The 60,948-nt window shown below is 36.7% G+C and overlaps 5 protein-coding genes and 1 pseudogene across 6 annotated transcripts in view; 3 read left to right on the top strand and 3 right to left on the bottom strand.

Moving 5' to 3' along the window:
* The first annotated feature begins 3,685 nt into the window (after nt 1–3,685).
* Nucleotides 3,686–10,028, top strand: LOC113765697 (vacuole membrane protein KMS1). Its single transcript, XM_027309936.1, has 8 exons — nt 3,686–3,873; nt 6,610–6,821; nt 6,965–7,043; nt 7,709–8,008; nt 8,567–8,721; nt 8,947–9,063; nt 9,245–9,424; nt 9,546–10,028. The coding sequence occupies exons 1-8, from the start codon at nt 3,801–3,803 to the stop codon at nt 9,696–9,698; spliced, it is 1,269 nt and encodes a 422-aa protein (XP_027165737.1). The 5' UTR covers nt 3,686–3,800; the 3' UTR covers nt 9,699–10,028.
* Nucleotides 10,029–22,133: 12,105 nt separating this feature from the next.
* LOC113765230 (protein TIME FOR COFFEE) lies at nt 22,134–29,743 on the bottom strand. 2 transcript variants are annotated; one of them, XM_027309333.1, is made up of 13 exons: nt 29,180–29,743; nt 28,430–29,044; nt 28,072–28,313; nt 27,668–27,977; nt 27,147–27,582; nt 26,993–27,053; nt 26,781–26,882; nt 26,417–26,699; nt 26,227–26,293; nt 26,044–26,110; nt 25,550–25,921; nt 22,910–25,376; nt 22,134–22,805 (listed from the first exon to the last, which is right to left on the bottom strand). In XM_027309333.1, exons 1-13 carry the CDS (start codon nt 29,289–29,291, stop codon nt 22,762–22,764), a joined length of 5,178 nt encoding a protein of 1,725 aa, XP_027165134.1. In that variant the 5' UTR covers nt 29,292–29,743; the 3' UTR covers nt 22,134–22,761. The 2 variants fall into 2 exon arrangements, with proteins under 2 accessions (XP_027165134.1, XP_027165135.1); XM_027309334.1 differs by having other exon boundaries at nt 22,134–22,776.
* Nucleotides 29,744–44,661: 14,918 nt separating this feature from the next.
* On the top strand, nt 44,662–50,218 carry LOC113764789 (sugar transport protein 13-like). Its single transcript, XM_027308788.1, has 5 exons — nt 44,662–44,957; nt 45,721–46,043; nt 47,606–47,730; nt 48,800–49,091; nt 49,192–50,218. Exons 1-5 carry the CDS (start codon nt 44,828–44,830, stop codon nt 49,900–49,902), a joined length of 1,581 nt encoding a protein of 526 aa, XP_027164589.1. The 5' UTR covers nt 44,662–44,827; the 3' UTR covers nt 49,903–50,218.
* Nucleotides 50,219–53,250: 3,032 nt separating this feature from the next.
* On the top strand, nt 53,251–56,120 carry LOC113764790 (mavicyanin). The gene is made up of 2 exons (XM_027308789.1): nt 53,251–53,585; nt 55,518–56,120. The coding sequence occupies exons 1-2, from the start codon at nt 53,402–53,404 to the stop codon at nt 55,883–55,885; spliced, it is 552 nt and encodes a 183-aa protein (XP_027164590.1). The 5' UTR covers nt 53,251–53,401; the 3' UTR covers nt 55,886–56,120.
* Nucleotides 56,121–56,507: 387 nt separating this feature from the next.
* Nucleotides 56,508–58,598, bottom strand: LOC113764984 (annotated as a pseudogene).
* Nucleotides 58,599–60,774: 2,176 nt separating this feature from the next.
* Nucleotides 60,775–60,948, bottom strand: part of LOC113764983 (sugar transport protein 8) — a 2,246-nt gene continuing 2,072 nt past the window's right edge. Inside the window, exon 5 of the mRNA XM_027309033.1 lies at nt 60,775–60,948. This exon is cut by the window's right edge and continues 267 nt beyond it. Within this exon, the coding sequence (XP_027164834.1) occupies nt 60,775–60,948 (174 nt within the window).

Raw genomic sequence — 60,948 nt, 5'->3', positions numbered from 1 at the left:
TGTTAGGTTTTTTTAATCATGCTCCTTGTTTTTTTTTATTTTTTTCCTTATTGTGTTCTTGGACTTGGATTGTGCATATCTGACAATATTGTCTTTAATTTGTATTAGTTGTTGCATCTTATCTTTTTTCTTTAACAAGCAGGTATTTACTACTTTAATATGATATCTTAAGCTGCATCTTATCCTTTGTGGGTGGTTCAAATTTAGAATCTAAAGTATCTCATATTGCTGAAAAGCAAAAGAAGAAAGAAAAAAAAAAAAACCAAGCACTTAATTTGTACAAATCCTTCTGCAACATGTACATGTAGTTTGCTTTCAAGGACCTGGTGTTTTTTAGTTGAATTTCTTTTTCAGCATTTATTGTTTACCAATAATTTTTCACCTTTCATTCTCCTTTCTCTATTTTATTGTATCGTGTGAATGACTAGCGGGACGAGGGATCCATCCATCCAAGTAGCTTCTATATTTTCCATGTGATACATGTTATTTAATTTTATAGCATGGTACGTACTACAGCGACGAATCATGCTGCATGTAATCAACTAATCCTTATCTTTTTGGGAAAAAAAAAAAAAAAAACTAATCCTTATCTTCTGACGAAAAAAACTAATCCTTATCTTCGTTCCTAGATGGCCAAGAAAATTTACCCTAATCAAACAAAGGCTACCTTGGCGACATGAATTTGTGACCTTATCCTCCACTGGATCTTTCTTTTTCTTTTTTTTTTTAAAACCCAAAAAAAAAAAAAAAGAGAGTAAAAGTAAAAGTAAAACAGGCAGGTCCTCTAACAATCCAATACAATATATATACCATTACTTTGCTTGACTATACTGCAAAGAATCACATCCAAAAGATGAATGTCGAAAGATATAAGTAAAGCACGATTAATCCAGAAAAGGGAAAAGTTTAAAGTACTTAAAGCGATCTAAACCGAGAGATAAATTTAATTTCATAATAATAAAAAAAAAAGAGAGAAAGAAAAGAAATTAAAAAGAGAACCTCCTCCTCAAACATTCTCCTCCACCACAAACCGTGTTCCTGACTTCCCCAAATTAAAGGAGAAAAGGTTGTTGAGAAGTCCAAAGAGAAAGGGATCGATCTGTTTGCCTATATTCTTCACTTTGAAGTTGGATCCTTTTCTTCCTTGTTGTCTTAAGGATAACATACATTTTGCTCTCTCAAAGATTGGGTTGGCCTAGACGTAAGAGCTATAGTGCTGGACTTGGAGAACCACGCTTAATTTTTTTTGGGAAAAACTTTGGACACTCAAAACTATATAGCTCTCTCAAAGATCTACTAAAAAAATTATCTAATTTCAGTGACCCAAAAAAAAAAAAAAAAGAACCCAGCATGATATCTAGTGTGAAACCATAACAGTTAAAGACAAGGGTTCATACATCCAAATTTGACATTATATACTATCTTATTTTGTCCAAACAAATTAATTAAGAAGACGACTCAAAAGTCAAACTCTTTGTCATGTTGTCTGTCTGGCATTCGCCCATGGTTTTATTAAGGTGATGTTTGGTCTTCTCTCTCTTGCTCTATTTTCAACTAATTTATTGACTATTCTTGCAATCTTTAAGCCTCATTATTTCACCATCTTCTCCTTGACTTCCGGGAAGCAGCAGCCCCGTAATCCGAGCCATTGATCTGTTTAAGGAAAGAAAGACATGTTCGGGAACATGAATGAAGAACGTGTTAAAAACTTTTTGAAGTTTGAACTCGTATAGAAACTCCAAAATTCAAAGACGCGGGGGCATGTCTCGCAGCTGGCACAGTATGAGAGGCATCCATCAAATCTGTAATACGTAGAGATTTGATCAAGTTAGGAGATACGAGAATAAAGTGATAATAGGCTACAAAGGAAATTGTTAATCGCATCCAATTTTTTTTTTGTTAATAACACTTGTACCGTTTGTTTTATTCGTACAGTCTAATAAATAAAAATCATTCAGCAAAAATGATGGCGGGAGTGCCAACTGGTAGTTCCCGTTCCAAATTCTTGTTCATCTTTGCAAGATGATCAGCGCAAGAATAAACCGAATTGCTCCGCTACCATTTAACGGCCAATTGCTTGGGCCAGAAAAATCCAAGCAAAAGATTGTGGACTATATAGCAAGTCTTCAGCAAATCGCTCAAAGACACTGGACCATCGGACGCCACATGAGTTCTGAGCTGGGCAGGTGGATAAGGCCCTTAGAGATTTAGGATCCGATTTAGCGAGCGGCTCTATTGAGCATTCAGATTATTGGGCCTAGAAAGGTCCAAGAGTTTTTTTTGTTTTTTTGTGGAAGCCAGTTGTCATGTGGGTCGACAAATGCGGATTGGTTGGTGGAGTAGCACTTGTCATCTGTCCTTGATCCTCGATTGATTCAAATTCGAGCACGGTATAAAAATTAACAAAAAAAAAAAAAAGCCTTATCCAATTAATTATCAAAATAGTAGTTTTTTTTTTTTCTCACATAAGTTAAGATGGAGAAATTTGTTAGGCCTACTGGATCAGCAAAAGAGCTTTTATTCTAAGGATTGCGGGGAGTGGCCTACTGGATCAGCAGAAAGAGCTTTTTTTTTTTGGAGTAATAAAAGTTAATATTCAAACATGCCTAACTTTTTCTAGTATAAGCTATGGTTCAATTGTCGAGAAAATCTTAATCTAATAGTTAAGATTGTGGTTTCAGAAATTAAAAGTTTTAGTTCAATTTCAATCTTAGGCAATATGAGATACCTAGAATGCTAGCAGCTATTGCACCCATATTTTTGTCAAACAACAAAATTTACATCATCGTGAAATTGGTTGGAGATCTCCATCTATTCAATTCTCCCATCTCAATCCTTTTTTCTTTTCCTTAAATTCTCAATTAAACATTTGGAAGTCAATAGTTTGTGATATTTTACAAAAACTTTTAACTCGCAAAGCTTTTACTATTTTTAACAAACCATTTTTTTTGGGAAAAAAATCTAAATAAAGTATGAGTTAAGCAAAACACTAAACATCAAAATTTTGAATAATGGAGTAAAATCTACAGATATGCTAGTTAGATGGTGGATTGGAAAATAAATATTTATAATTTTGTGTAAGATATACCTTTCTCTCCCAATCATACTCAAACACTCGTCTCGGAGATACTGCAGACTGAAGCTACTATATATATATTTTTTGAACTAGGACGAGAACCTTAATATTTAAAATTTATTTGCTTACATTGTTAATTGATTTTTTTAATAATCTTTTTATCTTCTATGCATTAAATTAAAAAAAAGTGCTTGAGTATTTTTTTTAAAAAATTATCCCAAATTATTGTTTTATTGAATTTGCACTATTTAAGTTATCATCTGATCCTATTATCCTCTGCTTAATTGGGTCATACATAGATACTCTTACTACTATTATTAGTGTCTCTCCCCCATTGACAAGCAGCTTATGTATTGTATTGTATGTTAGCATCAGACCAAACCTTTGCTTATTATGCGTGTGTATCTTAGTGCGTTTGTGTTGTGCGTGAGATAGAAAGAGAAGCTCAAACAGTGGATCTTTACGGAAACACCACGCTGTTCTCCTCAACTCATTTTTTGGTTTTCTTCATCACATTTCCCCATCCTCTCCAGCCTCAGATCTCTCATCAAAATCCAATCTTTTTCTTGCTTTCATTTCTGGGCTTCACTCAACAGCCACAACCATATACACACACACGCTTCATTCCAACAGTCTTTGAATCATCATAATCTTCATTACTGAAGAAGAGGGGGGAGAACAGATGATGGCATGTAAAGGAGTATGAATCAGTAAAATTTAGAAAATGGGTTCCAAGAATAAGCCAGTTCCTGGCAACAGTGTTCCTCCTGCTGCTTCTCAAGAGAGAGATGTCGCAGGCAAGTTTTTAATTTTGTTACTGATTTTTTTTGTAAGTGGGGTTATCTGATTACTGCTTGCTGATTATTTTTTTGGGGGTTTGGATTGGCCTTCTGTTGGATCCCTCTGCTCGCTTAAAAAAAGGGTTTTTGGATTTTAATCATCGGTTGCCTTTTGTATTGTGTGGTCGGCTGGGTGAATTTTAGCAAGTGATGAATGTGATTTTGGGATGGCGTCTTAACAGGTTGGGTGGATTTAGCTTCTTTTTTTAAAAAAAAAATCAGACTTGATCTGTCAGTGAAAGCTGTTTGGTGCATTGGAGAGCTCAGGGGGAGCCACTATAGATTAAAAGGGGAGAGAATCATGATGTTGATTGGAGATATTTGTTTAAAAGGTGAAGAAAAAAAATGTGGTAAACAGGAACGTAAATTCTGTTCTATTTTGAATATGGTTGTTAGGCTTGCTTCCCATTTTGGTTTACTGAGCTGAGGACATGCCAAACAGAGGTTACGGTGCTGATATTTTGGTGGATATTGGTTGACCAGAATTTCAATCATAGGGGTATCATTGATCTGTATTATTCGGATTTTCTGGTCAGTTTCTGAAAACAGACATAATATTTGCACGGCTTTGTCAGTCATGGTTTCTTGGGTTGGTGTCTTTATTGTTTGAGCTTTTGAAAGTAATCACTATGTTTCAATGTGATGCAGAAGTAGTAATAGCTGAAAACTGCCTAGAAGTTAGAAGTAACAGAAAACTTGCTTTTTGTGTTTTTTGTTGACTTTATCTAAGATGTGTGTCATCTTGCTATTAGAGAATTGAAGTTAATTCTTGTAACAAACAAGAAGTGTTGTAATGGAAAAGCTGTTTGTCATTGAAATGGAGTTACGGATGAGGTCCTACTACTACATTTGCCGTGAAATGGCTGGAGAGTAGAGACTGTCCCACTACATTTGTTGCGAATGAGGACAATTTAGTATCAACTGATCAAGGAAATTTCTTCTGGCATGATCTAACAGCTATTGGGATCCTTGCTCTTTCTAAAGAGAGAACTTTTGACCAAACTATTAGAAGAATCTGAATCATCGTGAATTTAGTGAAGATTTACATTTATGAGATGCAATTTCCTACATTTAGTAGAGTTGTTGTGGGATAATGGACATAGATTGATAAGCATTCTTTTTGTTTCTTTTGATTAATACTGAACCAACAAATCCAAGATAATTTAATATGTCTTTACATGCCATTATGCTGTTAAATCTGAAAAACTCTGTTGCCCTGTCTTGGTGCTGGACCTTCTAGATATCAAATCTGCTTGCTTTTGATTACCCTAAAGATGAGTGCCAATCTGGTTCATGAATTGGTGATACGATTCCTGTGCTTCCATGATTAGATGATCACTCAAGTGTAGATATAGCACATAAGAAAACTTGTAGTAAACAGAACTGAGTATTTATGTACTGATGAGGAGAAGTTTCAGACTACTTAAAGTTTGCACTTATATTTGAGCCATCATACTATTCTTGAGCTTGCTAGTTTACGTCGGATTGGCAATGCATGCCGGGATATTTGCAAAATAATTAGACAGCTTGATATTGGTCCACTGTGGGAACCTAATACATCGAGGTAGTGGAACTTGGAGGTTCTAAAAGGAATATGATGCTTCCTTTACCCCTGTAAGTAGAGGTTATTTTCTTTGTATGCAAAACCAGTGTCCTTCCTACACTAAGTAGATCAATCATGGGGAATCCTGTGGAAAGACTAATAGATTACGAGAAAGTTAAGAGCTCAAGGAAGTAAGGAGGCCGATTTCAATTCTCTGTTTTCAAAGATGTTTATTTATGTATAGAAGTTCCCAAACCACTTGACAGAATGGTGAATTGTCTTAACAATATACATATGCAGAACTCCCAGGAATTTCATTACATATTCACTAGTTATATCATCTGAAATCTCTTAAAATGTGTAACTTTTTAGGAACTTCGATTGCGCTAATATATGTTTCAGAAATCCTAGTTGAATCACTATCTGAACCATTAGTTTGTTGGGTCTTTTAACAATGTAAATATGATGTGCCTTTCCAATTTAGAGCTCCTAAAGATGGACATTCTCAATCGTGACTCTTTGTTTCTTCAAATAGTTATTGTACAGAAGTTTCATTTTAGTAATATATTACTCATAAGGAGTTTGTGTCTGTTAGTTTAACCTAAGAAGTGGAAAGATTGTGGAATTTACCCTTTTTGGATCAAGGAACTCAACTTCCTTTCACACAATGAATTTTGGTGGATTACATGGCATGAGCGATGGCTTGGTTTACGGCAATTTCTTGTTGATCTGGATACCGTCATCCTAGCATCAGCAATCACAGCTCTCAGCATTATCAGTTTTTGGTGAATAGTTGTCTCCACAATTCTGTCAAATGAGAACACCTTGTGAACAATTTTGTACAATTTTTCCATAGTTCTGGCATTACACTTTTGAGTCTTAACTTAATGTTCCTCAAAATGGTTTGCAATGGATGTTTGCAACTTGCGGATTATATTTGTCCTCTTTTCATTCAACTGATATATATTCATTAGTCAAATATGCCATAAAATCTATTTTCTGTTACTGGTTTTTATGACGGAGCACCATTTCTCGTATATGTTCTTGCGCTGATTTGATGACTTTGCTGTACATTGTTCTTTTATATCATCTAATTGGAAGATATGTCTTGTGACAGTTTCTTGTGCTGACGAGAATGATATTTTTTGCAGGTATTCGTGCAAGACATCAAGAGGAACTAGAAAACTTGACTTTAATTACACAACCATTCAAGACAATTAAGCTTTTCATTTTAGCTGTCATACAGTATCTCTGGCGATCAGCAGCATATCTTTTAGCTCATGCTGGCTGGTTTATGCTTTTGAGTGCTTTGTTTTTGTTTGCTGGGATATTGCTTGTTACAATTGATGGTCCTCATGAGAAGGTAATTTATGTGGTTAATTATGTAGCTGCTTTTTCCCAAAAGAATGCTGTATTCTGCAATAAAGGGGTGTTTTTCCCCTGTGATTGATGTGTATATGTGATTCCTTTTGCTGATGGTTGGAATTCTTTATTTTCTTTCTGTAGCATGTTGAAGAAGTTCTTAATTATTTAAGGTTTGGATTGTGGTGGGTGGCCCTTGGTGTTGCATCTTCTATTGGTCTTGGTAAGTTTAGCAAGCATTGTAGTCTTTAGAGGTTAATTGCTTTCTTCTCTGATGATTTCCTCATCTCTTATTCTCTCTTTATTTCTTTCTTTTTTATTTTTGGGGAGGGGGTTCGAAGAGAGGAAATTATGGTTATTAATGCATCTGCATGCTTCACTTATCAACATTGGTGATACCATTTGTTTGCTTGCAATGCATGTCAATTACTTTGATCTTGCAAGTTTTCTTTTAGAAATGTTCTACATCTTGTACGAAAGTGGGGATCTTTTTTGGGATGGGAATAAATTTAAGTTGTTTTCATAATAATATTGTCTTCAATAAATGAAATAGCAAATCACTTGCTTAAAATGAAAAGTATTAATACATTGCATTCTTACTTAGGTGACCTTTGTTTCATGTCCAAGTTCTCCCGTGTGAATCAAAGAGCTATTAGGCTTCTTTTCAATTATTTCTGCATAGGAGAGTTGGGCTAATTACCTGGAGAGTTGGGCTAATTACCTAGCTGTTTGGTAAAAATAATCGCTTCTAATTTATTGGACAACCAATAAAAGGTGTGTATATAGATTACTTCAACACTGACATATCCTGACTTGAGTGTTTGCATGCATTAGCATATTACATGAAACATATTACTTATGCTTTATTTCCGGTTTTGTTGGGTGCAGGTTCAGGTTTGCACACTTTTGTTCTCTATCTAGGCCCTCATATTGCATTATTCACAATAAAAGCAGTGCAGTGTGGTAGAGTGGACGTTAAAAGTGCACCATACGATACAATACAGTTAAAACGTGGACCTTCATGGCTTGGCAAGGATTGCTCCGAATTTGGGCCACCAGTGTTTCTATCTTTACGTGGTTCACGGGTTCCCCTTAGCAGTATACTACTTCAGGTGCAGTTAGAGGCTATTTTGTGGGGACTTGGGACTGCACTTGGAGAGCTTCCCCCTTACTTTATCTCAAGGGCAGGTGAGATCTTTCATTATAAGACATTCTATATGTGTGTGTGTGTGTGTGTGTGTCTAAGTTCTGCCTGAGGCCAACTTATTATCGGACAATTGGTATTGCAAGTGGGGAATTTTATTGAAGTGTCTTTCTACAGTGATCGAGGCTTTGTCATGAAGATCAAGTGAATCTTTTTACAGTTAATTTGAGGCTTAGGTGAACACAACAATTACCTAGTGTACTGACCTTCGATTGAACTGTGATTTTGGTTAGGTACTTAGATTTTCTATCTCGTACTGCTCACTAAGGAGCTTAACTATGTGTTTTGGGTAGATGAGGACTCATTTTTGTGATGTATCTTGAATTTTTAGTAGCTACTTGGCTTGTCTTCATGCAATGTACTGGATCAGACTAATCTTTTTGATGGTAAATGCCTAATACTGAAGTTAATCAACTTGTTATGCCTATGATGCGTCTTATTTTTCTGAAGTAGTTTGAAGTATGGCTACGAAGACTAGTCATATCATATGACAAATTTAGTCTTGTAAGAGGTACTTATAGAAATATTACATCCTTTTGCAGCTAGTATTTCGGGTGGTAAAATTGATGCCATGGAAGAATTGGATACCTCAACTGAAGATAGAGGAATGCTAGCAAGGCAGTTGAATATCTTGAAACGCTGGTTCCTCTCACATGCTCAATATCTGAACTTCTTCACAATTTTACTGCTCGCATCTGTAGGTGTTTGCTACTTTATATGGTTACAGGTGTTATTTGTCATTGTTATTTAATTTCAGCCTCTAGAGTTTTGGATGTATGTTATCCCTTCTGTCTTAGCTCCTTAAAGTAACCTCCTCGCACCCCCCCCCCTCCCCCAACCCCAAGAAAATTGAGAGGGGAGGGGACAAGATGTTTTCAATTATGAGAATTAACTTCTGTTGATTGTTTGGTATATCTTGTAGGTGCCAAATCCTCTATTTGATCTTGCTGGCATAATGTGTGGGCAATTCGGCATACCTTTCTGGGAGTTTTTTCTTGCAACATTGGTTGGAAAGGCTATTATCAAAACTCATATACAGGTTTGTGCATGTCTTGTTCTATTATGAAGGTCGCTATTTGACTAGTGTGTTCCCTTATGGGATCTCAACTGTTATTTACTCAGACCTTTGATCCGTTTGTCCATTATTAAGCCAAAGTGCCGGTTAGGTACTTGGAATTTTCAGCTGTTGAGTTCTCATCGGTGTGCTCTGTGTTCCACAGACGGTGTTTATTATTTTGGTCTGTAATAACCAACTCCTAGATTGGATGGAAAATGAACTGATTTGGGTGCTGAGCTTTGTACCTGGTTTTAAATCAATTCTACCTGATGTGATATCCAAGCTTCATGCCATGAAAGACAAGTATCTGGCCACCAAACCACCTGTTTCTTCAAATATCAAGGTACTAGCATTCATCATGATGCATGTGGTTTGCCAATTGTGTAATAATCTGATGGTCTGGTTTTGTTATTATTTCTGTTTGGCTGCCTCCTTATGACTGGGATTTCTTCAAATCTTATCAGGTCAACAAATGGGACTTTTCATTTGCTTCAATTTGGAATACTGTGGTGTGGTTCATGCTAATGAACTTCTTCATTAAGATTGTGAATGCAACTGCTCAGAGGTACCTTAAGAAGGAGCAGGAGAAGCACATAGCTGCTTTGAAGAACAAGTAATCGGTTTCCGAGCATTCAAGATGAATTGGATGGACTAACTAGATAAATTTAACACAGAAAAATTTGTCCGTTTGTTTTTCCTTAGGAGCCCCTCTCTCATGGTTGAAAGTAAGAAGTCATAGTGACAGTTTTTAACTAGTCAAATGAAGCTGCTTCAGTAGTCTAGAACAAAATTGCAGGAGTATTTTTTGCCGTGCAATAGGGAGGGAGATGAGGGAGAATTGTTGTGGGGGGAGAATTTTTAGCCATTGTTAGCAATACAGGAATCAGGTGACTCGAGACAAACACCATTCTTTAGCAATGAACAATTACTCCTTTTTCTCTTCTTCAGCCATGTGTGCTATGATTAACAAAATGCCACCACCACCACCAAAAACAAAAACAAAAACAAAAATTAAAAAAATGGAATTAAAAAAAAACCCTCCATCCAGCCTAACTGCCTAAGTAGTGCTATTAATTTACTTAGTGATTCAGACATATTAAGCACTACTCTAATCCCAAATTCCAAGGGGTTGTTCTTTTGGGACTTTCGTTTATTACTTATTATTACCCAAAGTGCCAAACACCATGCATTGAAATGGGTGTGCACGTGGCAGCATCATCAGCATTAATCCTAGCATCATAATTTTGGATTGATTTATCGTGTGGTGCATTAATGTGCGTCAGAAGATTCCTCGTTGCAGAATTGTTTATTATCGTACACTAACAACCTTTGCCAAGAGAACAGACAGATTTGATCGCTTCCTTGAAAAAGAATCTAAAGATGATGATGTTGGCATCTTAAATTGTTCTTAAAACTTCAATGCAATGCGTGAATTCTTTATTCTGCTTCTTTTTCCTTGCCTTCTCCTCAACATTCACTTCAAGATTTGATTTGCATAAAAAAACAAAGACTTGGGAGTGACTTTCAACTAATGAGCTGAGATATTATTAAACAATTAAGATCAGCATTGCCATCTAAAACAAGTATTTTGACTCCCACCTCTACACTCTAGAGAAGTGGATATGTTTTATATATATATAATTAACAAAGCTAAGCAACCAGATTAGACGATTAGGCAATCATAAAATAATTAGACAAGATCTCAACGTATGCAACTAACTGGTAAATCATGTTAGATGGGAGTCCATTTGCTTAGTGACCGATTTGTGGGGCATTAGATTATGTATTTGTCAAGATTCACTTGTCATATATTTATTATTCATATAAAAGGGCCCCATTCATTGGATCTCAAAACACTCCATATAAATTTTTGTGAAGTTAGTAGATAGCTTGGCTGGGCATTGGCGTATAATTTTTCCAGTACTTCAAAGTTCCTTTCTTGTCTGGAGATTATGAAGTTTCAGTGTGTTTACGGGAGAATAATTGAAAACCATAACAGTAAAATTTGGAGTTGTGATTCAAATTCCCAGTTTGTCCTGGGACCTGGAAATCCTAGCCTAATCTAATCTGTGAACACGTTTCTGAATCGTCTTTTTATTTCATATATGTCAAATCGTTACAATTCATCTTTTTTTTTAAAAAAAAAAAAAAAAAACTCCAAAAAATAACGATCCAAACGGGCTCTTAGCATTTTTTTTAGATTTATATGACTACCCAATTCAAATGAAAGAAAAACAAAAAGAACTGAAAAGAAGAGCCTAAAACGGTAATATTACCATAATTAGCAGAAATCAAAATCCCATGGTTGCCAAGCAGCGCTTTATTTGCCTTTTTAATGACAGTGCTATTAGTTAATAGACAGGTGGGTGTGAATAAAGTAACACAACTGATCTGCATAAACACTGGACCAACAGGGCACGGTTTGACTGAAGATTCTTGAAGTAATTAAAATCAGCTCAAATAACAATTCAACCTAATCTAAATAGCCGGTGGTGCATTGATTTGATCTAATCCACTCTCACTATTAGTTAATAACAATAATACTACCAAGTACCAACTATAACTAAGCTTTAGTCCATTGACTACGTGGAAGCATAATCATCAACACGCCCAGATGCCACCATCCTTAATAGACGAATTCCTCGGAGTTTGTGACGGGGAATAAAAAAATCGACGTGAGTAGATTAAGATTAATCCAGATTTCTAATAACAATTCTTGGACAACATTTTGTCTCTAGACGGGCCCCATATGCGGTAGGTTTTTCTGCATCTTGATTATAAACTCGGCTTTGATTAACTTTTCATACGCCGGTAATGTAGTGATTTTTTTTTTAACACCGACAGTTATGGAGGTGTGTCACGTGTATGTCATTTGAATTTTAAATTCAAATTTATGTTATGTAGTACGACCTAAACCTGTTAGTAATAAAAGAAATTATATGCCGATATCGGCAGTGTATAAAAAACCTACTTTAACATTAATCTTCGCAACACTAACAAAGTAGAATTCTAAAAAATTGAAATAAAAAGCAATGTAAAAACCTAATACACAAGGGTACGAAATCATGCCACATTGGCTATTCACCACGTAAAATTATCAATCAATACTGGTACAATTTTACTTTGCACGATTAAAATGTCAACTTACCGGGAAGCTTAATTATGCTCAGTGTAAGACTTAATTGATGTGTGGGGACAGACTGTTTAAAAGGAAGAAGATCAACTAATGATATCTAACCAGGCGAAGTCATCAGGTAGCCTTTCTTTTCTTTTTTTCTGGCAAAAAATTCTTCTGGTAAGTTTTAAGTTATACTACTGGTCTTATCTTTTACTTCCAGTTTTGCCATAATTGTTTAGGTTGTACATAGTACTTACTTCCAGGCACAGCACAGGAACAACCGAGAGACTTGCATAGACATCCCATTCGCTCTTTACCAAACCTAAGTACCTAACTACCTTTTTTCTTTTATTGGGTTGTACAAGAAAAAGTCCAATTGTTTCTACCTACTTTTCTGACTTGTGGATACAGGAAAAATAAAAACAGTTTTCCTTCTTTCGCACCACTGAAAAAAGAAAAGAAAAGAAAAAAGAAAGAAAGGAATACAAAGTCAAATTCAAGCCTTTTCTTTTGAATGAAGGAATAACAATATATATTTTGATGATGATGAAGGTCATTTAAAAAAATTCTGAAGGTCATCATCTCATTACATGGAAAGCAACATTTTTATTACTTCACTTTGAGTCCAGATAGATTTCTGAAGTCCTTTTGGATTGGTGGGAGTAAAGCAAAAGGGTTTAAAATTCTCAGCTTTGGTTCTTTGGTCACTCAGTCAAATGATATGGGTCATATTGGTATCCATCAATAATTTGAATAAACCCTCAAGAATTTTGGAGGTAGCTTTTTACTTCACGTGAAGTTGAATTGAAATGCACAATGAATATTCTGCAATTCAACATCTTGCTCAGCATGTTGGAGTCTAGAAATTGCCTTCCTATTATTCTTGAAGTCCTTCATTAAAATAACAAATAATTGAGGGGGAAACAAAGAAAAAGAAGACATGGAAGTTTTTTTTTTTTATTTTTTTATTTATTTTTTTTAGGGTGTCCCGCAGGGAGTAGACCCCGCAGACTATTCCCCCACTCTCCACAACTTGCTGGTAGCAAGGTTCGAACCAGGGATCTAAGGCTCCATCTTCAGCAACCTCAACCACCAGACCAAGCCCTGGAGGGCAGACATGGAAGTTAATGACTTGTACTGTACAAGTTTAGGGAGACATAATAATTTCCTTAAGTACTGGCACAGTTTACATAGTCGTTGAGTACATAACGAGAAATTAGCAATGTTACTTGACTGAGTGAATGCTAAAACACGAGCATTCACTAAATCACTCCAAATGGGGTATAGAATCTTTTTACATTCTAGATACTTGCAAGTTATGAATCTGGAAAGTTTTGAACTTTATTAATTTTTTTTCTTTACGTTCCTCTATTCCACACCCCCCCCCCCAAAAAAAACATTTTCAACCATTTTCCCCCCTTTTTTTTTGCTTCAACCATAATTGTTTTAAGATAATAAATCTCAATAAAGAAAATCAGAACATGGCCAAATAGACAATTTCTATAGTTGGCTCAGTTGGTTAGGATGGATCACTTTCTCACACAAGTTAATTTATGTGCCGTTACGAGAATTGTATTGGTGGACGATTTATAAGAATTCCTGTAAACGTTCCATGGTTCGGACATACCCTAACTTATAATCATGATTCAAAATAAACCCGCTCAAACTTTTATTATTAAAAGAAATAATATCTACATGACAGCACATTTTTCCCACGCTTAGGAATTCTATTTGACCGAAAAATGACAACATTATAAGAATGCTTTGAATCTTTTGATCTAGATAGGCTGACTATATGGGTTTGTGTTTCCCAAAAAGACAAAAGAAGGAAAAAAAAAAGAAAAGAAAAAGGGATGTGCCATAATTATTTCCTTTACATGCTTTACTCAAACTTAACAATAATTAAAAAAAAAAATGTAGGCAAGTTGTGACCCGTGCGAGTACGGTTGTGAAAAGGGCCCAAACCCATTTATGGTCTGTGGGCATTAATCACATAAAAATTTAAAATAGTTTACTGTCTCAAAGGAGGGTCCACTATAAACTGTGTGGGGCGGCGCGGCAATGAATACCTCCTCATTCATCATCTCCCACTTAAATAAAAGTGAAAATTTCCCTCGTAAAAAAAAAATTCAATCCAATCCTAAGTGATTATACCTTGTTTTATATCACCTTATTCTCAATTGTTTTAAATTTTACAAAATCTAATTATAAAAATTAATTATAGAAATCAATCACAATCATCAACGATTACTCTTTGAGTGATCATAGATTTAGCTTTTTTAATAATTATAGAAATCTATAATCAAAATATATAAATAATTAAAAACATCATCACAAAAATTAATTATTTAAAATTAAAATTTATAATCAATTAAAATAACCAATCAAAAACAAAACTATTAGTATAAGGCTGTCACGCGGATTTATGACACAGACACCATCGGTCCATCACCAACATTAACGTTAAACAATAGTAACACGTTGAATCACTGCATGGACCCCACACCCAAAATGGTTGTGTGTTTCTTTCCTGATTTATTTTCTTCTGGTCGCTCTCTTTAAATATAGAGTAGTACTATTTGTTTGTTTTTTTCTTATTAATGCTGTCCGGTAAGTGATTGCTTTTTTTTTTTTCCCAATTTGCTTGGCATGGGTCCCATCTAAACAAGGGACCCATCCACCACGTTTTTTTTTTTTTTTAAAGAAAAGACGAGAGAGAGAAGAGCAGGGAGAGAGGAGGAGGAGGAGGGGGGTATGCGACAAAGAAGACTAATTTGTCTTAAATCATCTGCCGGTGTGCCCCATAATATAATGCCATGTTTGTTGGGATGTATGGTGCTCCCTAAACTACTTCCATTTTCGTTTTGTCATCATTGAGCCCTTTTGACGGGCCACCATTAATCAGCTGCAGCTACACTTCCTTGTATGTGGACTAAAGAATCCTCTCCTTATTTCTTTTTTTTTTTTTTGTCGACGCAGGGGTATACGGGTCAATTCTTACGGGGCTCGACTAATCCCCTGCGATCCGAGTCCGGCGCCCCAACCCGACCAAGGCACGATAAGTGCACAGACGTACCCATAGCGCAGTTTCAAACCCGGGATCTAAAAGTTCCAAGGGAACGCTGCTCAGTGGCGGAGTTAGGAATTGCAATTAGGGGGGGCGAGTCTCTTTTATTTGGACCAAACCTAAATAACTTTCAAACATTATTGTTTCGGTCCTTGAGAGGGGCAAAGTGAAAATTTTTATCAATATTTTGGGGGGGGCAAAACAATATAATAAAAAAATTTTTACTTAGAAATTTTTTTCTAACAATTGGAGGGGGGGCAAAGTGAAATTTTTTATCAAAACAATATAATAAAAAATTTTTACTTAGAAAATTTTTTTTTAAACAATTGGAGGGGCGCTCCCCTTCCCTCCGCCCCTGACGCTACTACCATGTGACTAAACCCGTGGGGACCTCTCTCCTTATTTCTTGATGTGAGAAAATGTTGAAAGCACGTTCAATTTCAAAGAAATGAGATAATGTGGTATTCTTGTGATGGAATACTACATTAATATGTGGTGTAATATACGTGGCACAAAAAAAATTAAAAAATTTGTTTAAATTACAATAAGAAAGATTTTTCTGGATAAATAATCGAAACCAACCATATGATTTTCTTCAATATATCAAAGGTGGGAAAAAAGAAGAGTAAAAAATTCACGACGATAAAAAATTTTCTTCGATTGTTCTTCAATATAAAAAATCATTATCACTCTTCAAGGAGACTTCAGTTTAATGGTTAAAGTTGCAACTCTAGAAATTAAAGATTGTGGACTCAAATCTCCCTCGTCCCCCTCCTCCCTTAACCGAAGATCATTAGACATTCGTTAACCAAATTCACAAGTTAATACAAATAAAATCAAATGTTCTAATTGCTAGCATAGTTGATTAGATTTTACTCTTCTTTTTCATTTTCTTCGTACCAAACTCTCTAACAACTAAAAATGGTGGGTTAAATGAATGTGGAAAAAGAACTAAAAAGTGCAAATAGTTCCAAGTGCTTTTTGTAGCAGAAAGTAAAAAAATCCAATCGAGGCCCACGATAATTATGCATTCCACCTTTTTTTCTATCCCTAGGCTCAGGCAACTACGCCTGACGTGCCAATAATAAAATCTCTTCTTTTTCTCCCTTTGGGTGCTGACGGCGGTGGGGCTAAAGCCGAAGGATTCATTTCACTGCTAAATTAAGCAGAATGAGTGACAGAATCATTCAGTGTCATAATCACTCATAAATTCCCATGTTTCTTCAACTGAGCCAGGCATGATTAGGCAGACCAAGTTATCAAGTTCACAAGAATACGTCTATGTGTATATATAGTAGGAGCCTTGGCATACCATTCATTCATTTATTTACTGCTGTCACCATTAACACTACAAGCCTGCAAGATGCGGGCTCTTTTCTTCCCAAGTGTATATTGCTCCGGTTGTTTACAATCAGAGGTAGTGAACATCTCAGGTTAGGAAGAAAGTTGTGACCAAGTTTCCTAAAAGGGCTTTTTTTTTGCAGATGTAACCAATCCCAGGTAGCAGAAGTGGAAGCTATAACAACAAGGGGATAGCATTTAAGGCAAACATTTATTTTCTGCTGGGATTTTGAATGCATGGTAGAGAAGGCAAATGAAGATCTATAAGAACAGAAGGTTCATATATATATATATGTATATATGTCAGAACATAGGGCAGAATATGTGAAGAAGGCTCATAAACGGAAGTTCATTCAGTTCCAATTTCCTGGTCTATCAGTTAAGGTGGTGTTGGTGAGGTGAGACACATCTCATGTGTTCTTTCTTCTTTTGTTCTATACCATTGATATAGGGATAGGGGAATTCAAGCATATAGTTAGGGCAGAGAGAATTCATATATATAGGAACAACTGAAAATTGAGAGAGTAAAAAGTTTTGGTGATCAAATGGAGAATAAAGAACCAGTGCATGAAGGGAATGACAGCAGCTTGGTGGAGTTCTGGAAAAATGGACTCTCATTTCTAAGATGCTTCAGCATAGTTATATATGCTTGATAGAATTTTGATCTCACTCTTCTTTTTATACATCTTCTTTCTTTTGCTTGAATTTGAAGTTGATATAAAAAAGTTACTGTAAAGTAAAGAATAAAGTTGATGTATGCATGCTTTAATTTGGACTGATATTTCTCTTATTCGCAGCAACTCGTACAAAAGTTTCAAGTCGACCATTTCTTCTGCAATTTTTCAATTTTCGTATGCCTTTTCAAACATGTTTTGCACAAACTATTTGAGTCAGACTGTGTCATATACAACATGTATATTATAGTCCTTTTGATCTTACCAAGTTTAAGATTTCTGCTATTGGCTCGAGATCTCTAAGCAATTTGTTATGCAAGTGGCAAATTGCTGAGGAAGTGCTGATGAAGGATTATTAGGAACAATTAGTTATTGTAATCTACTCGACAAGAGGTATGCAAAGAGATAATTGGTCAAGTTGTAATTGTAATTAGGATGAACTTAAATCTGATTGATTTATTATGGAGTTGATTTTATGACACAAGACAGTCGCCTTCACATATGATATGGCACGTCACGGCAACACCGAATGATCTAAATCTAATGTTGACCTGACTAAATGTAACAGGTCTCCTATCAACAGACCAAATAGTAACACTGTTAATGGGGCCAGCCTGAGCCTTTCCGCTCGAAAACTTGCTCAGATTAATATTTAATTGAGTCGAGTCGAATTTGACATGAATAAAAAGTCCGAAATAAATATGAGCATGCTTGAGTTTTGCTAGGCTCAAGTTTGATTAAAACCCGACTCGAGATATAAGTATAATTATATACATAAAAAAAATTCATAATTCATAATATACATATTATAACATAAAATATTACTAATAATTATATATATTTTTTATTTTTAAATAATTTATATATAAATTTATAATAACTCATAATTATTAAACATATGTTATATATAATTACATATTTAATTATGAGATCATTTTGTGCTCGAAACTCATATAAAAGTATGAGTCGACTTTGAGCCGTCCAATCTGGGTCCAACCCCGAAAGCCCTAAGGCAAAAAGCTCTATTTAGTCCGTGAGCCGAATTTAGACTTGTCAAAACTGAGCTCTTTTACATTATCATTTTTTGAAAAACTTTTTTAGTAGCAAGAGATGGAATTTAAGAAATTGAGAGAGAGAGAGAGAAGAGAGAATTGAACCCACGTCCTATAAGAGCATCCACAATGCTATTACACTTTGTGGAGTGTAATCCACATGCCACGTCAGCATTCCACTTTCTCCTCTTTTATTACACTTTCACTCACAATGGATTACACTCCACAAGGTGTAATAGCATGGGTCCACAATTAATCAAATATTTATTTTAATAATGCATAACTCATATCCCATAAATAAATAAAGTAATTTTTAAAACTAATTTTGTTATTTTTAAAAAATAAAGTACTAACTTTCGTTAAATTTTGTACATTTTGAATTTTTTTATTTTCTAAAAATGATATTATTAATTTTTAAGTTTGAATAATATATCTTTTTCTATGTTTCAAAAATAATATATTGTTATTTTTTAAAAAATAATTATGTAGGAAATTAAACAAATATTTGATACTTCAAATGCGAAGATATCATAATAATCCATACTTAATTAATAATTCGGAATGTAATTAGTTGAACTCCATAACATAATATTACATAAGTTAAATCAAATAAAATACAAATAATAACAAAATGAATACAAATAATAACAAAATCAATGGATTACACGCATCACCTGTGTGATGCGTGTAATATCCATGACACGACTCCAATGGGGAGCCGTGTCATGGAGGGGTGTAATGGGGAGCCATTACACCCCCATTGGAGCTGCCCTAATTCCTTATGTCGCAACCATAATCACTAAGATCAAGACTTTCTCAGCAATTTTAATTAATGTGGTGAACTTGAATCAATTTTATTATCCGTAACAGCATCTAAAATGCTGCTGCTAGTATTTGAGCACTCCTCAAAGCGCATGTCAAATAAGCTACGCACTCAGTTTTTTTCATTTTTTCTAACATTTTTTCCCATCCCGACATTGGCATGAAGCATTTGCGAAGTAAAATCATCACAAGCTGACGTGTTAACACACTGAAACACAATTAGCTGTTTTGCTTCATGTGCTGGTGATTAAGCTCAAGCCACGTCAAAAGCATAATTATTTTATCTAAATCTCAACGAAAGAGACACACAGGTAGAAAAGATAGAGAGAGAGGAAATTTTTTAGGATTTTCGTCCAACCCCACAGATTTGACATCACCCCTCAACCTCACATGCATTCTTATTCCGTCCATTTACAGGCTCTCATCATAATGCGACATCTCTCTCTCTCTCTCTCACTGTCTAAAACAGGATTCCATTTTTAATAGTAGTATTAATTTTGTGGGGACGGCAATGTGTGACAAGTGCTGAACCTAATCTTGTTGACTCATTGCCTCTTTAATTATATGTTAATGCAGCTTATGGAATTGCACTTTGCATTAATTTGATTCCATTTTTGTGGGTCCTCTCTATAAAAAGAAATGCAGAGCAGCTTTTCCCACTACGTTCTAGCTTTCAATTGTCCAAAGCCTAAAAGTAATTCATCCTAGCTCTAATACTAGAACAAACTTTAGGTAAAGAAAGGTTTTGATTTACTGCTAAAATAAGGGCATGAACCCAACGTATTGAAATTTTGCACTTTTCATAGCAATATAAGCACGTGATTGCAAGGACTTGTATTGGGAGAGAAATTGAAGGCATGTTTAATTGCTCCATTCGATTATTTATGGTCATGTTGTGATTTCTCCCATCCAAGAAAAATAAGCAGCTTTAGCAATCTAGCATTTCTAAACTAGTTACTCCACCGACCACAATCCCCAAATGTTTTGTCTTCAAAGTCTAAAAACAGACGACATAATCACCAAAAATTTGACAAGATAAGGGCAATGACTTATCTGCGTGTAAAGATTGGTATGTCCATCCATACTAATGCATTAATCCTTGCCTTGTGAATACCTCCTGTGCGATTTACTATTTAACAATCACTTTACATTTACGGCTGGTTAATAATAGGATACCAAGACCATAATCAATGCTTTTCAAAGTCAGGAGGCATGCAGATTTTTCCAACTTGTGAAGACTAGAAGTACGTTTGATAATAAGTCTGAAATCATCAAATTATTAAGTACCAAATCCGGTACATTTAAGTGCACATTTTGTCTAGAAAATTTAGAACTATTTACTAATTAATTCAGATGTTTGATTTTTTGCTATCAAACACATATAAACATGTTAAGCTCCGAGTCGATTAAATTTAAGCACTGATCAAATAGGGCCTAAGTGGAATACGGTAAAAGCTTAAGGGGCTTGGATGAAAAATTGGTCCAAAACGAAGGCAAGAAAAGCAAATAAGTGCAGATACACGTGGCTACACTCGAGAAGCAAAAGAATCCAGCCTTTAGGGCACGATATCTGGACAAATGTGCCCCCCACCCACGAGTGATCTTCTGGAAGCCAAAGCTAAGCTAAGGCCCCACCAGAACAACAACAGTACACCCCCTCTTTCTCTTTCTCTTTCTCTGTGTGTGCTTTTTTTTTTTTTTGTATTTATTTATAAATTTATTTATTTAAGTGTAGTGGGGGCGGGGGCCAAATTGATGTTTTCACTTTTCATTCATTGGGACCACACCAAAATATATATATATATATATCGGAGAAGGAGGAGGCAGAGTATAAAGAAAGCATTAGATATTAGGAGAATATCCCAATAAGATTAACATCAGCTTCACCCCCAGATACAGCCGTAAGTATCTTTCTCATTATTTACCAAATACTCAATATATATATATATATATAGAGGAAAAAGATAAAAAAAAAAAAAAGGAAAAGCCAAGATATCTGTGAAGTAGACATGGGACACGTGGAAGAAACTGACAACAATGGAGATTTTTCTTTTGTCAACCCTGTGTGAAGGGGTAGTAGTAGAGTATTATTTAGACTCGTCTACTCGTATTCAAGAAAAGGAAAATACAGTGCTACTAGTCTTCTTGTTCAAAATCCATTCATTCATTATTTTATTGTATTATTATAGGAGGCGAGCGTACGCAATACAAAGGCCCCACAAAATAGCTAATGACAAAGCGCCATTCCCAAAAGAACTCTCTCAGATAAGACTTTTGTTTGGCTCTTTAACATCCACATCTATCTTTTTCCTTTTTTCATTTTTTGTTCTCTCTCTCTCTCTGAATGTGAATAAAACTGGATGGATAGATTGTGAATGAATGAATGAATGATGCTATCACGACTTTTTTTTTTTTCTTCTTTTTTCCTTCACACGCCCGGATGAGATGAGATGAGATGAAAGCTTAACCTAAGGAAACAAACAAGAAGCAGTTTTGGGGGAGTGATATTTAAGCTCTCAAATTTACATTTCTTGGAGAGTCAGTCAGTCCAGTCTTGAACATACTCAGAGGTAATTCCATTCCATTTTGAAATGCTCAAACCAAACAGGAAAATCACAAATTCCATGACAGCATATATTATGCTAAAGGGAAAGGGATGGACGATCGCCACCACAGCCTATATTGAACGGAAAGGATACAAACCGAAATGGTCCACACACACACACACACACTTACTACGAATTTGTACCGACAACAGAAGTTGGAATTTCACCTGCTCCTCCATACATTTGCCATGAGAGCAGCATTACGTTTACGTTTAGGAATACAGCCTCCCCAGGACACTGCAAATTTGATTCTTTTCTTCCTGAGTAAGCATGCATGCATGCATTTTCAACCCCACGTACACCTTCCAGCAACAATTTTGCATTCACGAAGCAAAGATAAACAATCAATCACAGCTCATGGGGACGAGAAGATTAATGAAAAAATTGAGGGGGAAACTCTTGTATTAAGCCTAAGCCAGAGCCAGAGATATACAAATACACCCTCTACGTACATATTTATATATATATATATTCATATATATATATATATATCCAAAAGATACTACTGTTTTTCGAAACTTCTCCTTTAGGAAGTCGAACCCCCAACAAGAAAATGTGAAAAAGAAGTACCAAACACATCAAAAAGAACCTCCACTCTATCCAACCAAAAAACAGAATCATGTGTGTAGTGGATGGATCTTCAATCTTCTGGTCCTGGTCCCTTGCCCCATCTTTCAACATCCTCTCTTACCATTTTGCTACAAGATGCTCATCTCTCCCCATCCAAAACCATTTTTTGCCATCCAAAAAGTCTCAGTTAATTATCTCAATCGTGTCTAGCACCATCAGACTACGGACAAGAGCATGCACGGATACGTGCTCATCTAAGGTTCATCCCTTCTTTTGCATTCCCGGCAAATCCACATAGTACCATCATTCCTAATCCTCCCCTCTTGCTCTAGGTGCTCATCCCAAAATTGTGGATTGTTCATCAGCAAAAGTTCACCACCATGGAGTGCCTCTCTGCCAAACCAAATGCGCAACAGCGTAGGTTGATCTCTCATTTCTTCTCAGGCTGCCAGCACGCATGCAAATTGTCATTTCCTGGTCAACAAATTACGGTTTCCTGAATAAACTTAATTTTCCCACTTAATTCAAATATTTTATTAAAACTCAGATTTTTCCATCATCCGCATGAATGTATTTACCAGCAGGTTGCTTCTGTTCAACAGGTTTCACTTGGACCCCGGCAGGAACCGCATGTACATAAGCAAAGCCCGTAGGCATCAACTGATGCTGGGTACCAGATGACTGGGCAGCAAATTGGGCAGCATGGAGAATGCTCTGGGACGCCAAACTACCCCCTTTCAAACTATTTGCAGCCGCAGTTGCAGCAGCAATTGCTTTTGCAGGATCAGACGTGCTAGCACCAGCTAAAGAAACAGGACACAATGATAACATCCCAGTTGAGGATGATGTAGATGAGCCCGGAGGCTGCTGGGGTTGGGCCTGCTGCTGTTGATCAGGACGCCTTCTCTGTACATAGTATCCTCCACCAGGAACAGATGCAGCTGAATTGGTACCAGTAGAATTTGGGGACTGAGACTGCATATAAGGATTTGAGAAAAAAAGTTGAGCTTGCTGCAAGTTCTTTGTTATTTGCTGCTGATGCTGATGCTGATGCTGATGGTGCTGCTGCTGATGCTGCATTTGAGGTTTGGGTCCACTGATTGAATTTACAGCGATGTGTGCGCTTCCAAGAATAGATGGCACATTCCTCCCACCAACAGGAGAAGATTTCTGGCCAGCAACAGATGAGTTCTTGGCCTGCTGTGCCGATAAAGAAGCTTGGCCTGCTTTACCACTAGCAGAGGCCGAAGTAGTGGTTCTTGGGCTTCCACTAGCACCCTTCGAGATTGTTGAAGTTGAAGGCGATCCAACCATCATAGGAGAGGCAGGGGACTGATTAGTACTGGGGGGTGGTGGTCCTGCAGGAGCTGCTGATGATTTCTGATTTGCTGCAAATGATATTTGTGACTGACTTGGCTGGGTTCTACCCTGTTGCTGCGGAAGATTTTTTAGAGACGATGTACTTGATGACTGAAAAGACGATGGAACTTGCGATGGAGTGGATCTGGTAGAATTTTTCCACTGAGGGGACTGAGTTGGGCTGCTGCTGTTGCTGCTTTGCACAAGGTTTTGCGGAAAAGCAGAGAGTGCATTTGGAAATTTAGCAGTTCCAGGAGAGGACGAAACTAAATGCTCAGGGTAAACACTGCCATTACTGGTTGGTGGATTCTTACTCCATGCCGCTGCAGCAGCTACAAACTGCTGCTGATGCTTATGAAATTGCATAATTTGCTGCGGTTGATGTTGAGCTTGCAGCTGAGCATTTGAGACACCAACGGCCCCAATGCTATTAGACATAGTTGGACGAGACGTCCTTGCAGCACCTGATGCAAGGTTTACTGATCGAGAGCTATCAATCACACTATTTGCCACTGCAGGGGGCCCAGATGCATCTGCAAATTCTGATCTCGAAAATGCGATGGACTGCCCAACAGATGCCGTAGACTTCCCTACTAATCCTTTTCTTTCATCATCAGCATTCAAGGAATCACCTCCTCCACTTTTACTGTCCTCAGAAACTCTGAAATTCTTCCTCTGCTGAGCAACTTGGGCAGCATTTGCAGCCATCATCTGCCTAGCTTCTGGAAGGCTCTGAAGAATGGCATGGTTTTGTGCCATAGAGGATAAGTCAATACCTGGAGCAGCAGTAGCTCCATTTATGGAAGCAAAAGACATTGCAAATGCTTGAGTTGGTAGCGAATCCACTAGAGTCTTCAATCCTTGCTGCTGGTGCTGCTGCTTTTTTTCACTTTGATTACCAGTACCATTTGTAGCAGATGCATTGGCTAAAGCAGCTGGTGGAGTCAGCAAGGCATAGCTCTGAGCATGAATAGGCATTGCAAAATTTTGCCCATAGATATTCACTGGGGCACGAGATCCTCTGCTATCAGCAGTCGAGGGACTATCTTCAGTACCCACCTCATTCTCAAGCTGGCGTCCTTGAGGTAGGGTGATGTGCTGATTTTGTGACTGTTGTGACTGCTGAGGAGGTCTAATTTTTGGAGCTGGAAAATTATGCAAGTTTCCAGTGGCAGTTCCGCTAACATCACCAGTTCCAGAAGGCCGCTGCTGTTGGCTCTGCAAATGCTTCTGGGACGATGATGAACCACTAGATATACTAGTATTTTGATGACTTTGTGGCATTTGCTGCGACTGAGATGCAGATGCCTGCGGCTGTGGCTGCTGTTGAAGTTGGGAGGGATGGATAATTTGAGAAGAATAAAATGATCCATTAAACAAAGGCATTGCATTAGGATGAGTTCCTCTAAAATTAGGTGGTGCTGGAAGTGGAAATGGATAAGCATTATTTTGCAAGATTGCCAAGTACTGAGTTTCACTTGTAGGCATATTTGGGTAGTTGAAGCTCACAGCAGCTGGCGGTCCACCGGCTGTTGCTGAGGTATTAAGAGCAGCAGAACTGGACGTATTAGCTGAAGTAACATTGCCACCGGTGGTAGGAGGCAGCTTTGCCGATGAAGGCCGAGCAGAAGCAGCTGCCACTGCTGCCTGCTGGTGGTTTAGAGGGAAGATGAAAGCAGGTCCATGCTGAAATTTTAAGAAACAAAATTAATACCAACAAGCATCCCGAAATCCACTTTCTCCCAGCAAAGAAAAATTAAAGAAAAAAATAAAAGAGGAAGAAAGAGACCAAAGAATTTATTTATTTTTTTTAAATCACTCCTAGTTGATGTGACACGAGTAGGATGAGAGCACCATACCAGTATATTGTTAGGTGCAACAGGAGGCAAGGGTTGCTGCAGCAAAATCTGTTGCTTTCTCTGACCAGCATCTGCAATACTGGCAGGTTGAGAAACTTTGTCTTTCCCAGCATGACCTGGAAAGATAGCAAGGCCCTGGCCTTTGTCCTGTGCATTATTGACGCCCCTCCCAGCGATATTACCATGCAGATCAGCAGGGGGCACAACACCGAGATTGCAGGCCTTGGATCCAAATAAAGATGCCGAGCCAGCTGCTGCCGCCGCTGCTGGCCAGAAAGGGTTCATCTTCACGATTTGCTGGAGATAGTGTATATTCCGAGCAATATAGCAATGAGTTGCACACCTTTTTGGCCGAGGTTGAGAAAAAAACGGCTGCAGTATTTCACTTTCGGAATCAAAAAAAAAAAAAAAAGAAGGCAAAGAAGAAGAAGAGAAGAAACCAGAGTAAAATTGAACACTTCAAACAGAGAGAATCTTGGTGCAACAAATCTAACCTGTATTGGAGCTGGGGAAACAGTGCTTCCATCCATTGATACAACTCCTTGTATTGGTGTCATGTATCTGCTGATGAGAATTGTGTTATTTCGCCAGACTCGAGTGTCTAAACCATGGATCTAACAGTAGTGTCTAATTCGAATAATTGACCATTGAAACACATTAAACAAATCCGACCATACCCCATCGGAGGAAGCCCACCAGGCCAGCTAGTCATTGACATTGGTAAAGGCAGAGAATTTGATTGACCTGTGAAAATTAACACAGGTTAGAAAGGGGGGAGAAAAAAGAAAAGATTTAGTAATCTTGGACCCCAAAGAAGAGAGAGAGAGCTATAAAAGCTTCAAGAAATGATGACCAAAATCCACTTGCCAGATTTTTCAGCATGTTCTTCTTTGTTTGCTTTTCCTAGAGGCTGCTGCTGCTTGTGAACTGCCTGCAATTTGTTACCTGCGCCATTTTCTCTTTCTGGCTTTTCCAAATCCAGTTGAAGATCGATAATTCTGGGCTTATTTTCACCTCTCTTCGGCAATTCTGTATCTTCCCCTGCTGATTTCACTTTCTTTTCAGCAGCTCCCACATTTACACCGTTTTCTTTTCCAATCTTCACCATCTTCTCTTCTTGCTTATCTTTAGCAACCATTGGCTTCATTTCCTGCAAAAACCATCATCATTTGTCACCACCTCTTCAAATCCAAGAACACGCTAGAAAACGCAAAAACTTGTTTCAACTCACAGTGTTAACATCAGATGCAATAGGCTTATGATTCATTGATGCCGACCCAAGACAAATTTGGCCATCTCTTTCAGGTGATAATCTCAACTGTGGAGGAGGAGCCTACATTGCAATTAATCACAAACAAAAGTTCAAATCAGAGATTAAGCTCCGAATCGATTTAAAAATAACACGAGAAAGACTCTGATCTGTGCCCTTGCACTTATCCTCACCTCAAGGTCTATCTGGAATTTTTCTCCTCTTTGTTTATCCACCTCAGGAACAGTCAAACTTCTGAAAAAATACCCACAAAAAAACAAAATTACACCAAATCAAGAAGAACCCAGAAAAGCGAACTGCACAAAGATCAAATCTTCATATGCTCACATCTTGGTAGCTGAAGCCAAAGCTGCAACTGATGCAGCATCCTCACGATTAGTCTCCTCTGCTCTTACTGCAGGGGATTCCTTCTTTGGAGAACTCACGACCTCCTCTTTAGGAAGTACTACATCTCTGCTTTCGCCTAATTCTTCAGCCAGGGCCGCCTTCACCTCCAACTTTGCCTCTGAATCCATCTTCATCGGCTCCGGCAGTGGAAGCTCCGCCACCGCCGGCGGTAACACGTGTGAATTCATTAAATTGCCCAAATCATACCCACCTTCAGCTGTAGATCCCGAGTTTTTCTCCAAATTGGGAGAAGAAGTCTCAGCCTTGGGGGTCTGATCAGCTTCCAACTTGGCCGTTGTAGATGAAATGGGGCTGTTCCGAACACTATAAATCCCAGGATTCTCCGACACTTGTCTCGGTCTCTTCCTCTTTGGAGCTACAAAAACGTCAAATTCATCAACAAAATTTCCCAAAAATGTGAAGGCCTAAAAATTATGTATTGAACTGAATATGCAGCTCACCAACAGCTGATAAGGTTCCAGCAGGTGAGGAGACTGAATTGGGAGGTAATATGGAGGGAGAGGAGGACTGAATATTCGCCGTTGATGGCGAGTTGGAGATCGGAGAAGAAACCCTTGATTTAGCATCACTACTTGATCTGTTGACTTCTCTTGAATCATTGGATAAAATTTCTTTCTTTGGAGGAGCTTGCGACTGAGTCATCAATCCATACAAGACTTCAGCTATTTCTATCTCAAGCTCTTCTGGATTCGATGAGGATGCCTTTGAAGATGACTTGGGTGGCCTTGGCTGCTTCGGCCCATTAGGCTTCTGCATCAGCAACAAGAATAACCAGTATCAGTCAAAAGTTTCAACAGAAATGGAAGAAAAAGTTGAAGAAGCAGAGTTGGGTGAAAGGACTAACAATCTTCTTCCTAACTGAAGCATTGGAAGAAGAAGGTGACATTGGAGCCACCGGCAACGGCGTTGACGTCGTTGTAATTAAGCCCTGCCTCACCGGTGAAGCCGGAGCTGGCTGCTGAATCTGCTCTCCACCACCAACTCCAGCCACCCCAGCTCCTCCACCTCCACCTCCACCTCCACATCCACCGTTATTTCCACCAGTATTACTTGAATTAATCCAATCATGTGACCTCTTTGTAGATGCTGCAAAAAAAAAAATCCAAAATTTCAAGAAGCCAGAACCTTTATACAAATTTCATCAAAATAAATTGTGGATTTTTACTGTGTCTCTCTTTACTAGAATTGGATTAAGTAGGCACCTGAGCGAGCTTTTCTGGGGACTGAAACACCAATCATTTCATCACCAGCTTTCCACACCGGAGCGGCCCGAAAAACCTTGGCTGCACTAGGTGGAAAGCTCTTCCGGTGCTGAAGATTATGATTTTGTTGATGATTATGATTAGTACTACTATTATTGTTATTAGTATTATTATGATGGTGATGATGATGGTGGCTATTGCTGTTACTACTATGAAAATGGTTTGACATCGAATTCACCCCAACCGAAGCTGCTGCCGGATTAGGCGGCAGCAACCTAACCCCACCACTGTTATGGTGGCCGTTGTGAGTATTATTGGCGGCGGCGGCGGCGGCGGTGGTAGCGTTATCTTCATCATCTTCATCTTCATCATCATTTACGCTTTCTTCCGAACTATCTTCACCACCGTCATCTCTATTACTTCCATGAATCATTATTCTTTCACCTCTCCTCCTTTTACTACTCCTACTTGACCTTTCTCTTTCTCTTTCTCGTTCCCTTTCTCTTTCCCTATCTCTGTCCCTTTCTCGATCTCGATCTCGATCCCTCTCTCGATCTTTCTTCACTCTTTCTCTTAACCTGACCGATTCTTGCAACTCAACCGGTCCATCTTCATCTGAAAACAAGCAAGAAAACCTGAAATTTATCAGCTTTTTTATTCAATAAACTGAATAAAGATCAAATCTTTAGATGACTAGAGTATGAATTAGATCTGAGTTAAGAAAAATCAAGAGATTCTTTCACATCCCACCTGGGGAATCTCTAAGACTATTGCTGCTTCTATGTCTTCTTCGAGGTAAGCCATTAGAAGAGGCCACCATACTAGCTGCTGCTCTTCTGGCCTCCCTATTTCTATCCATCATATTAACTATCCGGGATTTGGGATGACTCAGTTTCTTTTATCCCACCTATCTTTGCGGATGGAAATGAAAAGCAACTAGACCCGGATGCTGAAAAGCGAATTATCCAGCATAATTCGCCGGAAAATGAGGTGGGGTTTGCCGGAAATTCGAGTTTCACTGGTTTCTCCGGTGACCCCAGATGGATAAAATGGATGGATGAATTTTTTCCAGCTTTTTTATTTTTTCTGTTGAGAGATACTTTCTTTCTCCCTTCTCCCAAATGGTTCTCTCCTTGAGAGATGAGATGAAAGATCTACGTCGTATTATCTATCCTCTGAGGTTCTTCTCTCTTCCTCTCTCTATAGCTGGTGTTTTCTTGGTTAGGCTTCGGCTTTGGCTTTGGCTTGGGCTTGGTTTTTTCCTCTCTCTCTCTATCTTCTTTCACTTATTGGGAGCTCCTCTCTCCTCCCCTCTTTTTCTGCTCTCTCAATCTCATCATCATCTTTCCAACGGAGTATTTCACTATCTCCAAACCCTCGTGGAAGGCTAAGATTCATGGCTTTTGACACATACTCCAATCTCAGCCCTTCCTACCAGCCCCATCCGACGGACACCAGCTCCTCTTGCCAGCGTGGCACCCTCATCGGCCGTCGGATGGACATACCGACACGTGTGGGTCACTTCTTGCTTCCCCTATAAGCTTCCACATTTTTCCCTCATTAAAATATTAATTCCCCCTTTGCATTTTTCATTCCCCAAATGGCAGTCGTACTACTCCCCCCCAACCCAATTAAATTTTAGTGTGTTGCCCAGTGACTGTGAGGGGCACTTTTCACGATCTCAAACAAACAAAAAACTCCTAAACCCCTTTTCGCTTTGTTTTTTGCTGTGGAGCAAACCGGAGGTAGCCGGTTACAAGCCGACCTTGGTAAAAGCAACGTGACGATCACAAGGAATCTAGGTGACCGCAGAAAATATCGCTCCAGCCGGTCAAATTCATTATTTTTCGGTTTCACATTTTCTCCCCCCCCCCAAAGAAAAATAGTAAGTATTCAATTCAATTAATTTTAAGTTATTCATGATAATAAAAATTAAATAATTTCCTCCCCCACCCCCCAACAATTATTACGGTCTTATATGGAGTGATTAGGAAGGAGCATTTAGCACTACTACTACTCCTCCCTGCTGCAGCTGCAGCAACTGCCAGACTGCAATCGTTTTTTTCTTTTATTATTAAATCAAAATGGACATGTGGGACCCATATATGGTGTACCCCAAAATAAAAACAGAAAAGGCAAAAGCAACGGCTGAGATCTTCCAAATGTGGAAATGGGAAGGTGCATCCTCCGTTAGATTAGGACTGACGTGGCGGGATGGACTTAAATAAATAGTAATTTGAAGCTAATAAAAAGATTCCAGGGAACAAACAAGTCCATGCTGGCGATTAAACTAGACAGTTTTCGGTGGGGGTCGTGGAGCAGCGGGCCAGATCTTGGCCGTCGGAATAAAAAAATCGAGGGCGGAGATAAGAGGGACAGTGGTTGTTCGGGGGGAAAACTCGAGTCACGGTCACGGAACTTCCGAGAGAGAAAGGGAAGGCGGAGGGGGGGACCACAGATCCCGAGAGGGAGAGAGGGTCAAGGCCCGAGGGTGCTGTGGGTGGGCCGGGGAGGGGGTTAATTTTGGCAGCAGCTGCCGATCTAGAAATTATTTCCTCGCGTTGGCCTAATTGTCACATATCTGTAGAGAGAAGATGTGGGGGGAAGTGAGATGACGTGGTTTGGGCCCCACTCCCTCTCATTTCCTCCTACTCCTACTCCTTCTCCTTCCTAGTGGTAACATTCTCCGCCGCGGTCGTGGTAGACCACACCACTATTACTTACCACTACTACGGACTCCCCACAACCGCTAGGGTGGTCAAACTTTTTGTGTGTATGGTAGCAAGCAGATCTGATCAGTACTAGTACTCTACTAGCTATTATTGCTCCCCAAAATACTAGAGACTGTAGTATTTGTTTTTCCAAATTTTACTACTACATCAATAGGAAAGAAAAAAAATAGGAAAGAAAAGAAAATTAGATAAAGATGACCAAATGAGTCTTTAGTATGTTTGGATGTGAGTTTACTTGAAATAATTACTGTAATATTTTTTTATGATATAATATATGTGAGATAAAAAAAATTATAATATTTGTTTGAATAGTTGATTATTTGCATCATAAAAGGAAAAGACGGAAAAACTAGACTGAAAAAAACGCGAAATCATACAAATCAAGAGTTCAACAAGAAAAGTTTCCTAATGATATTCTGCATACTAACGCATTGGTATTTTAAATACTTGCTTTAGTTTTGGGTTTTTAAGCCTTACTAATACAAATAAAGAAATGGCAGATAAAAAAGGGCAAAGATTAAGCTTTAAATATAAAGCAATATAGAGGGACAAAAAAAAGGAGGAAACCTTGTTAGGATTGTGGTTTTGCAATAAAAAAATTTTGCGTTTTTAATAGACAGATTTTTCAATTACTTTTTCATCTCACATAAATGAAACCGTTATAATACATTTTTTTAACAAAAATTTCAAAAAAAAAAAAATAGCAGTCCAAACGAAAATTTGAACAAGGGGAACTACAGCCGAATAAGAGTGCATGAGCTGTATGTGCTTGTTTAACAAAACATTTTTGGATTTTGACCGTGTTTTCCACTTGTTCTATCTTACTCGAGTCCCCTAAAATTGTTCGTTAGTGTTCATCCTAACATTTGTCAGCTAGTTTGTATTAGTAAAATAATAGATGTTACGTGTAATTTATTTCGTATTACTAGTACACGTATCATCGTGAGTTTCTTGCAATCTAATACTTATAATAGATAATTAGATGTTGTAATTTATAGACTGCTCAGAAGTTACTTGGACCAAAATTTCTTGCAATGGCTGGTTTCCAAAAATGAGGACAATTAGCATGATCACTAATCGTCGTATCATTCTCATGCTGCTTCCCCCAACACACCATACGGTTTAACTTTAACGATAAAATTAGACAGAAAGAGCCAGATGAGTCCATGTCTTTGCACAGTGGATGGATGTAGGGGAAAAAGATATGGAGCATAAGGCAATTCATAGTAATGGCAAACTCCCACCAAACCAGCCAGCCCCAGCCTTTTGTCTCTGTCTTGAGGAAGATTTGCCCCTTGAAAATTGCTCAGATTTGTTACACGTTTTAGTTAATGATTTTGATCAAGCGTTTGTTTTGCATAACCATAAAATGGGCAGGTAGTAAAACGCCTCCCTCTCCCTCTCCCTCTCCCTCTCATATGAAAATGAAACTCTCTTTAAGGGAATAGTCCCAATATGCGAGCGGAGTCAATTTAAGTACGACGTTTTAAGGCTTGTCAATCCAATTGTCTTTTTCCTTTCAAGTAGTAACATTTAGAATTTAAGAGCAGTGAATGAAATATAAACCCGTATTCTTCGATTCGAAGTTTTTAAAATATAAATATAAATCCGTGCATAGCACGGGTCAAAATGCCAGTAACATTTACTGGAATTTAAGAGTTGTGTTTCTCTGTAGGAATACAAACAGCAAATCAATGTCCAAGAAAGGATCATTCATCCGTTCATTGTACGAGGATATAGAAAATATAATTTGATGTATAAGTTGCAAATTCAACTCCATGTTATTCCGGTCATATGCAATGATTTTTTTTTTTTTTGTTTGTTTGAAGTCTAGAATGAAGATTCAATATCGGAGGCCTAGTGTAATTCACAAGATTTTGTTGTATTTTGCGTTATGAGCATTATAGTGTAGCATCCGACATGCACATTTAACAAAATAAATTTTACGCTGTATGCAAAAAAAAATGTCCAAGTACAATTAATTAATATGTTACCAAAAAGGACCATGCATCAATGATATGCAAAATCTAGTAAACTAACATTAGGAAATTCTTATCATTAATTTGTTCATCTGTTAATGTATCAACTCAATCAACACTTTTTTTGCAAATATTAAGTATTACAAACCCTAAAAAGTTTCTCGTTTTGACATACATTGGATTTTGTTTTAAAAAAAAAAAAAATTTCCCATAAATAAACAAGTAAGAGGTCAACAATCCCTTCCATCTTACCATCCAATCCAACTCCTTTCAGACTTAAACAACTGATAATAGGGAATTTTTTGTTTTTGTTATTTAACTATCTTTAAAGACTACTACCTATGTTAAAATATTTTTAACTCTTCATTTATTACTCTTATCCAATCAACCTGAGCAGGTAAATCTAAGTGGGAAGGAATAATATGCTTTTTTTAATGGTACAATTTGACTAATAAATGAAGTGATCCCATATATATCCAAGTATAACCACTGCAGCACATTTGATGCTCTTTCCCTTTCCCCTAATTTTCTGTCGTCCTTTCCAGTGATGAAATCTTTACACGGCTTTTCCTTTTCTCACTCAGTCAAATCTGGGATTTGTATTCTACCGCTGCTACTCTTCTTTCTTACGGGCCAACAATTGCGCATACTTTGGCCCCAATATTTAATGGCAGGAGAAAAATTTGGGGTTCATGAACCCAACCATTTGTCCTACGTGGCATGGCACTTTCCTTATGTGGCGCCCTGGTATTCCGACACGTACTCATAAAATCTCAAGTTTCCTTCCCTTTTTTATCCCTTAAGCACTGTTTTGGATCTCGTCATTGGTCATCCTCACCTTCTCTCATCAGCAAATATCTCGTTAACATGGAAAGTGATAGAGTCACAGCTCATCTTCCGCACCTATCCACTGACTCTATTTTTGCACCACCTGGCATCGTTTGGTGATTGCAAAACCAGTCAATATAATTGGCCTCCGACCTGTAAAAAAATTCAGAAAAACAAAAGAGGTGTATTAGGAAAAACTCTCTTATCTGTCAAATGAGGTAAAAATAAAGGACAGATAGAAGAGGGGATTTTTCTTTATTCTTTACTTAAATAGCTCAGCTGCAGAGCTTTTAAACTGAAGTCCTGACCAATGAAAATTGATTAGAAAATATGTTGAGTAAAAAGGTACTACTAATATTTTGCAAAGTCGCGTAAAACTTCTATAATCAGCAGGAGCTAGATAATAAATAAATTTTTTTTGACAGATATTTTTAACACACTTAATATTCACCTAACGCATTATATATATACATATTAATAATTATTTAATTTTTCTTATCCTCTAATATATTTATTTATTTTTAATTAATTTTATATTTTTAAAAATATAACATCCGAAATATATTTTAACAAGATGGACCGATAATAATTTTCTTGTATTAATCCAAATACTTGTTAGAAAAGCTTCTTTAAATGTTAAAATTTGGGACGAAAGTAGATTATTATATACCAAAATATTAAAGGGAGCAGTCAATTTGAGAAACAAAAAAAAAGGAAGAAAAGAAGAAAAATATGATTGCACAATGGTAGCTGTTGTAGTAGTACATTTTTTCTGAGCAACATTACGTCACAAGAAGAGGAAAAAAGGGAAAAGAAAAAACGGTGACACGAGGCGTAGGTCAGAAATCTGAAAATGTGATTGGTTAGGCGGACAAATGATGTCAATTTTGTCCAACTGTGCCTTGATGGACAGCTGAGGCGCCGTGACTTTAACAAAAGCTCCACATTCTGATTGAAAGCCCCAATATTCATGAGGGCCCTAGCTTACCACGTCGGACTAAGTGGGGCCCACACCAGATGGTTGACCCACCCCAATGGTGTGGATCCCTGCCCTTTTTCTTTTTGTCCTTTTCCAGTTTTTTTTTCCCCTTTTTTTTTAAAAGAAAAAATCATTGAGTTTGTTTGGATAGAGAGAATTTGGATGATTTATTTGAGATATTTACTGTAGCACTTTTTGTGATGTGATGTATGTGAGATAAAAAGGTGATTGGGAAGATAAAAAGGTAATTGGGATTTGTGAGGATAAATTTTGCAAACCAAATTCTCTCTATCCAAACAAACTCATTGTGAAATCCCTCCAAGACATGCCAAGTGTGCAACCAATACGAAACGTCACCGCGTCTGACGTGGTTTTCCTTGTGACCGTGCATTGAATACCCAAAACTTAGCAATCAATCAAAGGCATATTATTATGAAACACTAATCCAACAATATTTTATCCCCACAAAAAACAAAAACCCTCTATCTAATTCAATTTAAAAAAATAAATGAATAAACATTAGCATTAGTAGAATTGAAAAATTATTTATCAAGTTTAATTCTCTCTAATGCTTGGATATGGTAGAATATGCCATCGTGGGATGTTAACATGGCTTATCTTTTAGCTCTTCTTTTTTTTATTATTAATAAAATAGAAGAAAGTGATACATCTTATTAATTAATAGTGCGCTAGTATTTTAATGTCTCGAGGGAAGCAATCTAGAGACGTAGAGTCATGCTATGCTCTCTCGTGCATGTAGTTGTTATACCTGGCTGGCAAGCAAGTTAAGCAGATGGTAAACTTTTTTTTTTAATGTGGTTAATTGGTTTAAGGAATTTAATATATATAAAAATATATATATTGGCTCGGTGGTGATGATGAAGGGGTTTGAAACAAGCGTCATTATCTATGGTGGAATATCTTCTGTTTGGAATTTCTATCGAAAGTAGTATGTGGTTTCAAAGTTGTTTGATATGTTTGGAAACCAGCTTGACAAAATTTAAAAAACAGACGTGGACAAGAATAACAGTGGACTAAATCAAAAGATAGCTTGCGATGCGTTTTGTTTTGGTCATGAAGTTATTATTATGCAGCATGTATCTATTCTTGACTTTGGACATGCAAACCAGAGAAGAAAGACATAAATCATGACCTAAAGTAACACGTACATGAGCTCTTGAAATAAATTTCCGTATAGAATTTGTTAGTATATGGGTTTGATCAATGGTGGATAAAAAGCACATATAGGTTTGTTTGGATGGCAGATTATTTGTCATAATTTATTTGTTTGTATTATTAACACATTTTTCAATTATCTCATATATATCATATCAAGAAAGTACTACAGTATTTTTTTTTTCAAAAAAATTATCCCCAATAATAATATGTTATGACTTTGGTAAATTAGAGAATCCATAGTTGCCCCTACGGGTTTAGCCACATGGTAGCAGCGTTCCTTTGGGACTTTCAGGTCTCGGGTTCGAAACTGCGCTATGGGGACGCCTGTGCACTTATCGTGCCTTGGTCGGGTTGGGGCGCTGGATTCAGGCCGCAGGGGATTAGTCGGGCCTCGTAAGGATTGACCCGGACACCCCCGTGTCGAAAAAAAAAAAAGAAAAAAGAGAACCCGTAGTTGCCTGTGGTACCAGCATCTACATTGGCAATAACCTCTTCTTATATTAGACTTCTTATTAGGGTTAAATCAGTATAAACATTTATGTTTGTCACAACTCACGTCTCACGACCATAAAAATATGAATTATAACCTTGCTTATATGGTGAGACACAATAATATATGTCCAACATTTAGTTAGGGAAGATACAATTAATCACAAATCACATTAGGGTTTAAATTATGTATTGCATTGTGTATATTGCTATAGCACCACGAGTCAAGAAACTAATGCGAGGAGTTCATAAATATACTGCATGCCATGGATCATGAAGATGTAACAGGTTCATGATTAATTCAGAAATACCACCAAATCACAAGAGCAACATGTTTTTCTATACTATAATAAAGCTATGGTACTTACAGATCAAATAGCATTCATTCAAGAAATATATGACCTTTTGGAATTAGCAAGAAGATTGTTTGATTGACTCATAGCTAATGGATTTCAGCCTTTTTGAAATAAGAAAAGAAAAAAAAAAGGGCATAATTTTCTTTATACTATTTTGACAGGGGAATATGTGAAAGAGTCTTTCAAGGTGGGGACAAGCGTGTAATATGATACAGTTACTTTTGCACCACTTTACATATAAACTACGAACCCGTAATCATCAATTGGTTGTCTCTGTGACCAAATTCTATTGCGCTTTGCCATCTTATCCGTGTTGTATACTTTGCTTACTCTAAAAAACAGCGATAATTAATTAATTAATTAATTATATAAAAGCATGTAGGTGTCTTCCTTATTGTTTGCAGTTATTTTGACCTAACACAATCATAGTTTATGCTATTTTATTCTTGTAGTGGCACACGAAAAGTTTGCTCATGAAGCACTATATAATATTGGCAAATTAGACACAATCCACATTGTTTTTAAATCACAAGATCCAAACTTATGTGCAGCTGGGCAAAAAGATCAATCAAGTAATCATAATAGTTTAATCAAACTGTTGTAATTGCTTGGGTTTTTATGTATGATAAGCCACCTCTAATTAATTAACCATTGCTTTTGTAATCGAGTGGCTTCTAGCTGGTTATAGAAAATAAAGCGGGGGTTTTGTGCTAAATTCACTTGGAATACTTCCAAAAGGGGGTTGGATAAATCTTCTTGTTTTACAGTTTGACATTACTTGAGAACTTTTTTATAGCAAAAAAAAAAAAAATTGAATGTATGAACGATGAGAAGATCTATTTTCGTGGTTGTAGGTCAAGAGACATTTTCAAACTGTAAAATAGATGAAAACTGATTTTGCGGAAAAACTTAATCAGAAAGCAAAAGCAGTGCGACAAGGGAAATCGTCACAAATTGAATGGTATAGTTATGAAACTAATAATATGAAATTAGTAGCAAAATTAAAAACATGCCCTTTTTTTTCATTTTCGGAAATGAAAATTGGACAATCCATTTGAAGATTAATGAATGCAGGCTTTATTGCTATGTTTTCCGTGAGCATATTTTTTAATCACCTTTTTACCTCACATATATCAAATCGCTACAGCAATTTTTTTTTATAAAAAATCCAGAAAAATGCATTCCAAACATGATTCTTAATGGAGTCTGTTCTTTCATGTAACATATTTGTTTTTTTCTTGAAAGATTTAGAGCTTGTTTGAATTGTAACTTTTCACAGAATTTTTTTTTTTTAAAACATATTTTTAAATTATTATTTTATCTCAAATATATCATATTATTATATTATATTTATCTACGAAAACTCTAAAAACTAGCAATTTGAACGGACTCTTAGAGTCTCTCTTGAGCACAGAAGAAATGGTCTACTGTTTCCTCCAACAAAGCCGACAATCCCTAAAGTACATTGACCATTTCAATAGGAGAAATCAAATACCTTTTTTCCATCACCCAAAAAAGATCATGTAAAAGAAACTTGCTCGGTGGCAAACGTTTACACGTTAGGTTCTCCGTCCATTTATCTTCTGTCCCTGCAACTTTTGAACAGAGAAAGCTCTAATCCACAATCCACATGTTGTGGTTGAACTTAAATGAAATGGCGTCGTCAGGGGAGCTGGGCTGGCCCGGCTGGGCATATCATTTTTTAACAAAAATCTAGAGACCCAGTATACTGGCAACAAAAATGTACGTATTGGCCCACCATCCCTTGCGTGCTCAAAAGGTGCGAATTTACGTCGGAATAAATTGTTTCATCTGCCCAGTCACGCGAGAAACAATCACACGTCAATACATACAAGTTGGTTCAATCGATAATCCTGATTACTTTTTCACAAAAGGTCATATTTCCGAATTTCGTTATTCATGTGAGAACTAAATTAGTGAACAATCTATAAAAATCCTGTAAGAGACTTATGATTCATAGGGCATGTCCTGCTGATCTGGAACGGTGGGAATCGAATTCCACCTAAGTTTTTCCTTACCAAAAAAATCATTTCACTAAAGAACAAAAACATAAACAATATGCAGCAGACAGAGAGAGAGAGAGAGAGAGCAAAATAACTTTCAAGGAAGAAAAATAAGTCTTTGAATACTCGTAAAATTTATTGAAGATGGGGTCTTAGTAGGTAAGATGGTCACCGCCACCAGAGGTAATTGGACTTGAAAGATCTATGTCCACTACGATTCGGGCTTGTCCTGCAGGTAATATCAAGAAGATGTGTGACAGAGGTTAACTTAAATTATTTGTCTGAACCAAATTGGAGTTGGAGAGAGAGAGAGAGAGAGAACGGGGGGGGGGGGGGGGGGAACAGAGATTTTGTTAACTTGCAATCATACTATAACAGTATAACTTCACTTTAATGTGCGTTATTTAATGGCTGTTGAAGTAAAGTTCAGCCTTTTTAAGGAGTTGTTTGCTGAAATAGGTTGACTTTCATATATATCATAAACCAATTTTGACAAAAAAAAAAAAATTTTGTCTGACGGTGATTAGAGTCGAAACGATCAAAAACTTTTTCTTTAAAAAAAATAAATAAGCCAGTTTGTTTTAATCGATATTCAGAAAAAAAATTTGCATTTTTATTTGCTAGAGCTAACTTTCACTTTTGCAAACTTTTCAAGATGAATAATATCCAAATAACTCTGTCAGTGATTTTTTTTTAATCTTATTTTCCTTTCAAGGAAGACTATATAGTAAAAGCGATGAAGGGCTAGAATGAAAAAATCGAATAAGATAACTCGTGGTAATTAGCTAGTCTCGCAATAAGAATCGTCCACCATCATAGTTTGGCCCAAATGGCATGACACCATTAGTCTTTCGTCCTTTGGGCTGATCCAGACTGTAATGCCTGGGCGCTGGTCATAATTGACGAATTAGCGAAACGTGCTTGTCCAGCTCTCCTGTTAAACGATTTTTCCATTCTGGTTGCCTAAAATATGAACATGGAGTTTTTTCTAATACTTTTTTCCTTCCCTTTTTGGTACTTCTTTTTTTTTTTTTGAGTAAACTAAAACCATAAAAATGCTATATTAAGAAGTCTTTTTGGTTACTTATGTCATAGCAAAAGTGGATAAGACTAAAATGCAATTTTGTTTATATTCCATATTAGTTGGGCAATTCCATGCTTGGACTCAACAGTATGCCACTGCTTAATTTATTTAAAAAAGGAAAAAAATATTTAATATGGATGAATTTGGGACTCCAAAATTGCAAAATGAACAGTTTCTTTTCATTAAAATTCTTTGGGAAATTCTGAAATTGCGATTAAAACTTTTGTAGATATATTTACTTCTCACTGAGCTTAATGAAACCAATTCCCACAGTGAACGGCAAGTGTACTAGGAAACAACATACGTCCAATCCACGAGTAAAAATTTCTGCTAAAGCTACAACACCAAATGAGCAATTTTATTCCAGCGTGGATTAACTACATGGCAAGCCTAATAGTCAATTTTTTTTATAAATGGAAATATTCAAATAAGGTTGTGGAACCAATTTTAATCCATTTTAAGTGCAATCTAAATAAGATTGTGAGGCTGTTATTTGTGCAATTGACGTTGTTTCATCAGTCAAAGATCAATTGCTAGGCCTTGTTTGAATTGCAGTTTTCTAAAGAAAAATTTTTACATTTTTTCGTGAACACATTTTCTAATTACCTTTTTACTTCATATATATCAAATCATTACAATATATTTTTTTGAATAAAAACTTAAAAAAAAATGCAATCCAACAGGCCATAAGTTTGCCAAGTAAAACTAGTCCTTCTTTCTGACTATATGTTGGTTGTTTACATGGGTTTGAGGCCTCTTTGAAATTTCTTCTTCTTCTTTTTTTTTTAAAAAAAAATAAAAAATCATTCGGTCCTACTCTTATTAAACTTTATTTATGTCCTCTTTTCATTTCTGTCATTTTGATCTCAGGACGTTAGGCAAAATGTCTGGAATTTTTTTTTGATTAATGTGCACTATCTAAGTTTGATAATTTCACATCACCTAATCTTGAAAGTAGTATTTAGAAATCAGAAAGTCTTTGTTAAAAATATTATATGTATTATGATTGGGGGCTAAATTGAAATCTACTCTGGTCCTTATCTCTCTTTTGAACCCAACTACAAATTCTTAGAAAAGCTCCTCACAAGATGAGGTGGAACAAATTAGGTAAGTGCTAATTATAGAAAATGTCTCCTCTCTCATACATAATCAATCCTACTATACAAAGAGGGGGCCTAGCGAAAATATTGAATATTCCTTTACAGCTCCCAAAAAGAAAATTTAGTTTTCTTTCAGGTACATGCATTCATCAAAATCAAACTTTTTTGTCACCGAGTCCTTTTCAAAGTCTGTGAACTGAAAAGCCTACCAAATTGCACCTGGATGGCTTTCATCTTTGAATTGCTGTCTCCAGCCTCACAAGAATCGGAGGAAAAGTTCGAATCAAACTCAAATTTTTAAAGTGTTACAAAGTGGGAAAAGTCGCTGCATATATTACTGCTAATTATCCAAATAGCCGCCAAGAAAAAGGTGTAACTGCTACAACATCTGTCAGGTTGACAATTAATTAGTTTCGGTTGCAATGTTCGCTGAGTCGGACATATATTTATTCAGGGCTTATAAAGATATCTGAAATCTGAATGCTTGATGTTACATTTGTGTGATTTTCAAGATGAATTAATGTGCACAGACTAACTCCAGATAAGTGAAAAATCCGCTTTTCATCAGAGAAGAAAAAAAAAGGAGGAGAGAAAAGTCATATGCTTCTCGTGGGAAATGAGAATCATGGCGTCCGATACTAAAGAGGCGGTGACGTTCATTCATTGATGGATCTTATCCAAAAACACAACCCAAACGCTCGCATTACTCGGGACCATGCGAGTGCCACAGAACCGACGACTCGGAAACCAGTCAAACTTGATGCCATTTCTACTCTACTTTTTCTTTCTTTCCTTCTTCTTCTTCTCCGGGATTAATTTTCTACGTACTTGACAGTATATATATTTTCACTGTTACACATGTGACACGTAATTTAAATTTGAATTTGAAATCCAAATTTTACATATATATCATGCATTTATTCGTGATAGTATATAGCACTGTCAATCTATATAAGATTTATTTTTTTTAACTTTTTATTTAGTCTCAAACTGAATTACTAGAGGTCTCCTCGACACTGTTTATTTTGTAGCTTTTTTATTGGCAAACGAAATTAAAGTAGCTGTGAAACCCACTTGGATGATTCAATCAAAGATATTCTGCTGATCGAAGTTCGTTATTATAAGTAGAGCGAAGCACGAGATGCTAGCCAGGTTTGATCCTAATGGTCACGGAGTCAAAACAAAGAATGATGATTCGCAGTCTAGGGGTGTAGATTAATCAAACTACCTGAAGGCAGCATTTTGACAAATTCGAGTCGAGTTTGAATTATTTAATAATGTAATCAAATCGAATCCGAGTAAAACAAAAATCAAAATTTAAGTAGTTGTTGAGATTTATTGAATATTATATTTATAATATAATTTTAATTATTTATTATAAAGTTATAAAAATTATTAAAAAAATTTGAGCTTGAAAATTTGATTGAACTCAATTAAACTTGATTGTGATCGATTTGATCGAGTTGGATCTCAAGTACTTTTACTGAACTATTGGAGTTCGAGTTCAAGTACTTTTACTACTTGAGTAAAGCTCGAATAGCTCGATTCTACTCAGTAGCGGTCCTGACACCTAGAGATGAAGGGTATCCTAGGGTGGTCAAGTGAACACATTGGTCTTGGAAGTTTGAAGTCGAAAGTCGGAAATTGATAGAGGCCAATGGGCGTTTTAAGATTATCTGAATCCAACAAGTAAACTGGTCTTGGAAGTCTAAAGTCTGGCGTTAGTAGAGGCCAGTGGTTGTTTAAGATTATCTGAAATCAACGAATCTTTTTTTTTTTTCCCCTTTAGATACTGTTGAATTGCTAAATCCAACTGCCACATGATCTCATTAATTTTTGCCTTAAGCCTTAATCAATTGTTCATTAGCCGAACACACTTCTCGAGGCTAACAACAGTTTTATTCGATTCAATTAAGCAGGACTCTTCTCGCTTAATTATTAGCTTATTCCAACCCTCTGATAAAGCTGTTTTCAAAACATTTATCAAGATTAAGCTTAATTAATGATTAAGTCATGGCACAACTTTTATAACAAGATAAACATGTATAAATGCTTTAAACTCGAAAGTCCTTCACACCTTTGATTAACCTTTTTGTTTGTTGAAATTATTGGTTTTAGGTATGAAATTAATCTTATGTCCTTGTTTATGTTGCGAAAGTCTTTGATCCTAAGTGATCCCATTCTATTATTTTACTAGCTAGTTAACTTGTTGGGACCCATGCCAGATATGACTTTGTTCACAATTGGACTAAATAATAGAATTTTTAAAGTTTGGTATTCTTGAAGCTAGACGTGCCGTACAAATGCTATATGTAAATTTTGTGGTCCAATTATAGATTTGTAGAATAGCTTATGGCTGGTATACAAATTGAAACTAGGTCCAATTATATTTTTAACCACATGCTTATCTCATACACGTGCTGCCCCAAAAATTATCACAATAATATTTTTCCCCCTCAAATTGCTTGCGAAAGCCACAATCTAGAAGGAGACATCTTACAAGAATTTTGATTTTTGTTCTCGCAAGAAATTAGTTGTTTTAGCTAATGCTCCCTCTGTCCTATTAATGTGTCATATTTTTCATTTTGAGACGTTTCAAAATGTTTATTATTTTATCAGGTCAAATTTACTTTCGATCTCTTTTTTCAATATTACCCGCACCTTTATCTCTATTTTATACTAAATTCAAATTTAAATTTTAAATTTTTAGGACAATTTTGAAAATATATCTTCTAATATTGCCGTCAAACCATTATATTCGGAATCGCAAAATGTGACAAAAGAATTTGAGATGGAGGGGGCATAACTTAGCAATTTTACAACCAACACGCATGATTCGATAGAGAAAAGAAAACGTGGAGAATATGTTGATGCCTGTTTTTGATATTCGGTTACATATCACTACTTGTCAGGAAATATGACAAATGATATGACTAAATTTGCATGAGGAACTATGACAAGCCAGGAAATATTTGTATCCTGTTCTTATTTCGACTGCAGAATTCCCTATTATTATTCCTAAATCCTAGGACTTCTTTTCCCAGAAAGGATATACGTAATTCAGATGTAATCGAAAGTAACCTGCCTCAATCCCACAAACATGTGTCGTAATATTGTAGACTTTTATTAACCTAGGAATACTGCGTCTGTCTAATCTCGCCTGATCCACCCCCAAAAAAAAAAAAAGAAAGCGGGATAACAGTTGTACTGTTTTGGATCAAATGCCGACCATGGAATCAAACCTTGCATGCCCAAGGTGTTTGACTCTGATCGCCTCTTTTGATCAGCTGTGCATCGGAAGGAGACCGTCAAAGTTCGAACAGGGACATAGCTCAAAACAGTCAAAATTACGGTACACGTGGATGTATTAATCCTGTGGTGGTGCCCGTGCCCGTGACCGCATTGGCTCATCCATTTTTCAAGTCAATAATATAACACTCCTGTCTCAACTCTCTATATAAACAACTCCTGTTTCTCCTGCTCTTGCTCATCATCCACCATATGATAAGTTGAGTCTCTCTTTTTCTTTCATTCTTTCTCTGGTGGAATATTGAGAAATATCGAGTTTTTAAAATAGGGTTCCTTGTCATACATCAAGGAGAGAAATATACAAGCATTTAAGTAAAGTTTGAAGGTACGTAGCCAATCATGGTGGCCGGAGGGATGTCAGTGGGCGGAGGGAAGGAGTTCGAGGCCAAGATTACGCCTGTTGTTGTCATCTCTTGCATTTTGGCCGCCACCGGAGGTCTCATGTTCGGTTATGATGTTGGAGTTTCAGGTTTGTATTTATACTACTTTATTCTTATGAATATTGCTTTTCATTTGTCTCCTGCTTCTTGTCCTTTCTCCTTCAAGCAAACTTCTTGATTCTCCTTCACAGAATCAAGTGCTTTTTTGTTTTGTTTTTTTTTGTTTTTGTTGTTGTGGATTAAGTACTACATGTTTAAATAGGCTTGTTATGATTGATAATGTTCCATAAAGCACAAGAACTTCGATTAGTTTACAACTTTAAAAGTTGGTTCCATTCCAAACTTCCTCTAGCTTGTGTTAATGTTAGAAAGCCAAAAGGTTGGTACTTGGGTAAACTAATTATGGAAACTTGGTTATACTAGCACAGTCGTAGCGGATTAAAAGGCTAATTCTCGTACTAATACATAACATCAAGAGGAATATTTAATCAGACTATATATATCTGCACAGAGATTAATTAGAGCAGGGTAAACAGAAAGAAAAAAAAAATATGATGGAAGAATATTTAGGAATCAAACGTAATAAAAGACGTTTGTATATGATAAACAAGAAGTAAAAGAAGTTATCTTAAACATGTGCTGTGGCTCCCAGCAAGTTGATTCGAAAATACTCCACAAACGAACTAATAAAGATGATCATGATTCATGGGATATGTCAATTTCTTCTCATCTTTTTTCTCATAATGCTCTTGCTGTTAAGTCCCTTCTTGCACCCTTTTTTCCACATCACGTGTTTGGGGTAGTTGAGTTGGTTCCTCCTCTTCAATCGTGACGGCCATTTGTCCATTGCAGGTGGAGTAACATCAATGGGACCGTTCCTGAAAAAATTCTTCCCAGTGGTGTACCGTCGGACTCAGGACGTTGGATTGAACAGTAACTACTGCAAATATGATAACCAAGGCCTCCAATTGTTCACCTCGTCCTTGTATCTGGCTGGTTTAACGGCTACTTTTTTTGCCTCATACACCACAAGAAAGCTCGGTCGAAAGGTTACCATGTTGATTGCAGGATGCTTCTTCATTTGTGGAGTGACCCTAAATGCTGCAGCACAGGATCTAGCTATGCTTATTATAGGCAGAATTTTACTTGGATGTGGAGTTGGTTTTGCTAATCAGGTACTCTACTGAACTTTCTATTTTTCTTGGGAGATTAATTTTGGGATTTCCAAACTGTCTCCTTTATTATGGCATGAGGGCATGTGCCAGTTTTTGGTATACTGAATTTTGGACGGTGAGATTTGAGAGGGGTGTATTCTCTCCTTGTAGGAATGTATTTTTGGGCAAAACAGTACTCCACGTTTAGGCTTGTTCCTCTACAGTTCATTTTGCCCCATATTTGTCTCCTTTACATACATTCTGATGAGAAGTCATATCTTATGCACCTTTGAAGAAAAGAAAAAAAAAAAGGTCTCATACCTTTTGTACTTTTTTAGGATGCAAAATTCAAATATCTTTTTTGGATTGCCATTTTTTTGAGAAAATATAATTTGTGATTTTTTGAGAATATTTCTTTCACACATTTCTCAATTATCTTTCATTTCATGTACATCACATCCTAAAAAAAAATGTTGCAATAATTTTTTCCCAAATATTTTTCTTGAAAATGCACTCCAAACAACCTTTTGTTAGTTGCCTCGTGGGTCATGAAGCCTGACTGGTGTGTCTTCTGCATACAAGAGCCCCAGATGCTAAAAATTCTCCAAGAAAACTAACTGAGGAGACGTGTTTCTTTGAATTATTGGAGATTCAAGATGCTGAAAGATCTTTTTGTCCCCTTCAATCTTCCTCTTTTTTCTTTCCTTTTTTTAAAAAAAAATAAAATGAATTGTATTCTTTCTGACACTTGTTTGTTTTATATGCAATTATATGTGATTGAGACTTCTTTTTGAACCTACGCAAAAGATAAAATAAAGAACTCTTTAGTCAAGCTTTTTGCCTATCTTTTGATATCTTTCCAAAGAGCCCTCCATCTTGGAAGTTTCCCATTTTCCATCAATCTTGCTTTTCCAGAAATCGATCCCCTTTTGGTCCACAGTCAACACCCCACCATTCCAATCCACCGTGCTCTGCAAATTTACTTTATTCTGCGCAATGATCAGGTTCAAGGGACATGAATCTTGAAAGCTTTGATGCTGCTCTTCTTGAATCATTATCCTTAATTTGGTGAAGAAGGAAGTCCAGTTGATGTTACTTTGGATAACATATACCAGTCAAACATTTTTCTCACCCAAAAAAAAAAAAGAAATAACATATACCATGCATGAAGACGTGTGCATTATGTATCTAACCCTTATTACATGCGTGTGAATTTATGTTTGCTTTCTGTCACTTTCATAGGAATCAATTGTGTTGGTCCTAGTCCGTTCATTGTCCATCTATTCAATTCATCACCAAAATTAGGATAAGATTCTTTTTTTTTTTTTTGGCTTCACATAAATGACATAAAAAATATTTTTTTTTCTACTTTGTTTTGGTTAAAACAAATTATACATGCACTTGCAGCTGAAAAAGTGCTGGATCGATGTCTCAAAAATTTCTATTTCCTACGTATATTCTAGAGCCATGTGCATGGAGTAAAAATTTACAAGCTCGAAATTCCTTTAACTAAAATTTTATCTAAGACATATATGGTGTGGTAGAAGATTGACATGCCTTATCTTATGTAAAATGGCGGTCAGGCTGTTCCGCTGTTCTTGTCGGAGATCGCACCCACCAGAATCCGTGGAGCACTCAACATTTTATTCCAACTCATGGTCACCATTGGCATCCTTTTCGCCAACCTTGTCAACTACGGAACAGCAAAGTAAAATCTCTCTCTTTTTTCTATTCCTACGTTTTTCCATTTCTTTAAGCGTTTCTATTTCATATTATTCTTTCTTTTTTGGCTTTTGTGATCAATATGATGTGCAGTGTTATTTTCCAACTCAAATCGGTTTCAACTTGATTGAAATTTGAATTGTGACAAATTACACTTGCCAAAATAAAGCTAATAATAAAAACACCTTTGGTTGGTTGACCACTTTATGCATCCAAGTGGTCGATTCTTTAGTATTGACGTAGTTGCTTGTGTAATATTTTGCCCCCCTTTAACCTACCTGTCTCGGATAAGTGTGTTATAATCCTAATAATTAATACTTGCATGATCAGCTGAATGCGTGTTATGTTAAGTAGGGAAGGATCAGTTCGGATGGTAAGATAGAAATTTTTTTTAAAATAAAAATTAAAAGCGTTTTGTTCTACAGCATTTCCTCTTGGAAAGAAATTATTGTGTCGTAGCAGCTTTTTACCTAATCAAGGATTAGTTCACGGTTAGGTTGATTTGCCAATCGTTCTACGTTGTAGGTTGTACACGTTGATCAATAATTGATTGCCAAGAACGGAAACTACAATGCAATAAATTATTTCAATCCCAACTCCCAAAGTCCCACTTCAGGGATTTTGTAGACAAATTGAAGACTAACGACCTAACAACACTGAACCAATATTATGGAGTTATTCTCTGGGACCATATTGTTCAGTTTATGATTGGTCCACATCTTGAACACATGAAAGCTTTCAAGATAACGACCCATCTGCGGTCAGAAATGATCCAATCATGCAGGACAGATATGCATTTCCATGGGCATTGACTGTGATGTTTGTCCCCAAGAAAAATGAAAATGAAAATGTGTTTTTTTTTTTTTTGGTGACAATTTTCATCAGTTATTGAACTAATTTTTGGGTTTTTTCTATTTAATTTCTGATGCATGAGGAAAAGTTTTTTCCCCTTACAATACTTGTAAACAACCTAATAATCAAATATTTTTCCGCTTCATGATTTTTTTGGCTGTTGTTTAGCTAAGCAAGATTTTGTTTTCTTTATGAAATTACAGAATCAAAGGAGGATGGGGTTGGAGACTTTCACTTGGATTGGCTGGAATCCCAGCAGGGCTTCTAACCTTAGGGGCCCTTATTGTAGTTGACACGCCTAACAGTCTGATTGAGCGTGGTCGCTTGGAGGAAGGAAAAGCAGTGCTTAGAAAGATCCGAGGCACTGATAATATTGAGCCAGAGTATGAAGAACTTTTAGAAGCCAGTCGTGTGGCCAAACAAGTGAAACACCCTTTCAGGAATCTCCTCATGCGAAGGAATAGGCCTCAGCTGGTCATTGCAGTTGCGTTACAGGTTAGATTTCATCCCAACTTCAGTACAATGCCATGTTGATGCGTGCTGGAAATGAAAATTTAAATCTGACCCTCGATTTGTTGTGACCCTGCTGCTACAGATCTTCCAACAGTTTACAGGAATCAATGCGATCATGTTTTATGCACCAGTGCTGTTTAATACAGTAGGGTTTGGGGGCAATGCATCGCTGTATTCTGCTGTTATTACCGGAGCTGTTAACGTTCTTTCCACCCTCGTGTCTATCTACTCTGTCGACAAAGTTGGCCGAAGAATGCTTTTGCTAGAAGCTGGTGTGCAGATGTTCATATCCCAAGTTGTGATTGCCATCATTTTGGGGATCAAGGTTAAGGATCATTCTGAGAGCCTTAGCCACGGATGGGCCATTTTTGTGGTCATCCTTGTTTGCACATTTGTGTCTTCTTTCGCATGGTCTTGGGGACCTTTAGGATGGTTAATCCCGAGTGAAACATTCCCTCTCGAGACAAGATCAGCAGGGCAGAGCGTTACGGTTTGTGTGAACTTGCTCTTCACTTTTGTGATTGCACAAGCCTTTCTTTCAATGCTGTGCCATTTCAAGTTTGGGATCTTCCTCTTCTTCTCCGGCTGGGTTTTGATCATGTCCCTCTTTGTGTTGTTCCTCCTCCCTGAAACAAAAAATGTGCCTATTGAAGAAATGACTGAAAGAGTTTGGAAGCAACACTGGTTCTGGAAGAATTTTATGGATGATGTCCATCCTGGTGCAGGAAATCTAGAAGGAGGCACCAAGAAGAATGGGCATTCTAATGGATTTGATCCTTCATCACGGTTGTAAAAAAAGGCGGCCAAGTTTTTGCCGAATATTTGGATCTCATACTCTATATTGACACCATTAGACGGTCAATGAACCGTAGTTTAGCTATAGATATGTGCTTGTGCAAATTGTGTTTGAATTGGTCCAAGCTCTAATATAAGTAATATGCTTTTGCCGATTCGAAATTATTAGTCCAAAATATAGTGTGGTGGAACTTAGCAACAATAGTTTATTTCGATCTACTTATGATTTATGCATCAGAAATGAATTGTTATAGGGTTAACGACACCATTTTATTTATCAGCAGAGTAGTGAATTCAAGGAATTGGTAATCTAATGTGCAAAAGCGCCTTGTAGGGATAAAATTTGGAAGTTAAATTTGCTGTGACTATAAGAAGGTTACTTCAGTCTCGGGATGAAGGGCTCTTGAGCTTCAGTATGCTAATCACATGCTGAAATACTCTACATGCTGTGTTTTTTGAAAAACAAATAATTTTATTTAGGGTATTAATTTGTTTGGAACTTGAAAATTCTTCTACTTGATTACATACAATTTCGATTTGATACACAATCGCTTTTACTTCTCTTCAGTTGATGATGTTAGATGATCAAGGCACGTCATACTCGTTTAACTCTATGCAGGCCTCAAAATTGTTTGCATTTCTATGATGTTAGATGATGTCTTTATGAATTCTTCACCACATCAACAAACAATTAGCATTAACAAGTTTGTCATCATAGCAACCACATAATAAGTTAATTTGTTAAAATGAATTTATAATGATTCATTTTTACTTCACTGTTACGACAGATACATCTTTACACAAGCAGGCTTAGAATGTGTAAATCTGCCAATTAAAAAACCAAAAAAGTGAAAAGAATTCTGAACCATTCACCAAAGGCTGGTGGCCACTATCAAGCCTTTAAGGTTTGGTGGGATGGGAGACACCTATCAATTGCCACATTAAGGCTCCGTTTGATAAAACTGAATCTGAATTCTGAATTCTAAATTCTGAATTCTGAATACTGAAACAATTAATTTGCTGAATATTAAGCACTGAAAAGAGATATATGAATATCTGAATCTTAATGCTGAACATATTTATACTGTTTGACAAACATTTATAACTTAATGCTTAATAAGCTAAATTGTACAATTTTGCCTTTCTATCTTTTAATCCAAAAAGGAAATAGAACCTATGATTTAATTAGCTTAAAATTGTTAGGTATGAAAATGACAATATTTATTTTTAAATCAAAGTAATATAAAAGAAGAAATATATTATAGAAAAGTCCAAATATCGGTGCAAATATATTTTTAAATCAGAGTTTGATAAGAAAAGTCCAAATATAAGCAAAAGGAAGCTGCAATAAACAAGTTTTAAATTCACACCAAATTATATAGAAATTTAATTACTTCAATGGAAAAATGTTGAAGCAAAACAACAAATAATCAATGTCACTTACCTTGGAAATAATGAAATTGAGATCGGTGAGTACGGTAGCAATAAAAAAAATTGGGAGGAAAAAATGACAAAATTATGAAAGAGTAGAAAGATGAAAAAAAGATAAGGAGTAGACAGATGTGAGGAGCATGGAGAAATTGTTAAAAAAGTCATTAAATAGGGAGAAAATAGAAGTAGAAAGCCATTAGACAGAGAATGTCAGGTTGTTTAATTAGATAAGGATTTTGAATGTAATTAACAAACAAGGATAGATTTGATAGATAAGATAAAATAGTTGAAATAAATCTCTTGATTCTTATCAAATTAAGCATTCAGTTACTATTTTTGTGCTGAAAAAAATACATACAAATTCAACACCACTTAATAAGTTCAGCAGAAAAATTTTTATTTATCAAACACCCAAAACATCTGAATGTCTGAATGAATTCAGTTTCAACACTTTTTTATGTTATCAAACAGACACTAAATGTGGATTTGCTTTAAAAAATTCAGGCGGATCCGTAGTGCACCCGTTTGGCGGTAGTGGTTCAGTCTCCTTCGAATTACCCTTTGACCTCCTTAGATCCACCTCCTCCCCCTAGTTTAGGATATACTACAGTTATCGTCTTCGGAAAAAAAAAACCCTTAGTGTGTAGGATAGATTAGGATATACTACAGTTGTCGTCTCCGAAAAAAAAAAAGAAAAAGTATGTCCTTGAGTAATCAAACAGAGTACAAAGAGCACTGTCTCGAGCGTTTTTGGCTGCTTGAGTGCAAGGGAAACATAGATCTCCCATGTACAAAGCGATACTCTAACTGAATGTCATCATGGCATTCCTACAAATCCATGTACTATGTTACAGGCAAAATAATATTCATGATCCACCACCTAACAACATTAACAAAGCCTCCACCATGCAATCCTTTCCTTTAAAGTTTTTCAAACATGGTTCAGAAATCATATATGTTCTGCAGTGCCAACAGCTTGATGTTAGATGTCTACCCACATCCTTCTTTGTTGTTCATGTGTTGTAAGATAATAATAATCAATCTTAAACTACATTTCAGAAATTGTTCCTATTTCCCTGTCCTAGTGGTGACAACTGTATAGGAGTCAAAATCTAAACGAAAAAGCACGATAAATGCATCGCCCCATACAACAATCTGCTCCTGAAATATGAACACGGCCAAGACGATTACTATACTGTATTCTTGCGATTTCTTCGTCACGTTATAAACATCGTACTTAGATCCGTTTACGTTGTACCATCTCATATTTTAGTCATTATGCGGGACTCAAACATAAAAATACCTGCCACAGACATTTAGTAATAATATATGTCCAAATTAAATCTTTAATTAGTAGAAAACTAGTTTTGCACGGTTTACTTGGGACTTTAATTAAATTGCATGTTAAGATTGGAATATGTTTCCGAAGGTTGGACTCCTTTTGCCTGGAAGAAGGCAATTTGTCATGCCTTCTCCACCTGCTTTTCCTTAGCATGCTTTTTTTAAAAAGAAATAAAGCATCTTCTCTTCTTCTTGGTAAGCAATAATTGCATTTTCACCAAATAAAGATTTACTTGATAAGAACCTTGTTCACAACATCCAATAATTTAAGTTGAAATTTAATCACTTGTCTATCAATTAGCCCCAAAAGAAAAGCATTATGATACTACTACACTAACTTTTGCAAAATTCAAAGGAGAAAAGGTCAGAAAAATTCTTTGTCATTTTCCTAGAAAGTAGCCGCTGGTTGTTGGATTTATTAACGTCTACCCAATTTGTGTTTCAAGGGTCAGTCACAATCAACAGAAGGGCCCAATTTGATGGCTCCAAATTCAATTTCACACTCCAAAAGAGAAAAGGATCAGTTAAATGGTCATAGGCTCATAGCCCAATTATATATGCTCCAACTCCCAACTGAAAAGACACCACAAAGTATTCCGCTCTTTCTTCAGTTACTATACTTCAAAAGTATAGCTTAGGCTGACCTTTCGAATTACAAGGCTAATCAAAATTCATAGAGATTTCTGCAAACTCAGCTATCCCATCAAGTATTTTGCTCAAATTCAATGGCTTTTGCTGTGGGAAATTATAGAAGTCTAGCAGTGGTGGTGTTGGTTCTTTCTGCTTCTTTGCAGGTTTCTGTTGGAGCTGTTTACAAGGTTGGAGACTCTGCAGGCTGGACTACAATTGGCAATGTTGATTACAAGCAATGGGCTGCTACTAAAAACTTTCGAGTTGGTGATGTTATTCGTATGTACTCTTCTTCTTTCACTCCATCTTTCTTTATTCTTTGATATTTCTCTGTTTTTTTTTTCCAAGCAGATGATGTTGCTTTCTTCCTCTGTAGATGATGGTTCTTGTGTCTGTTTTATATCTAAATTATGATAGATTTTTTGAAGCACGTCTATATCAGACTGTGGCATTCATTTCTGTCTTTGGTCGGAAAATCAGAGATAAATCTTTCTTGAAGAGCTACCTATCAGATGGGCTCAGTAGTTAAAGGCGTTTGGAAATTGAGAGATGAATCTTTCATGAAGAATTATCTATCAACTGGCTCACAGTTAAGGCTTTTGGAAATTCAAAAATGAATCTTTCATGAAGAATTATCCATCAAACTGGTTCACAGTTAACGCGTTTGGATATTCAAAAATGAATCTTTCAGGAAGAATTATCCATCAAACTGGCTCATAGTTAAAGGCGTTTGTGCCTTATCTTAAAACGATTGCTACTTTTATGATTTTCTCCTTTATAAGTGTTTCACTCCTTGCTTTCCAGTTCCCAGTTCCCGCCCCTCCCTTTCTAAAACGTATTTACTTTAGAAAAAGATTCGTTTTTTATGACTTAAATGAGTAAAGAAAGGGGAAAAAGAAGCTCATTTTCCATTTGTCCTCACAACTGTAGTTTAGTTTCAGGTGACCTTTCGGAACAGAAAAACCCAAAGCATCTGTCAACATTGTGGGGATGTCCAGGTTTTAGGGAACCTTAGTTGGTATTTGGTCCCTGATCAATATAAAGAGATTAGAACCCTGTTCCTTTTTTTTCGCCTCTTTTTAACTAGGACTACTTTAGCATTTAGCCATCCTCCTAGCACTATAGGTCTGTGATAGTGGGTCTCACACGCGCTGGACCTTCATTGGGATGACATCATTTTGCAAACAAAATGTAGGACTTTGTTTCTGTCAAACAATCTATGGGGGTGACAAGTGGGATAATAGTGCCATGTGGAAGTTGTATAGTGGCCCCTAATGAATGAATACTGGGGATGTTGTATTGAGGTAGCCCACATTCTTGAATAATGCACGCCTTAATGATCATGCCAACTCCCTTTGCTTTCATGCAGAAAAAGATAGCCACCCCACCCCCTACAGGATTGTAGTTAATTGGCAACCCACTTTTACGACTGATGATATTGCTTAAAGTTGGTTTACTTGGACATGAGGTTTTTTCCAGCTAATTCATGGAAGCTTCAAGACTACTGCTTCTTGAAGTTTGGTGTGTTGGAGTTAGGTTACTGTAGGGAGGCTATTTTAACGTGTGTGCCAGAACCAGCAAACTTGGACGTAGGTAATTTCTTGCCTGGCTACAAATATGTCTAGCAATTTGAAACTCTTTTGTCACGCTCGCTTAAGATTTGATAAATCTTGGGCCCTTCATCTACCTAGCGCAAAAAGAATTTTTCCACCCCCTTCAATCCAGACAAGCAATACATCTTTACACCAGTAAAAGAACCAGTAGGATTGCCTGGTATATACTGAGATGATTGACATGGATAAGTGAGTTAAAGAGACAGTAAAAGCCCTCTAGTTCAATACTCCAATGACGAGAGTTTTGAACGTATCAGAGAAGAATAAACAACCACCAGGGATTATTTCAAAATCGTATGTCATGTCTCATTTCTAGTATAGCATTTCTTAGTGCTGTCAAAGGGATTTAGTAAGCCAAAAATCTTTAATTAACACAAGTTAATGTATCACTATCGCCTGCCCAAATTTAGCCACAATATGTGTTTCCTTGGTTGAGAATCCTGATAAGTCCTTACTGATTATTCCGCTGCTGCTAGGAATGCCATTCATTGTTGTTTTAGTGCCTGCTTACTCGTCTGCTCTTTTCCTCATATAGTGTTTGTACATTAACAGTGCCACCTCAATCAGAATGACTCTGTTCTACATTCTGTTGTATCAGTTTTCGTGTACAATCCCCAGTTTCACAATGTGATGCAAGTAACACATACTGAGTATCAGGCATGCAATGCCTCATCCCCTATTGCAACTCACACAACAGGCAATGATACAATAACAATTACTACTCATGGTCACCACCTCTTTCTGTGTGGTGTACCTGGTCACTGCCAATCTGGACAGAAGGTTGATATCAATGTTATCCGAACTGCACTGGCTCCTACTCCATCAGCGACACCATCTCCTCCTCCTGTGCCAACGCCAGCACCAGCTCCAAATGCTGCTTCTCCGCTTTACAATTCAAATAGGCTCGTCAGAGACCTTGGCACAGCTATAGTTGTTGCTATGAATATACTTTGTGGTTTTATTTGATAATAGCAGGATTTTGAGCTTAGTCTACAAGCTCTTGACATGGAGAAGCTCATATTTTCAAAAGAATATCCATATGAAGCCTATATATCTCGTGTATCTTGAGTCAAATAATTGTACCAGTCAGTTATAGTTTTCTTCTTATGTAAGTATATCTGCAGCACTTTCTTGACATTTAGAGAAAAAGAGTCCATCCCAGATACCTCTGTCTTGATGGAAATCTTCAAGTTAGTCTGAATTGCACCCCAGCGGTTGTCTATTGCTTTCACATGCATTTCAAGAAAAATATTGTATCCAAAAATATTAGGCTTAAAGCACCAAGAAAAGCTTCATAAAGCTCAAGGCTTTGGTGGATAGCTTATACTTTTCTTGGAGGACATAATAAACTTGTGATTGTGAATTTCAAAGAGAAACCAGAAGCTTAAAGAGTCGAGGCAATGTGTACAAATGATAGAATTGCTCCATCAGCAAGCACCGTAATCCTAAAAATTCTCACAAAGACATTCCATACAAAAATAAATTTGCATCAAATTCTCGAGCTTCCAGCCAGAATAACGTGATAAATGCAATTAAAAATGTAGGGAATGGGAAGATGACTACAGTCTCCTACATGTACGCAAATGTTTCAAGTCATCTCAAAATGTCTTGTAATTTCTTTGCCCATAAATTTCTTCCAAACAGGATGTTTTTCCAAACCCTGTCGATCATGACATCAATCGGCACACCCTTAGTCTCTGGCAATAAAAATGCAGCAAACAAACCCATTATGAATACCCAGGCTGCGAAGAAGATGAAAATGAAGGCACGCATTTTGCACAACATCGATAAGTACAACTCCGCTATGAGGAAGGTGAAGAGCATGTTGGAGCTGACAGCAAATGCAAATCCCGCAGTCCGAGTCTCCAGGGGGAATGTTTCACTCGGAATCAACCAACCAAGCGGTCCCCAAGACCAAGCTAAGCTCATGACAAACAAACAGACGAGGACCAAAACAAGAATAGCAAGTCCTTTGTTAAGTGAACCGGTGGTTTTTAAATGTACATGTAGAATGATACCAACTGCCATCTGCATGGATTTTGACAATTACAATTAACAATAGTACCACAGGTCGTTGTTTAGCCTGGCAACATATTGAAAGACAATATTATTGTAGTCATGAACTATCAAATTATATGTTTGGGATGTATGTTTTTTTTTTCGAGCGTCCAACCTTACCTGGCATATGAACATCTGAATACAACGCTGAAGAAGCAATTTTCTTCTACCAAGCCGATCCACTAAAAAGATTGACACGAAAGTACTTAAAACATTAACAAGCCCTGTGATCACAGCGGACAGCAGGGATCCATTGCTCTTGATTCCAACCGTTTGAAATAAGATAGGAGCATAAAACATAATAGCATTACCCCCAGTTAATTGCTGAAATACTTGCATCAGCACACCGATTATTAGTGGAGGCATGCTTGAGAGCTTTAGGAGTTTTTTGAATGGATGCTTGACCTGATGTGCCATCTCACAAGCAATTTTGATCTGTTCAAATTCTGCCACAACATCTTCGACACCTCTAATTAATCTTCTTCAGGGCTTCGATGCCCTTTTCTTCTTTGCCACGTTCAACTAGGCTTGATGGCGTTTCAGTAATGACTATAGAACCGATGAAAAGAAGGATTGCTGGAGCACCTGCTAATCCTAAAGATATCCTCCATCCATTTGGATGCACAGATTATGTCCCATAGTTAACAAGATTAGCAAGAAGGATACCAATTGTAGTACATAACTGGAAAAGAACATTGACAGCTCCACGAAGTTGAACGGGAGCAACCTCAGATAAGAACAAAGGAACAGACTGCAATGTTACGGATCAGAAGAGGCAATGACATAATTAAGAACCAATTAATTGACTGAGCACCAAAGTAGCTTTAATTACCTCATTACCAAATCCAACTCCAATTCCAAACAGAATCCGTCCAACTATTAACATAGCCTTATTCACCGCAGTGGCACTTGTGATAGCTCCAAATATTAAAAAAGCAGAAGCCATCAAAATAGTTGGCCTCCGTCCAAGTATTGAACATGCCTTCGATGCACCAAAAGTTGCAACAAGTGCAGCAAGATACAAGGAAGAAGTGAAAAGTTGAAGAAGCTGATTATCAAATTTGCAATAGTTGTTTTCCTTGGCACGCAATTTCCTCTCGTAAACATCAGGAAAGAACTTTATCAAGAAATCATCCATGGAAGTCACTCCACCTGAAAGCAGCACAACAAAGACTTTAGCTCAATTGACTATCTTCCATAGCTACGAGTCATGCCTCTATCTCTATGCTTAAGAATATAACATGCATCAGTTGCCTATTGAAATAAAAGGCTTGTAAAACATGTACAATTGTTCATAAAGAAGTGAAATGCTGATAACTATGAAGGGTATCAGTTAACTTAAAAGCCATTAAATTTCTTGAAGTTCTATCTCCAATCCATCCGCTACCATAACTAAGCAAATTAAAATGCTACTAACGAGTGCCACTAGGCTTGTTGTCTACTTGTCTAATCTCTATTCCATTTGGTAAGAAAGAAAAACGATGTGAGATAGTTAACCTGAGATCCCAACATCGTAGACAAACATTAGTCCACCAAAGGCTGCAAGAATCCAGCAAATTAGCATGTAGGCCGTAATCTTTGATTGAAAATACTGCTGGGGTGGGTCGGTCGAGCCTGTCATATTTGTTTTGGACAAAGTTCATACCATAAAAATTTGCTGTGGACAAATCACAAAACTATAGAGTTGCTTTAAAAGAGATACAATCTATGTATATCTCTAGGATAGATAAAGGTAGAACATAAACATCAGGTTTTTCTTGCAAGTTTCTTTTCTGTGTGACTTATAACGTTTAAATTCCTGATACTTAAATTCTTACTAATATTAATAGTGATGTAAGTTCCGAGTTTTAAGGAGTCTTTTGATGTCGGAAGAAGTTTATGTAAGAGCAAGGATGAGAGAGCACTTTGATCCATAGTCGAAGAAATGTGGGCTGCTTTTAGCAGGGAATTTTGGGCAAGTGATAATTGAAGATTTTTTGGCGTTGGATAGTATTTGACCAACATTGAAACAATACCTTGTGACCTTGTCCCTTAAGCTTGAACAAGCTTAGATAAGGCCAGCCATGCAGGAAACAGCTTGGACAAACTAGCCTGTGTCAAGCGAAAGGAAAGGATCTAATTTGCATTGGTGGCAATCACCAGCCAAATTAGCCGTATTTAGGTACATGAGATCTTTATCTTGTCCGAACTGTTTACCAAGTATGCGTTTACTGTCCTTCACTGTTAGGTCAAGTGACGGTGTTAGGGCAGGGCACCCTCGATTACTAGCAACATTCACCTCGAAATGTTTATGGTCTAAGATGCGGGCACAAATTCAAAATATAAGACTCAAACATCTACTTCATATAATTCTGACACAACAACCATGCACATGAACAATAATCGAATATAATAGCTCTACTGTCAAATTGTACAACCCATTTGTTGTGAATTACGCAATGAAACAATTTAGACAAATATTTGAATTTAGGAGATGTAACGAGTCAAACAACTAGTCAAATTATTTTTTTCTTACGCTGACTGACAGTGTAAATAATTCTTTAAATGAGGTAGTATACACGTCTAACAATTGGGTAAAAAAATAAATTTTCAAATTTGAATTTTTTCAGATAGTTGGCCATGTAATTAGACCCACCCCTACTGTAACCATTTAACAGATGTTTACACATTTAATGAGATTTTTGTGGTTTCCCAAGAAAAAAAAAATGTTAAATGACGTCTAATATTGGTTGGATTGGCTACAATGATGTCAAAAATTGGGTGATGTCAAATTCCTTATTTTCGTTTTTTCTGGAGGCAACTAGGCTGGACTGATCTAATACAGATTAAAGCCCACAATCAGCGAAACAGTTTGCACCCAGTTCCGACCTTGATACCCTGGCCCAAGTCGGGTCTTTACTCTTTACCATGCGACTTCTGTTAGTATTATACTACATCAATTGACAGCTGGATCAAGTTTTTCTTCACTAATTTGTTTTTTAAGAAAATCAAAACTATTTGATCAAAAGTTAACAATATTCTTGAAAACTTTTTACCTTTCTAAATCTCAAAACAAAAAGGGAATACAAAAAACAATCAATTCAATTGATCCTCGCTGAGTTAGACTTGGAATTTTAGTCACTTTGGTCTTTGGCATGGTATGACTATGACCAGTTTTCAAACCTAAGTTTGCTACTATATATATTAATGTTTCATTAGTTTTACAAATTACTTCATCCTCACTCGCAATTCAGTAGGATTACGAAATCCAATTCTGATTAAACAAGGGGGTATTTTAGAGTGGACGCATCAATTGAATGTAAGTTCCATAGAGCACTTCAAAGATGTTGAGATTAAAAAGAAAAAAAAAAAGGGATTAACTCAGTAGTTAAGTGAAAATTTTCTTTGTGGGACTTAAAAATCGTTGCTATTGTGCTGTGTCAGCTAGACATAATTAGTGAAATATACAAAAGGGATTCATTTCATCACATAGATTCCGGTAGTACCATCCTAGGGTGTGTTTAATTAGGATGAACTGAGGAAAGTAGAAATGCTTCACTCAAGAAATACTCATGCACTCAAAGGGAAGGGAGAAGGAGAAGCATATAACTTGAAGATGATCGATCGAAAGCAAAATTTTTTTTTCCATTTTTTTCAATGCACTGGTTCAAACTCTGTTGTGGTATTCTCGAACAACTTCAAAATTTATAATTCAGGAAAAATTATGAAAGACGAAAAAAAAAAAGGGATATAGATAATAACTAGCCCATCTCCACAACAAAATAATTAAAGCTGAAGTATCTTCAGCCTTCTAAGTACTAGGCCATCTCATATTCTTTTGAGTCATCATCGTCGAAGCAATTCTTCCAGACTGGATGTTTCTTCCAGACTCTTTCCACCATGGAATCAATGGGGATACCTTTGGTCTCAGGCAAGAGGACAATCACAAAAAGGCCCATGACGACAATCCATGCAGAAAAGAAGAAGAATAT

The sequence above is a fragment of the Coffea eugenioides genome, chromosome 3 (genome assembly GCF_003713205.1).
Source record: "Coffea eugenioides isolate CCC68of chromosome 3, Ceug_1.0, whole genome shotgun sequence".
NCBI classification, from domain to species: domain Eukaryota; kingdom Viridiplantae; phylum Streptophyta; class Magnoliopsida; order Gentianales; family Rubiaceae; genus Coffea; species Coffea eugenioides.
The sequence above is the reverse complement of the archived record's forward strand: the minus strand, read 5'-3'. Positions and strand labels throughout refer to the sequence as shown.

Excerpts from the sequence above, each read along its gene's own strand:
- LOC113764789 (XM_027308788.1), top strand. The coding sequence starts at position 44,828 with ATGGTGGCCGGAGGGATGTCAGTGGGCGGAGGGAAGGAGTTCGAGGCC. Across the intron at positions 44,958-45,720 it reads TTATGATGTTGGAGTTTCAG|GTGGAGTAACATCAATGGGA; the intron begins GTTTGTATTTAT and ends TGTCCATTGCAG. Across the intron at positions 49,092-49,191 it reads TCATTGCAGTTGCGTTACAG|ATCTTCCAACAGTTTACAGG; the intron begins GTTAGATTTCAT and ends CTGCTGCTACAG.
- LOC113764790 (XM_027308789.1), top strand. The coding sequence starts at position 53,402 with ATGGCTTTTGCTGTGGGAAATTATAGAAGTCTAGCAGTGGTGGTGTTG. Across the intron at positions 53,586-55,517 it reads TCGAGTTGGTGATGTTATTC|TTTTCGTGTACAATCCCCAG; the intron begins GTATGTACTCTT and ends CTGTTGTATCAG.
- LOC113765230 (XM_027309333.1), bottom strand. The coding sequence starts at position 29,291 with ATGATGGATAGAAATAGGGAGGCCAGAAGAGCAGCAGCTAGTATGGTG. Across the intron at positions 27,054-27,146 it reads TTGGCTTCAGCTACCAAGAT|AAGTTTGACTGTTCCTGAGG; the intron begins GTGAGCATATGA and ends GTATTTTTTCAG. Across the intron at positions 25,377-25,549 it reads TTGCACCTAACAATATACTG|CATGGACCTGCTTTCATCTT; the intron begins GTATGGTGCTCT and ends TTAAAATTTCAG.
- LOC113765697 (XM_027309936.1), top strand. The coding sequence starts at position 3,801 with ATGGGTTCCAAGAATAAGCCAGTTCCTGGCAACAGTGTTCCTCCTGCT. Across the intron at positions 8,722-8,946 it reads CAATTTTACTGCTCGCATCT|GTGCCAAATCCTCTATTTGA; the intron begins GTAGGTGTTTGC and ends TATATCTTGTAG. Across the intron at positions 9,064-9,244 it reads TTATCAAAACTCATATACAG|ACGGTGTTTATTATTTTGGT; the intron begins GTTTGTGCATGT and ends TGTGTTCCACAG.